Here is a 72,089-nt window from a genome sequence, read left to right as displayed (position 1 = left end):
ACTACCTCAAAGAAGAATAAATTGAAAACCTGCATCTCAGAACACTTCAAAACCACTATTTTTTGCACTTACAACTTCTCTAATAAATACATAAGGTACTGCTTTTTGTGTTCCACTATTGTCTTAATGAAGTAATGATGCCAGATTGTCTCTCCTGCTTTAAACATATAAAATATGGAATAAAATATGCATTTTAAAATCACTGCACTGCAGGCTGCTCATGACCAAGACCCCTGAAAGAATAGAAATAGAAAGGGTAAGCACAAAAATACCCCCAGACACTAGGATGCAGGTTCTAAGTCACAGCACTTGGAGGAGGAAATAATCAGGGTCCATCCAGATATCTTGTCAAGTCCAGGTGACAGAAACTCAAGTTCATGTAGGCCAGGGCAGCCAACCATTGCAGAGCTATGACCAACACTTACTGAAACTCACACAGGACTGTGTATATATCATGTCACAACAGCCTGAGTATAAAACCTGCTAACAGGAGGAGATGTGCCTCAAGCAGCTGGGTACCTGTTTACTACAAAAACACAAAAACAAGCAACAAGTAAAAAATTGAAAAAGCCAATGGTTGAGCACCAGTTTCCCGCATACAAAATCCTGGGCTCAATCTCTGGCCTCCAGTACCTAAAACAAACAAACAAATGAACAAAAAACCCATGCTAACATATGGCCTAAAGTCCTTGGAAGGATATTAGCAGTGGAGCTAAATTAACCCAAAACTGCAAGCTATTATGAACTCACCTTTAAAATAAATAAAAAAGCAGGCCTTGAAAGGATGAATATATCCCAAGTAACTAAACCACTTATTTATTAGAAAAGGTCAACACTAGGTAAAACACAATATAACAAAATCCAGTGCTCATGATGAAGAATTCATAATGTTTGACAAAAAAGAAAAATCAACAAGCATGCAAGGAGGTGGGAAATAGGATCAACAAACAGAAGAAAAATTAATAAAAACAGATACAGAAATGTCAGAGATAATGGAGTGAGCACATGAGGATGTTAATAATCTAATATAAATATGCTCTATGTGCATAATGAAGTAGGGGAAACATGGACAGAATGGGAGCAATGAGAGATACAATACAAGGCCTAAGTAGAACTTGTAGAAACGAAAAATATAAGGTTCAAAGTGAAAAATGCATTGATGGGCTTAATGGCAAATTAAGGATAAAACTGATCCCCAGTAACCAATTTGCATGTGATTAACCACAGCTTCATTACTACAGAAGTAAAGATGAGAGCACTTGAAGACATAGATATCCAAATTGAAACATAGAGAAAAATGACTTTATAAAAATGAACAGAGAATCAGTGACCTGTAATACAATATCAAGGGTTCTAACATATATGTCATTGAAGTCCTGAAGAAATGGAAGTTTAAAAAGATATATTTGAAGGAATAATAGTTGGAATTTTCCAAATTTGATAAAATATATAATCCAAATATTTAAGAGTTCAATGAAATCCAAACAGAATAACTTTATATTTTTCCACACTTATACAGTCAAGTTAATTATAACTTCTGCATACATTAAGCATCAATAGTCCATCTCAGTCCTCCTCTTATCTCCATTAAGAATCCACCAACTACCTCCTGACTAAGGTGTTTTCCTACATTTCCTTTAGAATTTTATGACTCTTGCTTTTATATTTAGGTTTTTGCTACAGTTTGAGTTAATTTTTTATAAGGTGTGAGATAGGGGTACTTTTTCTTTCTTTTGGCTATGGATATTTGGTTCTCCTAGCACAGTTTGTTGAATAGACTATTCTGCCTGAGCTGGGTGGGTTTGATAGGCTTGTCAAAAATCACTTGACCACAGATGTTAGGGTCTGTTTCTGAACCCTCAATTCAGTTCCATTGGTCTATGCATCTTTCTTAATGCAAGTACCATGCTGCTTTTACCTCTGTAGCTAGGTAATATGATTTAAAATCTGAAAATGAGAGTTCTCCAAATTTGCATTCCTTTTTAAGATGTTTCTGGCTATTAAGGACCCCTTATCCTTCCAAATAAATGTGATACTTGTGTTTGCCATTTCTTTTTAAAATTCTCATGGAATTTTTATCAGCATTGCATTAAATCTGTATATCAATTTAAGTAGAATTGACATTTTAATGATGTTTAGTCTTCCAATCCATGAACATGGACTGTTCTTCCAATTGTTTAGGCCTTTTTTTAGTTTCTTCTAACAATGCATTGTAGTTTTCTGAATATAAGTGTTTTATAGTCTTGGTTAAGTTTATTCCTAAATAGGTTTTTAGTCACTATTGTAACAGAATTTTTTCCCTGACTTCCTCTTCAGATTACATATTACTACTGTCTTGTAAAGTCTTTGTAATCTGATATAATTATAGATACTCCAGCTTTATTATTTATTTATTTAAAATTTATTTATTTATTTATTTGTGGTTACAGCATGCATGAAATATCTTTTTCCAGCCTTTCACTTTCAAACTATTGATATCCTTGGGTCTAAGCTAAGTCTCTTGCAGACCTCATATAGATGGCTCATATTTTCTTACCATTCTGCCAGACTTTGCCTTTTGATTGAGGCATTTAAACCATTAACATTCAATATTATTACCATAAAGGGAGTTTCTATTTCACCCATTTTGGCCTTTGGGTTTTAGCTTTCATATTTTATTTTCACTACTCTTTTGAGACTTTGAGTCAATTTTACTGAAGAGTATTCTTCATTTCCAGAATCTTTTCAAAGCATCTCTCTCTCATCTTTTCAGGTTGTAGCAATGCTCTTAGTATTTTCTGCAAAGCCAGTCCCTTTGTTATAAATTCTCTTAGTTTCTGTTCATCTGTGAATATGCTAAATTCACCCTCATTTTTGAAAGACAATCTTGCCAGATATAAGATTCTTGGTTGGAAGTTTTTCTCTTGCAATATCTTACATATATCATACCACTGCCTTCTTCCCTCCATGGTTTCTGTTGAGAAATTGGCACTTGATTTTATGGGGTATACCTTATGTGTTATGCATCACTTTTCTCTTGCTGTTCTCAGAATTCTCTCTTGTCTTTGGTAGTTGATATTCTTATTACTATGTGCCCCAAAAAACAGGTGATTTAGATAGTGGTGGGTGATTACTAACTGCCCTATAGGACAAATTGTTTCTTGGAGCACCCTGCTAAGCTGCCATATTGCCCCTCCCCTCTAGCACCTTATTTTTAAGAAACAAGTATTTGTGAGTGAGCAAGCAAATCTCTCGGCTGAATCCATGGTTGTTGGGTGATCAATATAAGGGAGTTGGAGATTAAGGAAGGTCACTGTTATGATAACTGGCTTTGCTATCGCCATTAGTTCACAAAAGAGCTCAAATTCCCATGGTAGCTGGAGGGTGTAACATTATGTGAGAACCCTGGGTAAAATAAGAACACTAGGCAGAAAAGCAGTTATGAAATAGATTATTTCCAAGAAGTAAGTAATAAGTAAGTTAAAAATAAGTAAGTTAATTAAGTTAAAAATATTAACTTCAAACCTGGAAAAGTTAAAAATACACAATAGTGTTATTTGTCTTAGTTAATCTTATCTTCTTCCTAAGCACTTGCCAGAAATAGTAACTAAATGCCAAATCCAGCTTCATCTTAGTCCAAAAAGATAGTTTAAATAGTCCTTTGAGGATAGATTCAGTTTATCTCTTGATAAAAATATATTGGAGTCTCCCATTCTTCCTGTTCTCAATAAGATGTGTTCAAGCATATGAAGGAGAGAAACCTATGTATACTCCTGGGGGAGGGATAAAATATCATTTTGGAAGTATTTTCCTTAGTATCTGGCTTTCCAGCAGTGTCTTTTGGAAGCCTGGTTGTTGCTGGCTCTTCTGGCATTTGCAGGTCATATGTTCTACTGGAATAGGTCATGTGTTTACCACTCTTGGTTAATCAGACCTTAGTGATATTCACTGGATGACTAAGTCTCACCTTGGCATCTGCTGGAGCCAAACTGTCCCACATCTTCATCGAGCCTAATTTCTCAGTGGTCCACCTCCACACCCTGTTGTGAGGCCAAAGTGGTCCATATCCAATTTTCCCTTCCATGGCAGGTCCATGGGCCCATAACTATCACCTCAGCAGCAGTGCCCCTAGCGGTTGGAAGGCAGATCAAGCAAGTAAATCTGAGACCGCTGGGTCTGAACACACAGCACATATTGTTTTACTTTCCATATTGAAACTGACAAGGTTTATCCTTAAAATTACCAAAATTTGTCCAACATTTCCTGTCTGAGATAATCTCAGAGAGGGGTATGAGAAAAATGCATATAATCACTGTCCTCTCTCTGTCTCCTCTTCTTCAGCTTTCAAATGTTGGTCAAGAAAATATGGAGCGCTTTCCTCTAACTTTCCTTGTTACATGTCCTCCTTCCTGGATTTAGCGAAGATTTAATGTCAGAAAATGATCTCCCCTGTATACGATAAGAGGAAGACCTTCATGAGTTGAGTACTTCCAGCTCAGAGTTAATTTCCCAAAGGGAATATGGGAGAATAATCAAGTCAATAAACTGATTTATATGGCTCTCATCCTCTTCAATAATTCGAATTTTTTCATTTTCTTTTCTAGTACAGATTCTTATCATCACTCCAAGCATATGGATGTATAGAACTAATTAAGTATGAGGCTAGCCCTGTTTCATTTAGCACTTTCTACATCCAAAGAGTATTCAAAGTGTTTTGCATGTGTTATCATTTATCAAGCACCAACACATTATTGGGAGTTAATATTATTACCTTATCTTGTAGGTAAAGAAACTGAGGCCAAAAAGGTTAAGTTAACTGCTAGTGGTAATGCAACTAAGTAGTAGGGGAGCCAGTATTTGGACCTTGGCATTCTATAATAGAGTCTGTTCCTTTAACCACCAGAATATCCTTTAGTGCAAAAGCATTTTTTTCTTGGGATAAAAAAGAGTAAAATGCATTAAAACTTTACAATTATACTTCACCCAAACACAGTCTTTGTTTGCAGAAATATATTTTCAGATTCCCCTTGACAGTGGACAATAGGTTCAGTTTTTACATATTTGTTTCATCTTACAAAGCTTGAGCTACTCCTCGACCAATTCTGCCTTATGTTCTATCAACTGGGAGAGGGTCTGGCCTAAGGTAGATGTTGAATAAATTATTTTAAATGAATCCTTGAATAATCTTCTGAATAATAATTATATGTGTGAAAGAAGGGTTTTCTCTGCTTTTGAATTTAAAAATCGGGTATCCATATGGATACTTACTTCTAGAATATAATCAAATTTATATGGACAACACCAAAAAATAGCTTTTATCCATGGAATCTTTTAAACATGAAGAAAGTGGCTAGAGATAAGTTAATGTATAAAAATCAGTGCATTCCTTTTTAATGATTTTATCTCTTAGGTTTCTTAAATGCAACCTACAAAACAAGTCTTAAATGTATTAAGAATAAATAAACTTTTTAACAAACATCTTGGAAAGTATCTTGGAAGGAATGATAATCAAGCTTGGAAGCTGCTGGACACGAACACTGCAGGTTCCACTGCAAAAGCTGCACACTGCATCCAAGACCCCAGTGTTGCTGTCCCCCAAGAGGATTCTGAAACCAACACACCCCACAGCATGGGATTCCACGTAGTCTCTGCTTCCTCACACTGCTCTTCTTTAAATTGACACTTAAGGTTGCACTATCTAAACGTTGCTCCAAGGACATGTGCCCACATTCAAGCTGTAAGGAAGATGGGGAAAGGGAATTATTTTTTCTTTCTTGGGAATTAATATTGGACATGTTGAAATTCCCATAACTTAAGGTGCTCTTCAGTTATGCTTGGTAGCTGCAGTGCATACTAACATGAATAGAAATGAGTTCAACCTATATTATCTACTTTTTTTTCTTTTTCTTAAATTTTATTTTGAAAGAAGCTTTAGATTACAGATATGTAACATCAAAAATATATGGGGATTGCTATATACTCCACCCCTCCTCCTCCCACCCTTCCCCCCTTTAACAACATTCCCGTACGGTACATTTTGTTACAATTGATGAACATGTATTGAAGCATTGCTACGAACAATGGTCTATAGTTTACATTTTGCACCACACAATTTTATAGGTTTTAACATAATGTATAATGGCCTGTATCCTTCATTGATATATTATGCAGAAAAATTCCAATGTCCAAAAGATGTCTCATGCTGCACCAATTCTTCCCTCTCTCTCCCTTCAGAATCTCTGGTGACCACTGCCTAATTCTAGCCAAGATACAAGTTCTTCTATTCCTAAAATAATAAGTCTACTTTAATTCATACTTCTATTTCCACCCTTATGTTTCTTCCTCAAACTTGAGGATTTCTGAATGGTGATACCCACTCTGTTTTGGATTGAGAGGGCCTTAGGTTTCATAAGGCAAGTGAATGGAAGAGCCTGTAACCTAAAGCTTCTTTGAAAATAAAGCAAGAAAATAAGACACTGGGGGAACATACAGGAGAATTTTTCACTGTACATAAAAGATAGATCTTATGGTGCTGAAAAACACAATGAAATTTTTTTTATTTTTAATTTTTTTATTTTTCTTATTTTCTTATTGTTTTTATCTATTGATTTTTCGCTTTATTTTGGGGGAGATTTTGAGTTGCAGAAGAATCATAACTGTTGCAGGGGAGGATCACTGGTGTGGTGTGTCAGTGATGGGTGAATGTTTGAAGAGGGATGCACCTGGGCATGCCTCTATGGCATATGAATATGTTCACATGGTTATGGGTGTTGTCTCAGTGAGCAGAGACCCACACAATAACCTAAATTTTATAGATTTCCCATCCTGGGAAGTCCTGCCACATCTTCTAATAGAGCAGAAAGAATCCCCTGAGCACATGGGCAGTGCATACTGAAAGAGGATAGACCAATATGCCAGACCCTTTATATTGACCTTTGTACTTATGAACCTTGTTCTTGTGAAATTGAAACTTAGCTTAGTATTATATACTGCCTAAGAGTTACCTCCTGAAAGCCATCATGCTGCTCAGATATGGACTCTTTTTAAGCCACACTCAGCATATAAACTCACTACCTTTCCCCAGGTGCAGGACATAATTCCTAGGGTTGAGCCTCCCTGGCACCAAGGGATTTTTACCAAGCACCAATTACAGATGCATTTAGAAAAAGACCTTGACCAAAAGGGGAAATTATTAAATATAAATACATTTTTATATGTAAGAGATTTCAAAGTGAGAAGGGAGGTCATTCTAGAGGTTATACTTAGGTACACCTCAGGAGGATCTCGTTGACTGCCACAGTAAACAATGCATAAAACAAGGGGGGCTCCTGAGGGCTCTAGAGACATAGAGACACTGTAGGCAGAAAGAGAATGTTAGAAAGTTAGCACCCTGTCACTGGACCTTATCTTAAAATATATGCTCCCCAATGTATCAGTTAGACTCATTTATGATTTCCTTACACATAGATATCCCACCCCTTTTATTTGAACCTATAATTAGCACTACACCCATTAAATATATCTTCCAGAGACTTAAAACTTCAGTCTGTTCATATGCCAGTTGAGCCCTAAAATCAACAGTTGCAGCACCTACTTTCCAGTTCACTGGACTCATCAGGACAACTAACAAAAGGATGATGATGGACAACACAAATCCCCAAAAATGGAGTACCTACAACCACAAGCAAAACAGTTCAATCCACCTGTCCCATAGGATATACTATCTACTTTAAATGTAAAATCATAGAATATATCTAATGAGAAAAGTGAGTTACTTTCACAAAGAAAATTAGCAAAATTTTGTTTGGTACAGACAACAAAAACTTATAGTATATACTGGTTAAAACAAACTATACAATTTTAAAAAGCATAAAATTTCCCAAGGTAGATTTTAAAATTTGAATGATTTAATGATGTAAAAAACAAACACAAAATGTATTGGAATGAATGAAAGGATTCAAAATTTTTTGGAAATGATGAACATGAGGCAACAAAAATACTTCATAGCTCTTCACTGTTTCCTAGGCTGCAGAAGAGAAAGTAGCCTCTGTTTTAAAGAGGTAGAAATTGAGTATACTTTTATTTTTTACTGTAACTTGTTCAAGACCATATTTTACAAAATAACTTCTTTCACTCTTATTTTATCTGGAAATAAAGTTCTACTAAAATTGTTTTACTTTAATATAGAATAGATCTTTCAATTAGGTCTCATTTTTAAAAGTTCTGAATTTAATTCAAATGTATGCCAATACGTTCCTAAGGTAATATTCATCAATAGTTGTTCTGATCTGATAGCTTAGAGAAATTTCTGGGATATTCACTTTCAAAGATTCCTCATAAAAGAATGTATATCACTTAAATCTTACCAAAAACTGCAACATAATTCTTTGTACATTTTCTTTACATAGTGATAACAATCTTAATCATAAAAAAAAAACTGCTTAAGCTATTAGTTCAAAACACTTTATAGAGGAAATATTTGTTCTACTACCCAAATTATTTCAATAAACAATAATTATAGTATTTCACTAGTACAAATATATAAATACAGATGAAAATAGTTGAAAGGATAAGAATAGAAATTTTAAAAGATATGCTCTTTTTGCGATAAAGTAAATCTATTACAATAATGGTCAAATAAATATTTCAGAAATTGTGTCAAAATATATAATTGGTGTGTTACAAAAGAGAATAATATGATGCATGGGTTATTGTATGTAGATTGAGTAGTGTTAATAATTGAGGAATAAATAGATCTGAATGTGAACAATTTAAGGCTATGTCCTGCTAGCCTAGACTGATTAAGCTTTGTTGCCTTCCCCTATAAAAATGTATATTTGACTTACTGAAATAAGGTTTGTTTAGAAAATATTGCTTGAGAAAAACACAAGAAGTTTTAATAAAAATGTTTTTGCCATTTTAGAAGATAGAATTTTAATATATATAAAGCTTTTAGAAAATTGAAAAAATATAAATAGGTCTATAATTATAATTGATAACATAAAAGAGAAATAAATATTACAAATATTTTTAATCCCTTGAGCTATCACAAAATTGAAGAATTATAAAGGGCAAAATTTTCTTGCTGTAAAAATAGTGAAAATTAAACATCTCATCCAATGATGTGTTTATTTGATCCACTGTTGTGTTCCTGGCACCTGATATGATTTCAGCTTCCTACTAGGTTCTCTCTGAATGTCTTGCATTACTAATAAAATCATATGAGACATGTGGGAGAAGTGGCATGGCTATACATTGCTAACGGTCCCATAAAATGATTTAATATTTTTGGAAAGCAGTATGGCCATATGTTCAAGAGAGTTGAATTTTTTATATTATTTGATTCAGTAACACCATTTGTGGAATGATGCACAGCATAAATTCAAATTTTCATAATTACTTATGAGTGAAAAATTGGAAAAAACATCTAAATAAAATAGGTAAATGACCAAATGTAATATAATAAGTATTCCATTGAATAATGTGAATTGTTCCATTGAATATATAAAACTATGTAGCTGTATATAGTAATGATATATTTGTACCAATATGCAAAATTTGTATGTATTAAAATAAGAATTAAAATGGACATTTAAATTGAAACAACTGAATTGAAAATAGTTGAATCCTTTGGTTAGTGGGATTGTGGAATAACTATAATCTTTTAGTTCTGTATTATTGTCTATTCCAAGTACAAGGAAAAGTGAGCTTATGTTTGTCAGTGTGTCTGCATGTGTCTGTATATCTATAAGTATACAGAGGGAAAGGAGACTAGTGGACCTCTATTTTAAGAATTATCCGTGTTAACTAATTTTGTCTTAATTTGAGAGAATGAGAAAATGTATTCAATGAGTAAATTGATGAAAGAGCCATATGAAAACTCCAATGTAGTATCAATAATTACATTGCCTGTTTAATCTACAGGGAAAAAAATGCTATCGCTTTCCCTCAAATCCACATAATTGCAAAAATTCCATTATTTAAAAGTTTCTCGTACATAATATTGGAAAGCCACTCAAGAGAAAAAAAACTTTTTTTTCCCCAGTGAATATCCCACTCAAGAGATCAGATCTCGGGTAGAGGATTTTCAATTTGAAAAAATGAAAAAATTATTTGGACTCAATGACAAAAAAGATGAAGTCAGATGAAGAATTTCCATAATAACAATGATTTTATTGCATGATTAATCTATAAGATTATATTGTTTCCCTCAGCACCAAATATTCAAAGAATTCCATTATTTCAAAATTTCCTTGTATATAATATTAAACAATCATCCACAACAGAATGAAAGTGTTTTCTTCCCAGGGAATTCCCCACCCAACTATAACCTTCTCAAAATTCCCTTCATGACCTCATTCCTCAGACTGTAGATAATAGGGTTGAGTGTTGCAGACAAGACTGTATAAACAATAGATACCATAAGATCAAAAGCAGATGGAAAATCTGAAGTTGGTTTTAGGAACTCAAAGGAAATGGTGGCAAGAAAAAATGAGACAACAAGGTGAGGCAGGCAGGTAGAGAAGGCCGTGGATAGGTCCTCAGCAGAGGGCACTTTTAGAACTGTAGAGAAGACGTAGATATAGGAGATGACGATGGAGATGGAGCAAATAAATACCATCAGAGAAATGAAAGCCATCACACTGGTCACTCCAATATAATTGGAGCAGGAGGCCTTCAGCATTGGGGGCACATCACAGAAGAACTGGTAGATGATTTTGGCCTTGCAGAATGTGATGGAGTATGTGGCTGCTGTGTACAAGATTCCAGAGGCAGCCCCATTCAGCCTTACAGATGCCACAGTCCCCCGACAGGTACCAGGATCCATGATGAGCTCATAATGCAGTGGGAGGCAGATGGCTGCATAGCGGTCATAAGACATTGTGGTGAGAACGGCCACCCAGTCCAGGCTAGGGAGGTGAAGAAGAAAACTTGAAGCATGCACTGACCATGGGAAATATAGTCATCACCCTCCAGGGCACTGTCAGTCGACTGAGGGAACGTGACAGAAAGGAAGGAAAGGTCCAGGAGGGAGAGATGCTTTGGGAAATAATACATTGGGAATTGGAGACCCTGACCCAGTGTGGTGATGGTGATGATGATGAGGTTACCTGCCAAGGCCAATAGGTACATCCCCAAGAACAGCAAGGTATGTATGACCTGCAGCTCTTGGTTATCAGAAAACACCATGAGGATGAATCCATTTATTGCGGTTACATTTTCCATAATCACTTTGCAGATACAAAATGAGGAGGTGGAGCCTGGAAGAAACAAGAAAATGGGAAATGCAATGTAAAGATATCACCATAAATTTCTATTCATTGATTCATGATTGTTCCTTTTGAAACTCATTATTAGGTACTTGCTAGGGATCAGCTTTCCCCTAGGTATTAGGGTTCCCAAAATGAAGAGATGTGTTTCTTGCACTCGTGAAGCTTTCATTCTGCCCTGGTAAACCAGTAGTTAGGGCTGAGTGCACATGTGGTCAAAATCAGTGGCCCTATGGGCCATGATGTGAACCATTGTCTATGAGGTGCAGAGGTGCCCAAAGATGTACTTACCAAATCCAATGGATGTGTCATGATGATGGGAACGAGTGTTGTTGGGGGTGGGAGAGGGGGGGTGGGGGGGTGGGGTTGAATGGGACCTCACATATATATTTTTAATGTAATATTACTACAAAGTCGATAAAAAAAATAAAAAATAAAAAATAAAAAAATAAATTAAAAAAAAAAATCAGTGGCCCTTTTCAGAATAATCCTAACATCTGCACCACAAAAAATATTATTCCATTTATGCAAATGAAGCCCATCTTTTTCCTTTAAGTCAACAAGAGAAAAGGATTGATCAGCTCTAGGATGGAGATTTCTGAAATTGCATGGGTTGCATTTGTAAAGGGTACATTGCTCTAGTTTTGCAAATGGAATGACCTTTAGAGGAAGTATGGCATTACGAATTGATACATGGGTTAGTTAGTTGAACAGAATGTTACCAATGTCCTTTACTGACCAACAATTCTGCCATTACAGGGTGAGGCCCCCTGTAATTGTGGACACAACACCAAAAATATAGAGTTATTCCCCTTCCAATGAATATTTTCTTAATGGGAAAATGATCAAAATCTAGAACAATTCACTTTACTTTACACTTAAAATGGGTACATTTTCTACAGAAACTAGATCTCAGTATACTTGACTTAGAGAAAGAAAAAGGTAGATTTATATACAACAGACTGGAAAGACACATACTTATAGGTTTTTAAAATATATTTTTTATAATATAGGTTTTTAAATATATTTTTATTTATTTTTAAAAGATACATTGATCACACAAAATGTGACTTTAAAAAATATAGGAGGTTCCCATATGCCCCACTCCACGCACCCCCCACTTTTCCCAAATCAACTTCTTTCATTAGTGTAGTACATTCATTGCCTTTGATAAACACAATTTGGGAGTCTGCTACATCACATGCAGTATAGTTTACATTGCAGTTTACACTCTCTCCCAGTCCATTCAGTATGTAAAACACTAAAAAAAAATTGTATGTCACTTTCAGATTCAGTGACTATTCTGATTGCCTGGAGTATCTTCTATATCTACCAACTTTATATTTCAAAACTCATTTTATTCAATTTCTCTTCACATAGTTTAATTTCAGTTAAATTAATTAGATATTTATTGACCATTTACTGCTTGCAAAGGTATTTGCCAAAAGAGGAAAACAGAGGATTGTTTTGAAATGTTCTTAAAAGTGGATGGAAAATATTCAATACTCAGTAGCAACTTGAAAAAGAGAATGTGAAGTAGTATAGAGTGATATTTCAGAGAAGGGAGAAGTCAAGTTTAAGCTCCTTGTCCATGTTTGGGCTATGTAGATGGGGCCAAATGCTCTCCCTTCTTTAAAGGAGTTCTACCCTCATTTTCACTCCATGCATTTATTCTTCATATTTAGTTCATGTTAGCAGTAATATTTTGATGATGCTTTTGCATAGTTTGTAACAAATATTTCACAACAATGAAATGTACTGGTGGAAGGGTGATGTGTTATGCATGTTCATTTTGTAACTTCACAACTTTTACTATCCACTTATTGTTTATGTATGTTCATGTGTGAATGATATATTTCCAAAAATATATAATTGAAAAAAGAGTTCTACCCTTATTAAAATACGCATCAGTATATGAGTGTTACTGAGTTACTCCATGAGTTCCTCACATTCCTGCATTTTTCAATTCTTCTGTGAGATCTTTACAACAGTTGGAAAACTATATTTCATCAGTGTCTTTTTAGGCTTTATTTTAAATTCTGTGAAATCTTAGAAATCATAATCTGGAGAATCCTAAACATGAGGCCAGCACACCTGCTCCACTCCATATTGACCTGGGAGACCATTTTTTATCTCTCCCCCACCTCCCTGTGGCTTTTTGAGTGCTGTCTGCTTTCTGTGTCCATTCGCTGCACAGTCTTCCATATTCTTGCCTCTTGTCTCCCTTCTTTGTTGTATCACCTTTCTTAGTTGGCTTTCCAAGGTGCTTGCAGGCCAGACAGTGCTCTGCAGCATACGGGCCTGGCTGCCTTCACAAGGAGGCCCTGGCAAGTGAGTCCAGGGTCTCCCATATGGTAGATGGGAGCTCATCTGATTGAGCTACAGCCATTTGGGAGAGCATTTGTTAATCAATTAACAGACTCTTAGGTTTTTTTCTAACTTGTGGTATCAATCCCTCCTGCTGACACCGCAGTCTTAAGCTGCTGGCTGCCCTTCTCTTCTGTGAAGAAAGAAGCTGGCATTTGAGGACACCATTTCTACGTCCTGTTGACTAGTGGGGTCTTCAATTTAAGTGTACAAAAAATGGATATTGAATTAACTAAAAGACTTTAAGTTTTCATTGTAGCTGACAAATTTGCCTCTTGTCTCTCACTTTGCCCATATGAAATGTAAGATTAATGTATCTGGACCACTCCCAATCTACCAACTTTTGAACAGTCTCACTAGATATTAAAAAGCAGGAGGAATGAGAGAGCAAGTATGTGCCTCCAGCAACATGTCGCCTTTTCAATGTCCTCTTTTTTAGACTTGTTATTGAACTGATAAGATGTAAAACAGCATTATTGTCCAACTTAATTTTAGTTTTGGTTCAGTAAATATTTTGATTTGCCAAATCTGTACATGTAATTATCAGCAGACAGGGAAGTAAAAAAAGGAACAATTTTGTGTGCTCATTTTTATGAGACAGACACCATACTAGAATTATATGTTATTTAATTCACACAAGCATTTTTTGTCTTCAATGAGTTAAGGAATTTGACCTCCATTTCACAGAAAAAATAAAACTGAAAGTACTTAAGTAAGAATTTGACCTTTGCAATTAACACCACTTCCTCACATTTAAAACCTATCAGTATTCATTAAAAGCAAGCAGTAACATTGGGTATTTTTAGAGCCACAATTACACAGAAAGCATATCTATCCAAGGATATCTCTTTCCATGATATCAGGTATTATTTGAAGAAGTGTTTCACAGATGCTTTTATATAAAGTCGACCAAAGGATTTTGTTAATCTGTTCATTTTTAGGGAAATAAGTTTCCTTCCTTGTTAGAATTTTTTAAAAACCATCCTTTTTCAAACTCAATTTGGAGATTAAAGGGTTCTGTTAGTTTCCATAAAATCATCCCTCTTTCCTTATCCAAAATTAGAAAACTCACCAAAGCTGGTTCTTGGTGTATGGCCAACTGTCAAAGCTGACTACCAATTGCTGAATTTATCATATACACTAAAACAAACCTTTTTAAACGTGTTGTTTCCCCTGAGAATTGAGTTCTTTTGACATCTTTCCTAATGGAAGCCTGAACTAAATGATAACTAAATTTCATTTACTCTGCCCACATGGCACCTGGGACTTGGAGCCTTGGAAACTTCACAGAGGAGGAACAGTTTAGTAGGACAGGGTTTGGGTGTCCCTTGCTCAGGCATCTCAGACTTTACTAGATCTGTGAATCACCTGGAGGGCCCATTACATCATTAGAACCTCCATGCCCAGTCAGAAATTCAGGTTCAGTGGATCCTGGTGCTGCGCAGGTATTGGATTTCTAAGAAACTCTCAGAGGGTGCTAAGGCTGCTGGCCTGAGGCAATATCTGGAGACATGTTCACTAGCCATCCAATATTTCTGAAAGGGAAAGAGAAGATTTCTATGAAAAAGTTTATATGAATGGATCGCTAATGGAGACATCCCAGAAAACCAGAAGACAGTGTTTATTTAAACTTTGTTTAAAATTCAGAACTACTATGAAACCTCAAATATGCAAAGCCTATCAAACAGCAGTCATAATTGTATGAACGTCTTTTAAACGATCTCTAAAATAACCTTGCAACAGTAACTGAGAATATCAAAAGGTGGCCATGGTCATTAAAATTTATTATTAAAATCTTTGCTGCACATTTATAAGCACTTATAAATTAATGTAAGTCCACAATTTTTGTTCTACAATTTCTTAATACTCTTATCCACTTTTTTGATATCTTTGTGGGAATAATCACAAGAGTACTGATTAAACATTACATTTTCTGCATTTTAAATTTTCTTTAAAGTAAAATTAACAAAATTATTGAGCTTAGATAATGTAAATATGTTTTTTACAGGTTTTTAATATTTCCTAATTCATTTTTAAATTATTATGTAATTCTCTACTGCTCCCAGTACTTTTTACCCAGTTTTGCCAACATGGGAATTTTTCATTTGTTGTATCTTGTGTTAAATATGAGAAGGCCTATGGTATCGTATTTAAGCAGATAGATCAGGTTTGAATCCTAGTTGTGTTTTACCCTCTTTGAGGTGACTTCAGTTAGGTACTGCATCATTCTTAACTTTTGACTTCTCATCTGTAAAATGAGAATATTGTTGATTGAATTTTTCATAAACGTGCTCAGTTTATGACTACAAAATAATAAGCCCTAGATGTTATATCTCATCATCATTAATGTCTTATTTAAAGTTTTATCACAAAATCTTTCATAAAATTTAAAAGTTAACATTTTCTGTTTCTTTTTATAAGACCAATATGATTTCAGTAACAAAATCTGACATAGAAAAAAGAGAATAACTTTTATCATCCCAATGATAAAGAATTGATTCAGAAAAACATTTGATAAAATTCAATGTCCATTCATGATGAAAACACTAACTTACTCATCATTCTCAGATAAGAAGGAAACTTTTCCTCTGACAAAGAGTATCTACATCATGAAATTATTCCCCTGTGAGTTGAGGAATAAGACAAGAATGACTCCTACTGATACTTTACTCAATGGTAAAGTTAAAAAAAAAAAAAACTAAACTAAAATCAGGTTATAAAATTTGGAAATAGATATCACGGATGAATATAAAAACAGAAAGCAAATTATATTCTAATAATTAGAATTAATTAGTATATAGTGATAATTTAGTAAAATTATAAAAACCATACAAATTTCAGTATCACCAAAAGCTCTAAATATGTAGACATACATCTATTTGAACATTTGCAAAACCTCTATATTGAATACTGCAAAACATTGTTCAAAATTAATGTAGACTTATATAAATAGGGAGTTATAGCATTTTCATAAATTAAAACTTACAATATTGTTAAGATGTTAATTCTCTCCAAATAGATCAATACATTCCATGTGATTCATTTTAAAATTCTAGTAGCTTTTCTTTTTGTGTAAATTGACAAGATGTTTCTATAATCATTATATAAACAACTAGCACCAAAAACCACCATGACCAGAAGAAAAACAAAGCTGGAGAACTTATGCCACTAGATATCAAACTAATAAAGCTATGATCATTACATAGAGCAGTGGTACAGAATCAGGTATCTAGAATCAGACTGGCATATATCCCAACAATAGAATTATGGTAAATTTGCCACTGCAGTGTAGTGGGGGAAAGAATCGTCTTTCCAATAAACTACTTTGGGACACATGAATATGCATATGAAAAAGACGATGCTGTTCTCAAGTCAATTTCAGATGTGTCTAGATCTAAATGTGCAATGTGAAACTATAAATTACCTGAAAAAAAAATTACCTGCAAGACCACGGCTTAGGCAAAGATTCCTTTTTCTGGATGCAAAATGTATTGACTGGAAAAACAAAGATAAATAAATTTTACCCCACCAAAATGCAAGAAATTCTTAATATAAAATATTTACTCAATTTTAAAACTTATTGATAAGCCTTACTAATCTTAAATGTTTAAAATTTGGGAAGCAGCTGAAGCTCAATCAGTTGGGCTCTCATCTACTATATGGGAGGCCCTGAGTTTGCATCCCGGGGCTCCTTGTGAAAGCAGGATCACCTGCATGCTGCAGAGAGCTGCCAGCCTGGGTACCACAGAGTGTCACCTGGCCTACAAGCACCACAGAGTGCCGCCCAGCCTGCACGCCCCGTGGAGTACCACCCAGCTGGCAAGCACCGCATTGAGCCTATTCAGCAACAAACAGAGAGACAAGTAAAAACACAGAAAAGTGCACAATGAATGGACACAGAGAACAGACAGCAAACAATCTGCAAGGGGGAGGGATAAAAAAAAATTACTGAATTTATAAATGTTTAAAATTCTCTGAAAAGGAAATATGAATTTCCAGTCAATACTTAAAAAAAGTTTATTCTTACTAATACTTAGGGAAAGTAAATTATGTAAGCAATGGGAGGCCATCAGAAAATATCAGAAAACTTTGAAATTTAATGATGTATTATTTGTCAAAAGTGTGAGAAGTATCAAAACAGTCATTTGATTATTTACATTCTTATTTATTCATACCCAAAAACTATTCTAAACATTGATACTGTGTCACACTGAACAAGCAGCAGGACTCACCCCAAAAGAAGAAGTAGGGGGCGATCCTGCCAGGACTGCCCAAACTGCCCCACAATGGGGCCTAGTGAATTCTGCAAAGAGAGGCACTAAGTGCCAGGGTGCTCAGCCCTTGCACATTATAGGTGATCTGATCTCCAGAGAGCTGGCTCTCCCTGGCAATAGACAGTGAGACCTGTTACAGATTATGAGATGATGATAAGAAACTCACTTGATATGACCACACCTATGACAACCTCCTTAGATTATGTAGGGCTGGGAGACAAAGGTGGCTGAAAACCAGAGGCAAGTTTAAGAAAAATATCTGGGTATGTGCTCCTTTCTCAAAACAAGATGTACCTGGGCAGGCAGCGTTCAAGGTTACAGTGCCTGAAGCTGGTCGTGCTTCCAAGGAGTTATGTGGAGGGATGACTGAGGGGCAGGGGGCAGGGGATAGGTCTGGGCAAGGGGGAGAACAGTTCATGGTCAGGTAAGAGATGCTATAGGTATCACACAGCTGATAAAATGAGTATCTAACTTAAAATTAAAGATAACATCAGAAAATCTCAAACTGAGTGAAACATGATTCTGAAATACATGTAGTAGCAGAAGTTATTGACATGAACTCCTATGTGTGATATAGGGGATTAAACCTTTTTTATAAAATATCATCAAAATGTCAAATTTCTGACAAAATATTCTAAGAATAAATCTTACAATGCACCAATTAATAATGAATTAATTAATGAAATTAATTAATGAAAAGGGACTAAAATCCCAGATAATTGTGAAAAATAAGCTAATAAAAGAATAAAATATATAACTCTATGCCAAGATATTTGAAAAAATACTTTATAGGCTTTATTAACTGAAGAATTAAAGAACATGATGGATTTCTGACTTCTGCATTGCAAGAATGCTTCCACTGCTGGACTTTGCACCTTCTGTTTCCTCTGCTAGGGATATTCTTCCCCAAATGTCCACTTGGCCACTCCTTTCCTTTAAGTTTCTTTAATATATGGTGTTATTAATAAAGGCTTACTGTATCAGATGACCCACTTCCTGCCCTGTCTCACTTGCTCTGCTTTCTTCTGTCAAATCTAAAAGAGCGTGTTTCCACGTTTAATGTTAATGGCTTCTCTCCCACAATAGATTATGAGGATGCAAATTTGCATAGTTTCTCACTTCCAGATTTTCCCTTGGAGTTCAAACAAATAAAATTGAGTGGTTGATGAACAAAAGAATAAAAAATATCTGAGTTGTTAATGACATAAAAAAAATTGTGTGCAAGTCAACATCCAATATAATGAAAAACTTATCAAAAGTGAAATAGACAGCATTTCTTAAGTGGGTAAAGGTTTGAGGCAGACTACTGCTTTGGTGACCTCCAAAATAATCATGCCTTCCAATCATTATGTCTATGGTAGAATGACTATGGGCTTGGCCATGTGACAAGTTAAATTAATGTGATAGGTGCAAGCAAAGGTTTAATATTATTTGCACATGGGGCCTATTTCTGGAAACATTTGTTCTTTGAATTATCTTTGGGATCTGACCAACCAAGCCAAGCAAAAATAAGAACTGGGATTCTTTGGAGAACCAAGACCCAACAGCTCCATCTGAACTTTGAACTAAATGCTTACACTAACTTGCTTGGAGCAGAGCCAATTTAGTTCTACCAAGCTATGAAAAATAAATAAGTATTGTTGTGTTAATTCACTGAGTTTTGCATGGCTTATTATGAAACTAGACAACTGAAACAGATGTTTTACTAAAAACTAGTGGAAAATATGTATTCAGTGAGATCAAGACAGGACTGTGAGTGTCATACTTCTATTCAACACTATCTGGTGGTTTTAGCCAGTGCACCAAGGCAAAGAAAATAAAGCAGAGCTATAGGGATCTGAATGGAAGAAAAGAAGTTTCTTTAATAATAGAAAATAAATTTTCCTACATAGAATTACTCAAAGAATGTACATGAACAACATTACAAAAATGAGAAAATTTAGTACATTTCTTGGGTCAAAGATTAAATTTAATGTAATATGCCAGAAAAAATATATATATAATGAGAAATGTATTTTAATGTAGTTTTAATAACTACTCAAATAAAAATTTCTAGACACAAATCTAATGAAGCATAAAAACAACTTTACAGGGAATACAAAACTTTACTGAAAGGCTTTAAAGAAGAACTAAGTAATTAAGGGCATTCACCATGATAATGGTTGTGGGAAAAATGTCTTCTTTAATTTTATTTCCTTTGATGGTATATAGATGGAATGCAGTTCTGTCATCTACATAATTAGGACACTGTTGTGATAGCACAGGTTTAGATAGAGCAGTGGAGGAGAACAGAGGGTCCAGAAGAGGTTCTCACATAGATGGACATCACCAAGCAGTAAACAGTACAAGGACAATTAGTTACCCATATCAAGAAAAGAAAGATAAATAGATTGCAGTCTTCCTGACTTCTAATTCAAAAATCTGTTTCAGATAGAATGAAGTTTTAAGTATTAAAGTCAAAATTTTACAAATTTAAAAGGTAGCTATTAGTGACTATCTTTATGACTTTGGGATTGTGTAGGAAAAAGTTTGTAATAAAAGACATAACAAGAATTAGCCATAAATAAATGTCTAATTTTAATATCTCCAACAAACTAAAATTAGTATACATGTGCACTTCAGAAGAAACCATAAATTGAGTAGAAGTCAAGCTACAGAATGCTCAAGAATATGTGCCATTGTGTTAAGTGACAAGGTTTAGTAGGCTAAAGATACAAATAATTCCTACAATTCTAAAGAAAAAGAAAATGACTGAAATGAAAATGACCGCAAGTTCATGAATAGGCTGAAATGAAAATAAACACACAAATAAATATGAAACACATTGTATTTTATACCTACAAGTATTGTCAGAGCAATACCAAGCAAAGATGGTAAAGCTATGAAGTGCCTTCTGCAAAGGTGGTGAAGGTGTAAATTGTTGAAACAACTTTGGAGTGCAATTTCAAAATAGATAGCAAAGTTTTAGATGAGAAAGGAGAAGCATGGCCTTCTGGGAAATATGCAGTGGGTGCATTTGGGGAAAATGAAGGGGAAAATGAGCCTCTAGTGGTGTAAGGAAAATAAGCATTATTCATATTTACTGGCATCTTTTAAATAGTTTGCAATCAAATATTAAAAACTGTATTAACAATGAAGGTTGTTGTTAATGTGGAAAAATATGTGAGGAAGAGAGAGTAGGGCATATTGGAATGCTCCATATTTTTTATTTAACATTTATGTAATCTAAGTATATTTAAAAAATAAAAATGTAGGGTGGCACCGTGTGAGAGCGCGGCGACAGCAAGGGTCGGCTCGTCTCCAGGCGCCGGTGCGAGTCGGACCCGGGTGGCGGGAACGGGCGTTAAGGCCCTCCGCTTGGGGTTCGGGCGTACTGCCCGCTCCTCTGCCCAGCTGCACCCGCTTCCCCCTCGGTGGCCTAACCCCGCCTCTCCCCCGAGGGCCACCGCGGTGCCATGACAGCCCCGCCTCGCTGCCGCTGAGAACCCTGGCTACCCCGTCTTCTGCCCGCAACCAGTGATGCACCCCTGCACGAACCTATCAGCCGTCTGCCGCCCCCCGGCCATGCCTCCTGCCCCTCCCCCGTCTTCGCCCTATATTAACCGCAGTACTTCCTGAATAAATCAGACTTGCACACAGATCCTGGTCTCCTCGGTAGTCTTCTTCCTACCGCACGTCCTCCGCACGTCCTCCGCACCTTGCTGGCCCCAGAGCGCCTTCTCAGAAGGCCCCTCCATGTGTTGCAGCCCTCCGCCCGAGCCCACACCGCCCCTGCAGCGGCCCTCCGGGCGAGCCCACACTGCGTCATAAAAAAGCATATTAAAATAAATAGATAAATAAAACACACAAAAAACAAAATTATCCCCACACCTTAAGGAAACCTGTATGTTAGGATTTTCCAGAGAATCAGAACAAGCAGGATTTATTGACTGATTGATTTAATCTTATTTATTATAGAAAATGGCTCACTGAAGAATGGGGATTGACAATCTGAATTCCAGTGGGCAGCCTGATGAAGGTTTTGATGAATTCCTCGGAGAAGATGACTGGACAAAGGAGAGGTAGATACTCTTCTTTATGGCTACTCACTTCTCCCTCCAAGGTCTTCAACAGATTGGATGAGACTTCTCTTATTGCTGAAGGCAATATCCTTTGCTAATTGTATGTGTAATCAGCCACAGATACAATCAATTAACTAATACCTTAAATCCATGAAGTATCCTCACACTCACAATCAGGACATTGATTGTTTGACTCAACAACTGGGCACCATAAACAAGCCAAATTGACCCATGAACTTAACAATCACAGTCCACCCTTTATCAGCCTGGCACATACAGGACTCCTTGAACCTTACTTAATCTCTAAATAAAAATGAGAGCAGTCATACCTTCACCTAACATAATTGAATTATTCTGCTTACAATTAGAAACACACTCTTCCACAGAAGAGAATGTAAATCCTTGAATAATACTCACTCTTGAACTTTATATGCTATAACTTAAATATATGACAAAAGTTACTACAACTTATATTGTACATGAGAAAGGGATAAAATGAGGAAGAAAACAAGATATTTGAAATACATATCTGATTTCTTTATCTCTATCTCTTTATATCTATTTATCACCCATCCATTCATCTATTTACTTATCTAAATCTATCTATCTACCTATCTATCTATCTATCTATCTATCTATCTATCTATCTATCTATCTATGAGTCATCTACAACCATTCATAACAAAAAAAAAAGGAAGAAATAGTCATAACCATTACAGTCCTCATTTCTGTAACTGGTCTCGTGGTCAAGATCATATTTATAACTACTTTCCTCCATTAACCATTCCATATTGTTTTTTCAGGAGGTAGCAGGTATTGAACCCATGACTTCATACATAGGAAGCAGGCATGAAATCACTGAGTCTCATCCACTCACCATTATATATTTCTTTTATTCTCAACAAACAACCTAGCTGGCTATGCTTCTTTGCCTGGGTGTGTGTGGTTGGGGGAGCCAAACTTCATTCCTGAGGGTCATGGGTCAATAAGTAGTCCTGCCTGGATTGGGTAGTTGTAGGTTTCGTTGACTTTAATCACTGGGCATGGTAGTTCTAACAGATGCTGTCGGGGGATTCCCTGTATTCCAGGCAAACTCTCTTTCCTCCATTGTATAGGTGCAGTATTAACTCCCCCTGATAGTCAGGATCAGTCAGCCATTACAGTAATTCCCTTCTTTGCCTGTTGATTCAGAGGCATGCGGAACCCAAAGTGGCCAGGTGGCAGTCTTGACTTCCAGTTAAATCCAATCATTCTTCTGTCTCTTCATATTGGGAATAAGACCTGTAGACAGGCAGAACTTAAGATCATCAGGATGGAGGGCAAAACTGTTCTAGTAGATCAATAGGGATAATTATGAATTATACTGCTATCACCTACCAAATCAACCTCTTGCTTCCTGAAACTCTGAATCCAGGAGGAAACAGCACCATGGAATGGATGCTGATTTAGGTCCTGTACAACCTCCTGGAGAACAATGTCCCAGCCCTGCAAGGTATTGCCACTCTGTTGGTGTCATAATTGAGGCTCAAAAGGTCATTCCAGCTTTGTATTAATATATCTAATTTAGTATGATGGGAACATGGTAAAACCATGAATTCCATGTGTATGTGCCCGTTCCCACATTCCATTTGCTGTGAAGCAGGTTCATTGAATAGAAGCATGGAATACCATGACATTGGATGAGGCATTCTGCAAGTCCAAGAATTGTAATTTTGGCAAAAACACTGCATGCACTAAATGGGAATTCTGTATACAGAATATGTATCATTCCAGTATTCCATTAAGACCAAAATGCTGTCCCTTCCATGAAGGAAATGGTCCAATGTAAACAACCTGCCTCCAAGTAACAAGCTGATCACTTCAGGGAATAGTGCCCTATTGGGGACTGAGTGTGGGTCTCTACTGCTGGTAAATTGGGCACCCAGCAGTTGTTGTGGCCAAGTCAGCCTTGGTGAGTTTATGTCCATGTTGCTGAGCCCATGAATAACGTCCATCCCTACCACCACAGTAACTTTGTCCATGAGCCCATTGGATAATGACAGGAGTGGGAGGGGGAAGAGGCCAACTGTTATCCACAGAATAGGTCATCTTTTCCACTTGATCACTAAAATCCTCTTCTGCTGAAGTCACCCTTTGGTAATCATTGACACAAAACACAAATACCTCCATGGATTTCACCCATTGAGAAAGGTCTATCCACTGAACTCTCTCCTAGACCTTTCCAGCCATGTTTCTTTCAACTCCCTGGCAAACCAGTCAAGCCACTGGACACATTACACAAAGCAATGTAGAAACACACCTCCAGCCGTTAATTCTTCTAAGCAGAATGAACAACCAGGTGCCATGCTGAAAGTTCTGGGGGAATTTCCCTTCACCAGTATCCTTTAAGGATATCCCAAAAATGGGCTTTAGTGCTTCAGCTGTTCATTAATGGGGTGTCACTTTATATAATGAGAGATCTCTGTGAACCAGGCCAAACTGTTCCTTTCCTCAATCACCTCATTGTGAAGAACTGCCCAAGAGGCCACAGGTGCAGTTTGGCAGGGACTTGAATCAAACTAGGGTTGTAAAATGCATCTGCTCCCTAAGAAATTGAAAATCATAGTAAAGAAAAAAAAGACTATGTGGTGTTTACTTTCCTTAATCATTATATAAGAAATATTAGTCAGAATACATCAAAAATAAAATGAGGATAACTGAATTCATGACATTCTATTTGGAACTCCAACCTCTTCCCACCTTCTCTTGGACATTTATGACATCACCAAAACCTAAAATTACCAGATGATAAAAATAATTCTATATTTGGTGGCCTCTTCTTTCCATCTGCATTTAATTCTTGGATTCTCCAATTACAAGCCCTTAATCTCATTTCCTATCTTAATATTTTGGAACTAATTTTCTTCACCACATATAATCTTTATAATCTAGACTCTATTACAAATATAATGAATGATTTTAAATAGGTAATTGCTAAGTTGGATGAAATGTGAATAGAAGCTGGGAAAATTGAACTAGTCAGCAGGGGTACTTATCTTACCATTTCTTCTTTACAGAACCTTATTTTTAACACAGGGAGTGGGAGAGAAAAATTCTGGACTGAATCCTTGATTGCTGGTGAACAATATAGGGAGTGTGGTAATTAAGGAAGGACAGTCTTATGATAACTGATTTTGCTATAGACTTAGATTCAGAAAAGAGCTCAAATTCCCAAGGTAACTGGAGGGTGTATCATTATGAGGGAGTCTTGGGTAAAATAGGATAACTGGGCAGAATAATAATTTATGAAATAGATTATTTCCAAGAAATAAGCATTGAGCATATTACAAATATTAACTTCAAACACAGATAATTTTAAAAATATGAGAGGTTCAAGGAAAATGGTGCTGAAGTAGTTAGGCAGAGTCTGCCCCTCTCACAGACACAAAAAATCAGAGAGAGATCAGGGACCTATTTAAAGGATCTGCTTTGGATATATATAGAATGGGAGGGTGCTCTGTGCCATCTATGAGGATACTGGAAGGATAAAGAAGCAAAAAGGAAACGCCTGAGTTACTCGCCCCTGTAGTTGGAAACAGCACCTTTACCCCACCTTCAGACCAAGTAGCCTTGGTGGAGCCCCTAGCTCGCTCCTGCTAATGGACCGGGAGTGGGCATTACCTGGGAGGAAGAGGGGTCTGAGAGAGGGTGGAGAGTGGTTTCTTTGCAGTGAGTTTGCCAACTGAGCCCCCTTTAGATTTCAGAAGAGGCCCCTACCAGATGGGGAGAGGCTAGGGGGTATCTGCTCAGGCAGGATGTCACACTGAACTACCCAAGGAGTAAAAGGAATTAGATTAGAGAAGGGGCAGAGATAGGCTCCTAATTAGCAGGACTCTAGAAGACTGTAGAAGTCTAGAACACCTGGGGGAACTTGGGCAGATAGTTTTCTGAAGCCTAATTAAAATAAAGTGACAATTTAGCCCAGTGGAGGAATTCCCGTCTTGCATATAGGAGGCCCCTGGCTTGATTCCTGGTTCTGCTTAGAGAAATGATTCAGAGTGATCCACCAGGCTCTCAGGCATCCAGCTGATGATACCTTATGACAGGGAACATATAGACATTCTTTTCATTTTAGGTTTTCTTGGATCTGTAATTTTTTAAGGTTTATTTTTCCCCCTTATTTTACTCCTTAAAACTTGGTATATCACCTGCAGAAGGCAGGGTGCGGCATGATTGATTGATACCTGCAGCCTGAAAAACTTATTAGGGGCCAAAGAGGGAGAGCTGTTTTACTTTGGTAGTGGCTTTTTTTTTTTTTTTTCTTTATTTGTATTTTTGATTGTTTAACTTGCTACTGTTTGTTTCTTATTTCTTGCGTTTGTCCTTACTTTGTTTCCCCTTTCTTCCTTTACCAATTTTTTTCTACCTACATTCATTTTTATTTCTGTCATGTTTCTGTCTTCTCTTTTTTGTTGTTTTTCTTTCATTCCACCTCTTTTTGTTTGGTCTTCAATTTCTCTCTATCTCTCTGTCTCTCTCTGTCTCTCTCTGTCTCTCTGTCTCTCTCTCTCTCTCCTTCTTTCTTATTTGTTTTTTGTTTTAATTTTTTTATCTTTTCTCTTTTCCTCTCTTCTCATCATTCCTGTCTTTTAATTAATTCTATATATTTTCTCATTATATTTTTCTATCCACTTTTTTATTCTTATTCCTCTGTATTTATAATGATTTTTTACTCATGTCAATTATTTATTTTCCTAGGTCTTGTATGATTCCTCTTTGCTCATTTTTATTATTATTGTTCTTTTTCTCCTCATCTCTTTCATTTTCTCTGGTCCTAATATTTTTACAAGAGAAAATAAACAACAGCAAGGAAATAGAATAAGTGGAAAGAAATGTCAAAGTAAAACTTTACCACAAACACAAAAACAACAAAATAAAATCCTAGAGCAGAAAGAGAAGCTAACTAACAGAATAAACCCATTAAGATAAACAGATATCTAGACATCAACAAAAAAATTACAAGCCATAGTAAGAAATAAGAAGACATGGCCCAGTCCAACAAACAAACTAAAAAACAGGAGGAGTTGGAGAATATGGAACAACTAATCAGACATGCCCAAACAAATATCATGAATTAACTAAATGAAGTGACAGAAGAAATTAAGGATATTAAGGAGACACTGGGAAAATATACCAAAGAATTTTTAGACATACATAAAATGATAATGGATATGATGATGATGAATGACACAATGCAAGAAATCGAAAATATATTCAAGTGCATAACAGCAGATTTAAACAGGCAGTGGAAATAATCAGTGATGTGAAAGAGAGTACACCTGAAACCAAACAGACCATAGGAGACATAGGTAAAAAGAAAAAAAGTTTAGCACGAACTTAGGGACATGAATGACAATGCAAAGCACTCAAACATACACATTCTAGACATCCCAGAAGGTGAAGAGAAGGAAAAGGGGAAGAAGGAGTGTTGGATGAAGTAATGGCTGAAAATTTCCCAACTCTATTGAGAGGTGTAGATGTGTATGCCCAGGAAACACAGTGCCCTCCAGAGATTAAAAATCCTAACAAGCTTACCCCAAGACACATACTTATCAAATTGTCCAATGCTCAAAACAAAGAGAATACTGGAAGCAGCAAGAGAAAAGAGATCCATCACATATAAGAGAAGCTCGATAAGATTAAGTGCTGACTTCTCATCTGACCTCATGAAGACAACGAAGCAGTGGTGTGGCATAGATAAAGAGCTCGATGAAAAAAAATCTCCAGGCAGGAATTCTCTATCTAGTGAAGCTGGCATTCAAAAATAAGGGAGAGTTCAAAATATTCAGTTAAACAGAGATTAAGAGAGTTTGTCACTAAGAAACCTGCACTTCAAGAAATACTAAGGGGAGTTTTGAAGGTGAAAAGAAAAAAAAAAAACATTAGGGAGAGAGTTGGAGGAGAGTGTAAGAATAGCTAAAGTGATAACTAAAAACAGTATATGGCATACATACACCTAAGAATATATGGCTAATGTTAGTAATCCTTGACAGGGATAGCATTGATTGTTAATGGCTTAAACTCTCCAATGAAGAGACACAGATTGGCAGAATGGATAAGGAAATTTGGCATATCTGTAGGGTGACTACAAGAAACACACCTTACACCCAGGGATGCCAGGAGGCTAAAAGTGAATGGCTGGAAGACAATTTTACATGCAAACAATGACCAAAACAGGGTGGGAGCAGCTATAATAATATCAGACAAAATAGACTTTAAATATAAAACTATTGTAAGGGACAAAGCAGGCCACTAGCTATGTAAATGAAAGGTGTAATCTTTCAAGAAGAACAATCATAAACATGTCAGCACATAACCAAGGTACCTCAAAACATGTGATGCAAACATTGAAAATCCTAAGTGGAGAAATAAATGACTCTACAATTATACTGGGGGCCTTTAATACAACATTATCACCATTATACAGAACATCTCAATAGAAAATTGACAAAGAAACAAAGCCCTTGAATAATATATTAGAGAATCTGGACCTAATAGCTATATAAAGAATATTACATCCAAATCAGTGGGATATAAATAATTCTTGAGTGCAGATGGATCATTCTCCAGGATAGAGCACATGCTGGGCCACAGAACAACTCTCAATGAACTCAGAAATACTGAAATTATACAAAGTAATTTCTCTGGCCACAAAGCAGTGAACCTGGATATCAGAAAGGCACAGAGAAGCAGTTCAGGCACAAAGATATGAAAGCTAAACAATACACATTTAGACAATCAGTGGGTCAAGAAGGAAATTGCAAAAGAAATCAGTAACTACCTTGAAATGAACAAAAATGACACCCTAACATGTCAAAACCTATGGGGTGCAGCAAAAGCTGTACTGAGAGGGAAATTTAAAGCTACAAATGGCTATATTTAAAAAGGAGAAAGAGCTAAAATCAAAGGCCTAACTGCACATCCAGAGAAAATAGCAAAAGAACAACAAACTAAGTCCAAAGGAAGTAGAAAAAAGGAAATAGCAAAGATTAGAGCAGAGCTAAATGAAATTGAAAATAAGAAGGTACTTGAAAAAATAAAAGCCAGTTTTTTGAGAAGACTGATATACTTGACAAACTCTTAGATAGATTAACAAAGAAAAAAAAGGAGTAAAGATGCAAATACATAAAACAAGAAACAAGGAAGATGATATCTCCACTGATTCCACAGAAATAAAGAATATTATGAGAGGATTCTTTGAAATACTTTATGCCAACAAGATGGATAATTTAGAAGAAATAGACAAAGTCCTAGAAACACACAAGGAGTGTACATTGACAAGAAATGAATCTGCTTAATGCAATCAAAAAAAAATCACAAGTAATGAGATTGAATTACTTATCAAAAACCTCATAATTAAGAAGAACCCAGGACCGGATGGCTTCACAGGTAGATTCTACCAAACATTCAGAAAATAACTAGCACCAATCCTGATTAAACCATTCCAAAAAATAGAAGTGGAGGGAACATTGCCTAATTAGTTCCATGATGCCAACATAAACCTAGTACCAAAGCCAAACAAAGATGCCTCAAAATGGGAAATCTACAGACCAATCCCTCTAATGAGCCTAGGTGCTAAAACCCTCAACAAAATACTTGCCAACCATATTCAACAACACAACAAATGAATTATACATCATCACCAAATGGGTTTCATCCCTGGTATGCAAGGATGGTTCAACATAAGAGAACCAACCAATGTAATATGCCACATAAACAAATATAAAGAAAAAAATCACATGACTGTCACAATAGATGCAGAAGAAGCATTAAACAAAGTACAGCACACTTTCCTGATAAAAGTACTTCAAAAGACAGGAATAGAAGGAAACTTCCTCATCATGATAAAAGGTATATATGAGGGAAGCAGACTTGGTCCAATGAATAGGGCATCCGCCTACCACATGGAGGTCTGTGGTTAAAACCCCAGGCCTTCTTGATCCTTGTGGAGCTGGCCCATGCACAGTGCTGATGTGCGCAAGGAGTGCCCTGCCATGCAAGGGTGTCCCCAGCATAGGGGAGCCCCATGCACAAGGAATGTGCCCTGTAAGGAGAACTGCCCAGCATGAAAGAAAGTACAGCCTGCCCAGGAATGGCACTGCACACATGGAGAGCAGACACAGCAATATGATGCAACAAAAAGAAACACAGATTCCCAGTGCTGCTCATAAGGATCAAAGCGGTCACAGAAGAAGACACAGCGAGTGGACACAGAGAGCAGACAAATGGGGCAGGGGAAAGGAGAGAGAAATAAATAAATAAATCTTAAAAAAAAAAAGGTATGTATGAAAAACCCACAACTGACATCCTATTCAATGGTGAAACCCTAAATCCTTTCACTCTAAGACTGGGAACAAGACAAGGTTGATCATTGTCACCACTCTTATGTAACATTATGTAAGAAGTACTTGCTTGAGAACTTGGGCAAGAAAAAGATTAAAAAGTCACCCAAATTGGACAGGAAGAAGTAAAAATTTCACAATTTGCAGATGACATGATCCGATATTTGAAAGCCCTGAGAAATCTAAAACAAAGCTTTTAGAACTTATAAATGAGTTCAATAAAGTGGCAGATTATAAGATAAATGTGCAAAAATCATTAGCATTTCTGTACTCCAATAATTAGCAATCCAAGGAGGAAATCAAGAAAAAAAAATCCCATTTACAATAGCAACTAAAAGAATCAAATACCTAGGAATAAATTTAACTAAAAATGTAAAGGACTTGTATGCAAAAAACTACACAACAATGTTCAAGAAAGTCAGAGAAAATCTAAATAAATGGAATAATGTTCCCTCTTCATGGATAGGAAGACAAAACATCTTTAATATGTCTATCCTACCCAAACTGATTTACAGGTTTAGTGCAATCCTAAATAGAATTTCCCACAGCATTCCTTATTGAATTGGATAAGCTAACTATGAAATTGATTTGGAAGGGCAAGAGGCCCCAAATAGCCAAAGACATATGGAAAAAGAAAAATGAAATCAGAGGAATCACACCACCAGGCTTTAAAACATACCACAAAGCTATAGTGGTCAAAACTGCAAGGTATTGGCACAAGGATAGACATATTGAACATGGAATCAAATTGATAGTTCTGATATAGATCCTCACATATACAATCAACTGATATTTGACAAAGCCACCAAGCCCACTCAGCTGGGAGAGAATGGCCTTTTCAACAAATGGTGCTTGGAGAACTAGATATCCATATCCAAAAGATTGAGAGAAGAACATGATCACACACCTTATACAAAATTAACACAAGAGGGAGCAAATATCTAAATATAAGAGCCATAGTCATCAAGATCATCAAAGATAATGTAGAGAAACATCTACTAGATCTTGTATTAGGAAATATTTTCATGAACTTTTCACCCAAAGCATAAGCAACAAAATAAAAAATAGATAAATGAAATCTCCTCAAAATTAAAAAGTTTTGCACCTAAAAGGAGTTTGTCAATAAAGTGAAAAGGCAGCCTACTCAATGGGAGAAAATATTTGGTAACCATATATCTCATAGGAGTCTTAATATCCCATATTTATAAAGAAATTATGTATCTCAAAAATAAAAAGACAACTCATTTTAAAAATGGGCAAGTGATTTGAACTGACACTTATCCAAAGAAGAAATACAAATGACTAAAAGCACATGAAAATATGCTCAACACCAATAGCTACTAGGGAAATGCAAATCAAAACTAAAATGAGATATCATCTTATACCCATTAGACTGGTGGCTATTAAAAGAACAGAGGACCACAAGTGTTGGAGATGATGTGGAGGAATGGGAACACTTATCCACTGCTGGTGGGAATGTAGAATTATGCAACCATTGTGCAAGATAGTTTGGTGGTTCCTCAAGAAGTTAACTATAGAACTGCCATAGGATCCAGAAATCCCACTACTGGGTATATACCCAGAAGAATTGAACACAGGTTCCTGAACAGATATATGAACACCAATGTTCATAGCAGTATTATTCAATATTGCCAAAAGTTGGCAACAATTCAAATGTCCATCAGCAGGTGAATGGATAAGCAACTTTGGAATATACATACAATGGAATATTACTCAGTTGTAAGAGGGAATGTAGTATTAGCACATGGGATAACATGGATGAACCTCGAAGACCTTATGTTGAGTGAAGCAAGACAGGCACTGAAGGATAAATATTACATGACCTCACTGATATGACTTAAGCAAATTGAGTTCACATAGCTAGAGTCTGGGAGTTAGGTTTACAGGAGACAGAAAGGGAGTAGAGGGTTGTGTGTCGATGCCCATATGGGCAAAATCAATGATAAGTTGGAGGGGTGTAGTTGTGCAATGGATGGGCATGACAGTGGTGCAATGATGTTATTGGGTTGGCCGGTGATGCTTTTGAGGGGGTTAGAGTGAGGGAGGTTGCACTGTCCATGGAAGTGGGGGGGAGGTTAGGTGAGGGAGCGATGAACTCGGGGATTTGTGGGTATGTGGTTGAAACTGCAACATTAGGAATTTTTTTTTGACAGTTACATCAGGGGAGGGTTGCTGGTTTGGGGTGTTGGATGTGGGGAGCATGCAGGCAGGCTGCACCTGGGGCAGGGCTTCCATGGAGTATGTGAGTGTTCATCCTGTCATAGTGCATTGTATCAGTAGGTAGAGACCCACACAATGAATGGGCAGGTGTAGTGCTCCTATCCTTGGGAGTCCTGCTGTGTTCTCAAATAAAGGGGCAGGAGTCTCTCAAGAGCATAGAATGTAATAGGGGAGGACAGGCCAGTATTTCAAGCCCTCAATGTTGTTGCAAGTAAACATGAATCTTGTTCTTCAAGGATTGGAAGCTTGATGGATACCATGAGTCATGAGTGGGGAGAAGGAGGATTAGAATAAATGGAATATGGGGCATTTTGTAGGCACTGAAACTGTTCTACATGATCTTGCAATGAGGGAAACAGGACATGTTAAATTTTGTCAAAATTTATTAAAGTGTAAGGACCAAAATGTAAACCATAATGTAAATCATTAACTATGGTTAGAAGCAATGCTTGATATTTCTACATCAGCTGTAACAATATACCATCCACATATAAAATGCTATTAATAGGGGAAAGGAGAAAGGGGAAAGGGGGGAGGATGTTTGGTATAAGGGAATCCACTACACTCTTTACATGACTTTTCTGTAACCTAAAGCTTCTTTGAAGATAAAATGAAAATAAAAGAAAGTGGGAGAATAAATGGAAGAAAAGGTGACTGTACATACAGACAACAAATTATAAATGATGAAAGACATAATGCCAATTACTTTAATTTTATTTTTTTCTTATTTCAAATCATTTTAATTATTTTGCATTTTATTTGTTAGTTTTAAAACTATCATTATTATTTCATTTTATTTTTTATTTTATTCAGTTATTCTGTTGGCATCATTTTTTAAGTAGTTTTGGATCACAGTAGAGTCACTACTGTGGCAGGGCAGGACAATTGTGGGATGTCAGTGATTGTGGATGCATAGGAGGAGGTTCACCTGGATATACCTAGAAAGCATATAAATGTGTGCAAGTGTTTATGGTGAATTGTCACCATGGGTGGAGTTCCACACAAAAACCAAAAGAATATCCAATTCTCATCCTGGGGAGTTCTGCCACATTCTCTAATGGGACAGCAAGAATACCCTGAGTATAGGTGCAGTGACTAGTGAAGGAGAATCGATCATGAACAGACCCTTGATATTGATGACCCTTCTTATAAACCTTCTCTTTTGAAATTGACATTTAGCCTAGAATTACAGGTAGCCTAAGAGGTGCCTGCCAAGAGCCTCCTTTTTGCTCAAAAGTGTTCTGTCTCTAAGCCAAACTTAATATATAAATGCATTACGTTTCCCCTCACGTGGAACATGACTCCCAGATAGGAGCCTCTCTGGCACCAAGGAATTACTACCAAGCACCAACTAGCAAAGCAATTAGAGAAAGACCTTGACCACAATGGAGAAAGGTAAAGACAAATAGTTTATGTGGCTAAGAGACTTCAAAGTGAGTCACGAGGTCATTTCAGAGGTTATGTTTATGTACGTCTCAGCAGAAACTCATTGACTGCCACAGTAAATATTGCCTGAAATAGTGGGGATCCTGTGGACTCTAGAGACATCCAGACACAACAGTCAATGCTGAAAGCTCAGGAGTTTGGCACCCTAGCAGTGGGTCCTCCTTTGTAATTTATGCTCCTCCGTGTGACAGTTTGATTCCATTGCAGTTTCCCTACATATGTCTCCTCTGCCACTTCAGTTTGAACCTATAGTTAGTATAAGAGTTTATACTTTTATGTACAAGATACTTAAATCTTTGGGCTTTCCATGAGTCAGTTGGGCCTTGAATCCCAGCAGTTGCAACACCTACTCTCCAATTCATTAGACTTGCCAGGACAGCTAATAAGGAAATGATGATGGACAATGATCACCCCAAGGAACAGAGTCTACAACTGCAAGCAAAATAGTCCCATTCCTCTTTCCCATGAGATATAAGTCCCCTTTCAATTAGAGGCAGAGTGGGCATTATCATCCCATAATCCTCAGAATCAACAATATACTAGAGTAGAATTGCTGTTATTCTACTAAAATCTTACTGTTATTCTAACAATGGAAGTACTTCTGTCATTGATGTGGAGGCTGTGGCCACCAAAGGTTCTAAGGGAAGGGAGAGGGAAAAATAGGTGTCATTTGGGGACATTTTCAGAATGTTGGAATTGTCCTGAATGATGTTGCAATGACAGGCACAGGCCATTATATAACTTGTCATAATTTACAAAATTGTGCAGGAGAGAGTTTAAACTGTAATGTAAACTATAATCCACACTTAGTGGCAGTTCTCCAGTAAGTGTTCATCAATTGTAACAAATATGCCACACTAATGAAGGATTTTGTTAATGTGGAAAAATGTGGAAGGGGTAGGGAGTGCAGCTTATGGGAATCCCCTACATTTTTATGTAACATTTATGTAATCTAAGTATCTTAAAAAAAGAAAAAGGAAAACAATGATAGTGTTATTTGTCTTAATCTTATCTTCCTCCTGAGCCCTTGTCAGAAATAATTACTAAATGTCAAATCCATCTTAATTGTAGTCCAAGCAGGTAATTTAAACAGTCCGTTTAGTATATATTCCATTTATCTTTTGATAAAAATATTTAGTTTTGGAGAGAGTCCCCCACTCTTCCTGTTTCCAATAAGATGTGTTCAAGCACATGAAGGAGAGAAACCCATGTACCCTCCTGCGGAAGGGATAAAATCACATTTTAGAAGTGCTGTCCTTAGTCTCTGAATTTCAAGCAGTGTCTCTTGGAAGCCTGGTTACTGCTTGCTCTGCTGGCATTGGCAGATGATGCCTTCCACTGGACTAATTCATGAGTTTATTTCTCTTGGTTGACCAGACCGTAGTGGTGTTCACTGGCTAAGTCTCTCCTTGGCATCTGCTGGAGGCACAACCCTTTGTCTTTACACCCTGCTTTGAGACTGAAGTGGTCCATCTCCAATTTTCCCTTCCATAGCAGGCATCATGGGACCATAACTATCAACTCAGCAGCAGTGCCCATAAGGTTTGCAGGGCAGCTCAGGGAAGTAAACCTGAGACCTCTGTGTCTGATCACACAGCACAACCTGGCTTACTTTGATGTGGCTCTTCCCAGATTGAAACTGACAAGTTTTCTTCTCAAAAATTACCCCCAATTTATCCTGAGATTGTCTCAAAAAGGGACTATCAGAAGAATGCATATAATATTTATAATCTTTACATATTAAAACACAAATGTAAAATCATACAGTAAGTCTATTGAGAAATGTGAATTACTTTTAAAAAGAGAATTAACAAAATTTTATTTGGTGCAAGCAAAAAAAATTAATATAGGTGAAAACCAACCAAAAATTTTGAAGGGCACAACATTTCCCAAGCTAATTTATAAATATTAAGTAGCTGAGTGATGACAAAATCAAGCAATACATGTATTTGAATGTATGAACAGATTAAAATTAATTTTTAAGAATATAAAACAAAATACTTAAAGGCATATGATTGTTTATATAATCCAAACTATTGCAATAAATAATAATTAAATATTATTTTACTAGTGTAAATATTTAAATGCAAATGAATGAAAAAGAATTGAAAGGATAGGAAGAGAAATAAAAACAGATTTTGTTCTTTTTGTAATAAAGTAGGCTAAAACAATAGTTAAACAAAACAGTGTGGAAACTGTGTTAAAATGTTTAATCAATGTACAACATAAAAAACAATATGATTTATAGATTATTGCAAGGGGATTGAATAACTTTACAATTTTGCATTTCAAGTTAAGTCTTGATAGCCTAGACTGGTTAAGCTATGCTGCCCCACCTGGTTTGCATAGAACAAACTAGTTTGAGAAACAGAATTACAGAGGGACTGAGAAAAATGTTTTTTGGCAATCTGAAAGACAAAGTTATGATATTTATAAAATTCTAAATAAAATTTATACAACAAAAATGTGTAAAATTAAATATATTAATATCAAGCAAATATGAATAATTATAAACTTGTTTAATCTCTTGAGTTATTACAAATTTTAAGAATTGTGAATAGAAAATATTTTGTGCAATAGCAAAAGCTAAATATCCCTGTACCATACAATGATGTGTATATCAGGTGTACTTTTGCGTTCAGGTGCCTATTATGATTTCATTCACCTGTGAATATGCATTGCCTCAATTAATAAAATCATATGGACACAGAGGAGACATGACATGGCTATACATTACTAATGGCCACATAAAAAGTTTTAATGTTTGTTTGTTTTTTAAAGCAATATGGTGTTCAAGAGACTGGAACCTTTTGTATTGTTTGATTCAGCAACACCATTTATTGGAATTATGAAGAGCAAAATTTCAATTTTCAACATTATTTATGAAAGAAAAATTGGAAACAACTTACCTAAATAAAACAGGTGAATGACTAAATGCACAATAATATGAATTCCATCAAATACTGTGAAAACATGAGAGTTACAGTGGTAAAACATGCCTATACATAGGAATGGTATATAAATTGGTTCCACTATGCAAAATTGGAATGTATAACAATTAGAGGTTGAATGGGTATTTGAAAATAAATGATTGAAATGAGAAGAGTTGGTTTCTTTGGTTGTGGAGCTGTGGGTAAATTACCATCTTTTAATTCTATTAGTGTTGTATTATTTTCTATTCCAAGTAGAAGAACATGTATATTTCTCATTGTTTGCGTGTATGGTGTGTGTGTCTGTCTGCATATCTGTACATATTGGGAGGGAAAGGGAACTACTGGACCTATGTTTTAAAGACTGTAATTGTTTATTTTATCTCAATTTGAAAGAATGAAAAAAATGGATTCTATGACTAAAAGATGGGTCATAGATAATAACAATGATTATATTTTTAATCTATAGGAAAAAAGTTATTGCTTTCCCTCAATAGCACACATTGAAAGAATTCCATTATTTGAAAAGTTCCTTGTATGTAATATTGGACAATCATCCACAGCAGGACAAAAACGTTTTCTTCCCAGGGAAGTCCCCACCCAACAATAACCGTCTCACAGCTCCCTTCATGGCCTCATTCCTCAGACTGTAGATAATAGGGTTCAGTGTTGGGGGCACAACTGTATAAAAGATAGAAATCATAAGATCAAAAGCACTTGGAGAATCTGAGGTTGGTTTTAGGAACTCAAATGTGCCTGTGAAGATGAAAAATGAGACAACAAGAGGTGAGGCAAGCAGGTAGAGAAGGCCTTGGATCGGCCCTCAGCAGAGGGTATTTTTAGAACTGTGGAGAAGATGTGGATGTAGGAGAGGATGATGGAGGAGAAGCAGATGAAAGCCATGATGGACATGAAAGCAGCCACTCCAAGTACTCCAAGGTAATCATTGGAGCAGGAGAGCTTCAGCAGCTGGGGCACATCACAGAAGAACTGGCGGATGACTTTGTCCCTGCAGAATGTGATGGAGAATGTGGCTGCTGTGTACAGGATTCCAGAGGCAGCCCCACTCAGCCATACAGCTGCCACAGCCCCCCGACAGGTACCAGGATCCATGAGGAGCTCGTAGTGAAGCGGGAAGCAGATGGCTACATAGCGGTCATAAGACATCACGGTGAGAATGGCAAGCTCAGCCCAGGCCAGGGAGGTGAAGAAGAAAACTTGAAGCACACATTGACCATGGGAAATATTGCCATCACCCTTCAGGGCACTGTCAGTGGACTGTGGGACCGTGACAGAAATGAAGGAGAGGTCCAGGAGGGAGAGGTGCTTCAAGAAGTAGTACATTGGGGATTGGAGAGCCTGGTCCAGTGTGGTGATGGTGATGATGATGAGGTTACCTGCCAAGGCCAATAGGTACACCACCAAGAATAGGAAGGCATGTACAACCTGCAGCTCACGGTTGTCAGAAAACCCCATGAGGAGGAAACCATTCATTGTGGTTACATTTTCCATAACCATTTTGAAGATACAAAGTGAAGAGGTGGTGGCTAGAAGATAAGAGAAAATGGGAAATGCAGTGGAAAGATATTACCATATATGTCCTTTCATTTATTTATCAGTGTTGTTTTAGAAATTCCTTATTAAGCTACTATTATAGATTAGCTGTGCCCTAGGATCCACAGATGAGAGATGTGTTTCTTATATTCATGTAGCTTGCAGAGACTACACTAGTAAACCAGTACCTATACCTGAGTACACTTGTGGTCAACATCAGTGGCCTTCCTCCAGAAAAGTGCTTTCATCTCCACCGGAATAAAAACATCATTATTCCATTTCCACAGGTGAAAACCATTGCTTTCCTTTAAGTCAACAACAGAAAAACAGGGATAAGCTCTTGGATGGAGGATTCTGAAATTGGGTGGGTTGAAATTGTATATGTTAAATTACTCTATTTTTGCAAATGGAGTGACCTTTAGAGGAAATATGGCATTGCAAGTTGAAGCATGGGTTAGCTGGTTGTACAGGATGATACTTAAGGTCTTTCCTGCCCAATAACTCTGCTATTTAAAGGAGAACCACTTGTAATAGTGGACTCAAAACCAAGAATTATGGAGTTACCTTCCCTCCAATTAATATTTTATTATTGTCTGATCATCAAAATCTAGAACAAAACACTTTTTCAAAACAAATACTTACATGTCACTTTCAGAATCAGTGACTATTCTGATTGCCTGGAGTATCATCTGTATCTGCCAACTTCCCATTTCAATCTTCATTTTAGTCAACTCCTCTTCACATCATTTATCTTCAGTTCAAGTAATTAAATATTTATGGACCATTTCCTGCATGCAAAGATAATTACCAAAGGAGAAAAACACAATGATTGTATTGAAGTGGTCTTAAATGTGGAAGGAAAATATTCAAATACTCAGTGTACAACTTGATAAAAAGGATGTGAAGGGTATAGAGTGATATTTCAGAGAAGGGAGAAGTGAAGTTTAGATTCCTTGTCCATGTTTGGACTTTGTGGATGAGGCCAAGAGCTCTCCCCTCATTAAAATAGTTCTAAGCTTGTTAAAATACTCATCAGAATATGAGAGTTGACTATTACTTCATAATAAGTCCCTCACATTCCTGCATTTTTTCATCCTTTGTGAATTCTGCACAACAGATGGAAAACTGCCACATCAATGTCTTTTTTGGGATTTGCTCTAAACCCTGGAAAATCTTTGAAATGACAACCTGAAGATTCTTAAACTTAAACCCAGGACCCCTGCCCCATTCCCTATCAATCTGGGAGAGGCTCTCATGAATCAATTATTATAATAGTCTTTTTCATTTGGTTTAGGTTTCTAATTGTGGTATCAAGCCCCCATGCTGACATTCTTCTGTGAAGAATCAAGTTGTATTTGAGGACCCATTTCTACATGCTTTTTTTCTGGTTGGATTCTCTGGTTTAAATCTATGATAAAAATGGATTTTAAATTAACGAAAATACTTTAAAATCTTGTTTTGGCTGCCAAATTTAAAGGCCTCTTTAATTTGGCTCTGCCAATATGGCTCTGCCAATATGAATCATAAGATTGATGTATCTTGACCCCCCCCCCAACTTTATCCATTTCAATCAAAGTCTCACACTGGATAATAAAAAGAAGGAGGAATGAGAGATCAAAGTATGTGACTCCAACAAGATTTCTTTCTTTCAATGGCCTATTTTTTGCCTTTTAAATTAAACTAATAAGATGAAAAATAGCATTATTGTCCATATTTATTTTATTTTGGTTCAGTAAATATTTTAATTTGCCAATTATCTACAAGAAATTATCAATAAACAAGGAAATATAAAGACTAAACAATGTTGAGTGCTCATTTTTATGAGACAGACACCATACTGGAATCATATATTATTTAATCCACACAGTATTTTTATCTTGCATTGAAGAATTTTATCTCAATTTTATAGGTAAAATAAAACTGAGTGTACTTAGATAAGAGAATTGGCCATTCCAATTACCACTACTTCCTCACTTTTAAAAACCTATCAGTATTAGTAAAATCCAAACATGAACTTTGGTTTGTTTGTTTTATAAGCCACAATTACACAGAAAACATATCTGTCCAAGGCTATTTCTCAACCAGTGATATGAGGGATTATTTGAAGAAGTTATTTCAAGGCAGCTTTACTGGCTATTTATATATACACATAAAATATTAACCTTTTCCAATTTACTTGTTGTCCTTAATGTAGTTCATTTTTGTAACACATTTATATAAATTCAACCAAAAGATTTTGTTAATCTGCTCCTTTCCAGGGAAGTATGCTTCCTTCTTTGTTAGAATTAACAATTGTGCTTTTTCAAACTCAATTTGAAGATTATAGGGTTGTGTTAGTTTCCATAAGTTTTTCCCTCTCTCCTTACCCAAGATTAGAATACTCACCACAGCAGGTTCTTTGTGTGTAGCCAGCTAGCAAAGCTGATTACTAATTTCTGGAATTTATCACAGCTAAAAAAACAGATCTTTTTAAACATGCTGTTTCCCCTGAGAACAGAGTTCTTTTGGCATCTTTCCTAGTGGAAGCCTGTAACAAAAGATAAATATATTTCATTTAATCTACCCACAAGTCCCTTGGGACTTGGAGTGCTTGGAACCTCACATAGAGAAGGAATAGTTAATTTAGTTCATTACGACAGGGTTTGGGTGTCCCTTGCTCTTGGTTCTCAGACTTTAATAGATCTGTGAATCACCTGGAGGACCCATTACATCATCAGAACCTCCATGCCCAGTCAGAAATTCAGATTCAGTGGATCCTCCTGGTGCCCAGGTGCTTGGATTTCTAACAAGCTCTCAGGTGGTGCTAAGGCTGCTGGTCTCAGGCCATACCTGCAGACATGCTTCCTTACCCATCAAGTATATCTGAAAGGGTAACAGAAAATTCCTATGAAAAAGTTTATATGAGTGACTCTTTAATGAAGACATTCCAGAAAACTAGAACAGTGTTTATTTTATCTTTGCTTCAAATTCAGAACTATCTTCAAACCTCAGATATATTTACCAAATGTAGATATATCTTTTAAAAGATATGTAAAACAATTTCAATACCATATCTGAAAATGTTGTAAGGTGAGTCCAGTCATTACAATTTTTTATTGAAATCTTTGTTGCATATTTATAAGTACTTAGAAATAAGTGTAAGTCTAAAATTTTAGTTCTGTAATTTCTGAGTTCTTTTACCCTCCTTATTGATAATTTTTCAGTAATCATTGTATGACTAAAAATTAAACATTGTATTTTCAGCATTTTAATTTTCCTTAAAATAAAATTTAGAAAGATAGAATTATTGAGCTTAGGTTTTGAAAAAATTACAGATTTTTAATATTTCCAAATTCCTTTCTAAAATTATGTAATGTTGCATTGCTTCCATTATGTTTAAATTTTTATTGTGTTATTTTAAAGAAGCTTTAGATTACATAAATGTTCCATCAAATATATAGCGGATTTCCCATATACCCCATGCTTTCCCCATCCCTCAATATTCCCCATTAAAAAAATATTTCATTAGTGTGGTACATTTGTTACAATTGATAAACATATGTTGAAGCATTGCCACTAATCATGATCAATAGTTTATATTAGACTTACACTTTGCATCACACAATTTTATAGGTTTTTACAAAATGTATAATGGCCTATATTTGTCGTTGCAATGCCATGCAGGACAAATCCAATGTCCCAAAAATACCTCTGTGGTTCACCTGTTCTTCCCTTTCCCTCCCCTGAGAACTTCTGGAGGCCATTGCCTTTAACTGATGACAAAATTTCTTCCATTACCCGAATAATCATAAGTCTACTTTAGCCCATTGCCACATTTCCTCCTTATGCTTAATCATTCCTCGATCTTGAAGTTTGAGGATGGTGATGCCCACTCTATTTCTGATTGAGAGGGGACTTATAACCCATGGGCAGCTGGTTGAAACTGTCTTGCTTGTGGTTGTATATATTCTCTGTTTTTTTGGATGGGGATTGTCCATCACCACCCTTTTGTTAGCTGTCCTAGGTGAGTCCAATAAAATGTAGAGTAGATGTTACAACTCTGCTGAGATTCAGGGTTCAAACAGCACATGGAAAGACTGAAGACATAAGTCTTTGTGACATATATTTAAGGAGTATAGTGCTAATTATAAGTTCAAATAAAAGGGGCAGAGGATCCATGTGTAGGGAAATTATAAGCAAGTCTAACTCGGTTACACTGGTGAACTTATATTCCAAGAGAAGTCCCGCTGACAGAGTGCCAAATTCCTAAGATTGTCTACCTTGCCTATCATGTCTAGATTTTCCTAGAGCCCTCAGGAAACCCATTGTTTGAGGCACTGTTTACTGTGGCAGTCAGTGAGATCCTGTTGAGACATGCATAAGCATAACCTCTGGAATGACCTTCTGACTCACTTTGAAATCTCTTAGCCGTAAAAACACATTTGTATTTAATATTTTCTCCTTTTGGTCAAGGTCATTTTCAAATGCATCACTAGTTGGAATTTGGTAATTATCCCTTGGTGCCAAGAAGGCTCATTCCCAAGAGTCACATCCCACAATGTAGTGTATGTAACCATGGAGCCTAGAGTGCCTACAACTGAAAGCAGGAGGATTGCATCCAGTATCCATGTGGAATCTAAGACCCCTCTTCACATAGATTGTCCAAAAAATGTGGCATTGGTGTGGGAAGAGTGGTCATGGTGGCTGCTGGGTGCGGGGAATGGGAGGAAGAGATGAGATGGGGAGGCATTTTCGGGACGTGGAGTTGTCCTGGGTGGTGTTTCACGGACAACTAACGGGACATTGACTATGGGGTGCAGCGATGCCCAGAGATGTACTTACCAGGTGCAATAGATGTGTCATGATGATGGGAGAGAGTGTTGCTGTGGGGGGAGTGGGGGGTGGGGGCGGTGGGGTTGAATGGGACCTCATATTTTTTTAATGTAATATTTTTTTAAAAAATGAATTAAAAAATAAAATATTATATATATATATATATATATATAAAGAAAATAGTGTATGTATATGTCCTGCTATGTTCTCAAGTAGATAGGCAAGAATATCTCAAGAATTTAGGCAGTACCTAAAAACAAAAAACAGACATATATATTTAGACTTCAGCATTATTGCATGTAACTATGAACCCTAATGTTCAAAAACTGAAACTTAATGATTACCATAGGTTCTGAGGGAAGGGGGATGGAAGAATAAAATAGATGGAACATAGGGCAATTTTAATGCATTTCAATTGTTTTCCATGATCGTGCAATGACGGATATGGGCCACTTTAAATTTGTCAAAACCTGTAAAATTGTACTGTGCAAAATGTAAAACCTTTGATCATGGTTAGTAACAATGCTTCAATACTTGTACATCAATGGTAACAAATTACTATACAAATATAAAATATTATCAGTAGGTAAGAGTGGAAGAGGGGCAAGACATTGAGTGTATGGGAATCTCCTATTTTTTTTTCTATGTGATATTTCCATAACGTAGAACTTATTTGAAAATAAAGCAAAAACAAAACAAAACAGAACAGAAAACACTGCGAGAACATACAGAAGAATATACCACTGTATATAAAAGATAACATATCTATGGTGATGAAAGACATGCTGAAAAAATCTAATTTTTTAAATTTATTTTTTATTTTTGAACTTTGTTTTTTTAGTTATTGTTTTATTATTTTTGGTTTTGTTTTTAGGGAGGTTTCGAATTGCAGAAGGGTCATGACTGTGGCTGGGAAGAATCGTAAGTATGGGGTGTAAGTAATGCAGCTTGTGTGAGGAGTTACCTGGGACATGGCTCAAAGGGATATGATATGTTCAGGCATTCATGGGGTTTTGTCTCAGTGGGTGGAGACCCACACAATAACATAAAGAATAATGAATTCTCTTCCTTGAAATTCCTGTTACATTCTCTAATAGAGCGGCAAGAATCACTAGAGTGCCTGGGCAGTGCCTACTGAAGACCTTTACATTGATGGTTGTACTTATGGGCATTGCTCTTGTGAAATTGGACCTTAACTTAGCATAATATATTGCCTAAGAGTTACCTCCTGAAAGCCTCCTTGTTGCTCAAATATGGCCTCTTTCTAAGCCTAACTCAGAATATAAACTCACTACCTTGACCTCAGCCTGGGGCATGACTTGACTCCCAGGAATAAGACTCCCTAGCACCAAGAAATTATTTCTCAGCACCAACTAGCAATGCGTTTGGAAAAAGGCCTTGACTGAAAGAAGGAAATATTAAAAACAAATGAGTTTTTATGGCTAAGAGATTTCAAAGTAGGTTAGGAGTTCCTTCCAGAGGTTATGCTTATGCATATCTCAGCAGGATCTCATTGACGACCACAGGAAACAGTGACTCAGGCAGGGGTACTCCCCAGGGCTCTGGAGAAATGTAGACACTATAGGGAGGGCAGACAGTCTCAGGAATTCAGCACCCTGTCAGTTGTTCTTATCTTGGAATATATGTTTTCCAATGTAACAGAGTTAGACTCATATAATTTCCTTATATATGGTTCTTCTGCCCCATTTATTTGAACCCGTAATTAGTACTATACTCATTAAATATATGTACCAGATATTTAAATCTTCAGTCTGTTCATATGTCAATTGAGTTTCGATTCTCAACAATGTTGCTAGACCTACTCTCCAGTTGACCAGAATCATCCAAACAAGATGATGATGATGAACAACGTCCATCCCAAAAGCAAAGAGTATTTCAACTTCAAGCAACACAGTTCCATCCATCTGCCACATGGGATATAAGCCCGCTTTCAATCAGAAACAAAGTGGGCATCACGATCCTAAAATCCTGAAGATTGAAAAATGAACATACATAAGGGAGGAAGCAACTATGGACTAAAATAGATTTATCATTATTCTAGCAATGGAAGAACTTGTATTCTTGATATAAGGGCAGTGACCACCAGAGGTTCTAAGGGGAGGGAGAGGGAAGAATAAATATAACATGGGGCATTTGGGGGACATGGAGATTGTTCTGAGTGACTTTGCAAAGATTAATACAGGCCATTACACATTTTGTCAAAACCTATAATAATGTCTGAGGCAAAGTGTAAACCCTGATATAAACTATTGACCATGGTTAGTAGCAATGCTTTAATATATGCTCATAAATTATAACAAATGTACCCCACTAAGGAGGAAAGTTGTTGATATGGGAAAGTGTGAGAGGGGGAGGGAGTGGGGCATATGCAATTCCCCTTATATTTTTATGAAACATTTATGTAATCTAAAGCTTTAAAAATAAAATAATTTTAAAAACTCTCTGACTTATAACTGGGTTCTTATTGGTGATCTCCATGTGAACATTTGCTTCACACAGGCAGTATGAAGAAAAATCACAGAAATCAAAAGACATATCTGGAGGACAACCCTGGCGGTGCCACCAAATGCCCTGGGAGGGTTCTATGCCAGTTACCACACTTGAGGCACACAGATTGAATAAAGCCACTTTCACCTTGCATCTGCTGAAGTTTCTGCTTCTTTAACCTTTAAAACAGTAATAGCTCTTTATGTTCAGATATATTCCTTTATATAATAGGAAAAACTTTCTTCATTTGCTGCCTCCTTGATGGCCGGTTATTTGGCTATGAAAACAGGTTTCATCATCTTCATCCATATACACTGGAGGATCATGAGATGTCATAAAGTTGGACATTTTAAAGAGATGCTTATTAAGGGATGCTGTCATCTGCTTCTTGAAGACTTTTGGGAGTACATAGTAAGCTGTGTGTTCTGCCTGGGACTAGAAGGCCAGCTTTATTCAGCTTTATGAAATACTTCTGCCCTCGGCTGACAGTCTATTTTGCTGTCCTATTGCCTGTCTTTCTGCCAGCAGCAGGATTCTACATCTTCAGGAGTGTGTTTCAGGAGTAGCTCTTCTTCTACAGTTCACAACTGGTTAAACATTTCAGGTCTGGTATCAACAAAAAGATGTGTAGACTTATCACTTGAGTGCGACTGTTTTCATATTCCGGACCATCATTCAAAGGCAACGTAAAACAGAAAAGGGTCTCCCTATCCTTTGTAGGATCTAAAGGACTCTTTAGTCTAGCAGATAGACATACTTCATCAAAAACTAATTTAACTCTCCTACTATGTCTTTTATCGTTTTTAAGTTCTCTTCCCAAGTTCCCAAGGCTATTAGTATATTGGTCCCATGCAATCTCAGGCAACTGAAAAACTCTCTGTGGCTTGGAAGCCCTCTATCAATCTTCTTCTGAAATTTTACCACAAATCCTGTGGGATTTTAGCACTTCTCTCTGGTGTCTACCTAAACTTTCAAGTTCTTGAATTGCTTTAGCACGCTGAGCCTCAGGTATTGGAATTAACTGTAAGAGTCTGTAATAACCATGGAGTTCAATTTCTTTGCTGTTTTAAGAATTCTTCCATTACTATTTCCTTTCCAAATCTGCAGAGGCTCTGGTCTCTTATTTGGTGATCTTGATAGTAGTTGAGAATGAGAAGAGATTTCTTCAGAATTAGCAATGGTACCATTCCTTAAAGATCTACCCAAAAAAACTCATTCAAGCCACTGTACCCCACTGTTGATCCTGTAACATGAGTAGATCAGAAAGTAGCCACACTATGGCATGAACCTACAATAGGTATCATGGTCCACTCTTGGGGAAATTGATACAACTGAAGATCTATCATTATGGGACTATCATCTCTTTTCTTTAGATCTATATTCCTTATATTGTGCCTGAATACTAATCCAAAAGAGCTTACAGATGAACTTACTGGTTAATGGTAGTGAAAGAAAAAAGCAAAATGGTATTATGAAAATACACTGTTTCTGGAGATGTGGGCAGACAGCTAACAGCACCTTCACCAGTCTACTTTGCACCACTCAGGTGCATATGAAGATCCTCACTTTAAGGCCATTCCACTTAGTCACAGAATGTAAGCTGGGCACCAATTTCTGGGAAAGCAATCACTAACAAATGTAAGATTTGTGGGATGAGCTATGGTCCCCATTACTGTTCTTGATCCTTAGGCCATAATTTCTAGTCATCTTTCCCTCCTCTGCCAACGTTCTAAATCCCTTTATTTATTTATTTTTAATTTTTGCACTTTTTAAATTAAAGTTAATAGATCACAAAGAATGTTACATTAAAAAAAAAAAACAGAAGAGGTTCCCATATACCTTGCTCCCCACACCCCCACCTAGTGATTTTAGTAAATTGTATTTATTTGAAGACACATACATCACACACACAAAATGTTACATTGAAAAATATGAGGTTCCTGTATACCCCTCATCTCCCCACCCCAATCCTCCCACACCAACAACTTCCTCCATCATTGTGGCACTCTCATTGCACTTGATGAGCACATTTTGGAGCACTGCTGCACCACATAGATGATTTTACCCTGTAGTTCACACTGTTCCCTAGTACATTCAGTAGGTTAAGGCAGGATGTATACGGTCCAACATCTGACCGTGCAATATCATTTAGGACAACTCAAAGTCCCAAAAATGCCCCACATCACATCTCGTCTTCTCTCTCCCTACCATCTGCAACTACTGTGGTCACTTTCTCCACCTCAGTGCTACAATTTCTATTACTAGACACAATAGTTTTATAGTAGAATATCAGTAAGTACACTCTAATCTATATTTTATTCCTCCATTCTGTGTTCTAAATTCCTTTTTTATTGTCATTCTTTTTTAAATATTTTTTTATTTATTTAAAATGTTACATGAAAATATATATGCCCCACTCCCTACACCTTCCACTTTTCCCCACAATAACAAATTCTTTCATTAATGTGGTACATTCATTGCAATTGATAAACACATTTTGGAGCATTGCCACACAGTATGGATTATAGTTTACATTATAGTTTATACTCCCTCCCACTCCATTCTGTAGGTTATGGCAGGATACATAATGTCCTGTATCTGTCTTTGCAATATCATTCAGGACAGTTCCAAGTCCTGAAAGTGACCCCATATTACACCTCTTTTTTCCTCTCTCTGCCTTCAGCAACTCCAGTGGCTAGTGTTTCCACATCAATGATATAATGTCTTCCATTGCTAGAATCACAATAAGTCTATAGTAGAATACCAGTAAGTCTGAGTAAGATGTGCCTTTTGAATTTTAGAGGTGGTATAAGTCATATTTGAGATGATCAGTAAATCTGAATAAAAGCTGCCATGCTTGGTAGGCCCTTTTGGACTTTAGAGGTGGTGTAAGTCATATTTGAGATGACTAGAGTGGACCAGTAAGTTTACTCTAGTCCACATTTTATTACCCAATCCTGAGAATTCTGCGATGGTGATGCCCACTTCACCTCTTATTGAGAGAAGTTTTGATGGGCTCTTTATATAAATCCATTTAAACATTGGCCTGTCAGTTGCTGGTTACTAGACTCTTTGTGTCTGAGTGTACCTGTTTGTGATGGGAAGTTCTCTTCACATAGTCACTTGATGTCCCATGACCACCCAAGTCCCAGTAGCATGACAGGAACTATTTCCATAGCCATGTGAAGTTCTATGCTGCCGATAGCACAGACTTGCTTTAGAACCCAAAGGAGTCTGTACTGCAACTCTCCTGTTGGGGCCTTTTGGAGAGTTCACACGGCATTTTTATCTACCACATATAGTACCAACATTATGGGATCTCCTAGATCACATAGCTCCAAGCAACAAAGCCATGTACATCAGCACCTGAACCTATTGAAGATCTCTTCATATTCCTGGGCCCTCTCAATGTTGTTAGAATTCTAAGTGCCCAATAAATGAGCAGTCATCTCAAATATGACTTACACCACCTCTAACATCCAAAAGGGCCTACCAAGCATGGCACAGCTTACTCAGTGATAGAAGACACAAGATTCAATAATGCAGCTTTTTTGCTGAAAGGGTGTTTGACATACCCCAGCCCACTGGACCTCTAAAATCTTTGCTAATGCAGAAAGCCTTGAATCTTTGAGAGTTTGTCTTACAGCCCCTGGAGCACACACTTCTCACCATAAACAACTTGCTACTTCCTCCTCCACAGGACCACTTATATGATCCTACCAACGCAGTGAAGCAGTGTTAATTTCTACATAATTTACAGATGGTCAAGAGCCCTTTGGACTGTTTTGTGACCAAGAACCAGAGAATTAATATAGCCCTGAGGAAAGAACACTAATGTCTTTTGCTCTTCTCAAGTGAATAAAGAGTGCTTCTGACCTTCCTAACAATGAGTACTGAAAGTCATGCACTCATCAGATCTGTGACCACAGCTGCTAAGTAGAGCCATTTATTACAGACTAAGGGGTGGAAGTCCTCATGGAAACCACCTAAGTCTCCTCAGTCCTAGCGGTGCTGCTGGCAATCTTTACACAAACACCTCCTCATGAAGGTTCTCCTAAGAGGGAGCATCACTGCTTTTTTCCTGAGTATGTATATCAGGGGTTTCAGCACTGGAGTGACTACACTGTAGATGATGGCGACCACATTGTCATGAGTCATGGAGGAGGCTAAGGCAGGACAAATATAGGTGAAGCCCACAGGCCCATAGAAGAGGCCCACCACCACGAAGTTGGAGGCATATGTGGACAGAGCCTTGTGGATTGCTCTGTATGACCAGCTCTTGAGCAGAAGGAAGCCAATAATGTAAAAGTAGGAGAAGAGGGTCAGAAGGAAAGCTCCCATGATGTGCCACCTGTGACAATGGAAAGAAGCCATTGATTGAACAGTGTGTCATTACAGGTCAGTTCCAAGAGGGGCTTGACATCTCAGAAGAAGTGATTGAGTTTCTGAGGGCCACAAAAGTTCAGGATGGCAGTCATGACTGAATTCATCAGAGCATAAAGGAAGCTGGTGAGCGAGGCCACAGGTGCCAGCAGAGAACACACCTGGGGGTTCATGATGATGGTATAGTGGAATGGGTAGCAGATGGCCACAAAATGATCAAAGTCCACGACGGCCAGCAAGATGGCCTCGGTGTCACCCAGGAAGTGGAAGAAGTGCAGCTGAGTGATGCAGCCAAGGAAAAATATGGCCTTGTGCATGGAGAGATTTAAGAGCACCTTGGGCAGGGTCACTGAAGAACAGCAGATAAACAGACAAGAAAGGTTGCCCAAAAAAAATAAGTCAATTGTGGCTCATGAAGAAAAGAAAAAATCATGCAGACCGGGATTCAGGGGATCAGAGCAAGTGCTACTGACAAGTTTATTGCACCAAGTCATAGTATTTGTACAATTCCAAACAATGTTCTGTTTAGCAAAAGGTCCTAGCAAAGCTGTAATTAAAAACTTGGCAAACACACACACATTGATCTTAACATGTACCTACAAACTGAGGAAAAAGAAGCCACCGTCTCCTTTCACTGATTTCTTTCTGAGCCATTTATTTCCATGCCAACTGCAAACATTTCTGTTTAAAGCAGTCATGTCAATTATCTCAGCATGCTTTATGCTGGCTAATACTCGAACAAAAAATACATAGGGAAATGGAGCTTTGGCTTCAGGATAACAATCATTAAGGTAGTTTCATTTCCAACCAAGTTTACCAGGTAAATGACAGAGAAAATCACAGAGAGAGGCTTCTCCTGAACATTGGTCAGGCCTAGTAAAAGAAACTCATTCATTGCAGTGACGTTCTCCTTTGGTTTTGGGGAGCAAATAAAGCAGAAATGATGTGTTAACTTTTCAGAATTTTAAATTTTATATTATTGGGGGTTAAGTGAAGCAAATTCACCATTTGAAGGAACCCAGCAGTGAGCTACAATGTGAAGAAGGGTTAGCAATGGTGGAGATAAATTTGATTACAACAAAATTATGGAAAAATGACTGACAACCTGGTAAATTTTGAACAACTAAAGTGATAATAAACTAATAGGATCATCACATTGTACAGATAACAGAGATGCATAAAGGGCTTTTTTTAAAAGAAGGAAAAGTAAGAAATGAGTATAACCTTATATGTAGCATTAGAATTAAGGGCAAGGCAAATTTAAAACATGCAAATGGGATAGTTGTTCATCTTGTGATGCTGGTCTGGCAGGAACATGGATTTCTCCACTTGGCCACATCTTCTAGGTACATAAAGTAGCAGGCAATTTACAAATCTCCACCAACAACCCAAAAATCTAAGAGACATGAATCACAACAAACTTCATACACTGTTTAAGTAGAAGAAAAAGCACCCATAATTGACATGGAGTCCCAAGGTTGCCACGTTGTAGTGGGGCTGTGGTTGTAGTTGAATACAATTCAAAATGGGGAAGGTTTCCAAGGGTAGGAGAACTTTGAAAATATAAAAAATGTTTCAGCCCCAAGGAGAGTGCTTCACAGTGAAGGAGAGTTTCTCTAGGGAGGAGAGAAAAAGAACAAGGGACAGCACAGGGACTCAGAGAGACAGAGTGAAAAAGCCTGGCAAATGTAAGGAGAACAAAGTATGCACTGCTATTTTTAAAATAAATTAATCATCGCCACATCCGTGAAAGAGGGAGCCCTTGATGTGAGGAATTGGTAAAGCTACACTGACACTTCCCCACACTCATCCACTCATATTCCTCTGCTAACAATTCTTCTAGACTATTGTAGTCCAATGTAAGCCTCCAATGAAATAGCTTCAAAAGCTGATGGAAATAAAGAAGTAGTCAAACCCACAACTGAAATGAGAAGTTTTAACATATCTCTCTCAATAGTTGATAGAAGAATAGGCCAAAATATCAGTCAATATTTAGAAAATCTGAATAACACAATTTACAAATTTGACATTTTTGTGTTTTTTACTTTGCATATATAGGACACAGAACTCAACGAGAAAAGAATTTATATTACTTTCAGTGCACATTTACAAAATCAAGCAGATGCTGGCTCTTACAAAAAGCTTCCAAAATCTTCAAAAGATTGAGTCATTCAATGAATGTTCTTTGACCATAATGGAATTACAAAACAGTAACAAAAATAAATCTAGAAACCTACAAAATGTTTGAGATTAAGGATTACATGTATAAACAGTTCATGGGTAAAAGGAGAAATCCAAGAAGAAATTAGAGGAGGCTGATTTGAGAGTCTGCATCTGGTCTCCCACTGGTGCATAAGCCACCCTTCCTTCCTTTCCTGCTTGATGTCTGTCTACTCTGCTGCACTGAACAGACAAGCCAGCAAGGGCCACCCCAACCCCCCTTCACTTTGGAGCCCAGGGTGGGGTGGGCGTCCTTCTGAGGACTCTGCTGGTGGTAGAGTCCTGGACCCAAGCTAAGACATCTGGCAATCCTGGCTCTGCAGCTGCCAGAGCACTTTACTTAGAGTCAGACTGTTTCTTTTGCCTCGAGCATCCAGGACTCCTAAAGGCAGTGGGCTGTGAAGGAAAACAGGTTCTGGTCTCAATGTGTGTTGTGTGTGTTTGTGCCATTCTCATCCTCAGCAGCACATTAGTTCCAGACAAAGCTGGAAAAGGCATTTTGCTATGTTTGGTTTTTAGGCTTGAAAGGAAGAGGGACGAGAGCAGCCCTGTCCGAGGAAGTGTTGCCAAGCTTGTTTGCTTAGGTCTTCAATTTCTGTGCTTAACTAGATTGGCAAAAAGCCAGAGCTTGGAAGTGAAGGGGGTAAGTAATCTGCTGGGTTGTATCATTAAATATTGTGAACAATATAGGTATGAACCTATGACTGAAAAGAGAATGATTCACATTTGTAAGGAAGTCTGGCCTCAACATGCATTAGAAGGTGTGTAGAAATGGACAGCACAAACATCTTTAGAGGCTTTTTTGTGTATGATTATTCACTGCATTAAATGGGGATGTACCATTGAATAAAAATGCAGTGTGGTGAAAAGAAGAAGAAATTAGAAAATATTGTGAATTAAATAATAATATATATGAGATATCAAATCTTTCAGCATGCAGCTAAAGCTGTGAACAGAGGAAAATTGTTGATCTTAAATTAATGTTAGAAGAGATGCTGTAAATTTATAACTGAATAAACTTGTATTTCAAGAAGACTGAATGAATAAATAAATCAATAAAACCAACAACTCAAACTTAAAGCTCCTTAACAACTTTAATTCCAATGTATCTTTATAGCCACTTCCCCACATATACTCTCAAAATCACGAACCAATTCATGCTTCTTGTTCTCACCTGACAAAACCTAAACCACTCCCTACTTAATCCTCTATATCTTTGCAGTTAAAAACACATGCACACACTTGTGTCTCTAAATCATGAATACTTAACCCCAGTGTAACCTTGGAGTCCAGTGTGACCAAGCAATCACATACTCCCTTTTCCCCTTTCTTCGCAAACTGCTGACTCATCTTTGCAAATAGTACGGACAGTCAGAAGAGAATTTCTACAATCTCCTTCCAATATCTACACACATTTTGTAATGGTGCCCAAAGACAGTGTCTTCCCTGTGTTTGCAACAGTGTAATCCTTGCTACTCCTGATGAGTATCCACCACTTGTGTCTGTGCCCATTCCTTCTCATTTCCCCAAGAACACTGCTCCAGTTATTCTCTCCTCCCCTTTTACATCATGAATTGTACCCTCTGCTGTCTATACCTGCTGTTTGTGATTCTTCCCCTTCCATTCTCTCTTGAAGTTATTCTAACTGGGTTTTCCCCTTACTTGTTCACTAAAATTTATTTTATAAAGATGAACAATAACACTCGTAATATCAAATCAAAGATGAACTCTCAGTTCTCATTTTACTTGACCTTTCAAAAACATGTAAGAGTATCAGTCAATCTCTCCACCTTGAGATGCTTTCACCACTCAATTTCCAGGACATCACTGGCTCCTCTTTTTCCTACTCTCACACCAGCTCCTCCTTCCATTTCCTTTGCGCAATTCTCTTCACCCATCATGTCTTAATGATGGCTATCCACAGGGCTCAGACTTCTATCTCTTTTCTTTTCTCTATTTTCTGCTTCCTTCCCTTGGCTATCTCCATGAAGCTAATGACTTCCTATACAATCTATACTCTGATGACTCCCATATTTTTATTAATGGTTGGAACCTCCTTCTTGAATTCCAGAATTTCTAACACCTTATTAATACTTCACTAGAATGTATATTATGCATGCAAAACTGAAATATCACTATTTTGCACAAACCTCGCAGATTCTAATCTATCTGCTAAATGACAACTCCATCCTCTTGACCCCAAAATCAAATTCTTGCCTGACTGCTCATTTTCTCACAAAATTCCATTGGCAAGTCCTGGAACACACATCTCTTTAGCTAGCTCCAAATCTCTTTCAGCTCTTGTCCCTTGGGCCATCTCCTCAGTATGGACTCCTTATTTCTCTAAATTAAATTACAAAGAAAACCTTAAAAAGAAACTATCATCCTTCCCTTCTTGTTTTGTTGTAGTAGTACATATCTTAATCTGGTATGTGTGGTTTTATTTACACATATTTTCTTTTATCTCCCCCTTAAATGTAACCTCCAGAAAGGAAAAAAGTATTGCCTGCTTTATTCAATTCTGCACTCCCAGCTCTTGAAAAAGTGTGTGGCACACAGTAGGTGCTCTGTATATATTTATTAAATTAACTAATGGATTGCTGTCACCTATTAAATGCTTGCCAACTCTGAAAACTGCACTCATGAAGTGAGATTTGTCATTTTTAGGAACCCTAATCTATAATCTAGATGCTAAATTCACAAAGGACTCCCACACATTTATCAGAGTGCATGGTAGCAGAGAAAATGAGCAATGTTTATTTGTATATTAAGTAAATGGTTTTTAGCCATATAGGGCCAATTGCTTTAGCAGTTCTTTTTTGGCCTGGACTGTTCTTCATGTAACTATGACTCATAATAATCTATCAGCATCAGTAAGTAGTATTTAAAATTTAAGTAATTATATGATTTGTGAAGGAAAACATAAGGCTAGAAGATTCATTTCATGGAAATGGATAGAGGAGAAATATTCAAAATGGAGTTGTTAGTAGTGGAAGGTAGAGAATTAATCTCAGGAATCATAAGCAAAAGTGAAGGACATTATAAATGGTGCATTCATCAATAAGTAGGGATGTATGTGGAACTGTTGGAGAAAATACAGCATTTACTGGGCCACAGAGACTGATTGACCATAAGCAAAGAATTTATTGAGAACCTCTCCCAAGTGAGGGGGTCTGAAGAACAGACTTCAGCCCCCCCCCACGAGCATGGTGGTGGTCAGAAGAGGGAGTTCAGTCCACTCCTGGAAGGGCGAGACTTGAATTTATACAGAACTTTCCTAGGTGGGGAAATGATAGTTAGTGTGAGGGGGTTTGAGAGTCCGAGTGAAGTAGTGGGAGGGGGTTGAGGGAGTTTCTGGCTTCTTGGAATTCTGCAGGAGCAAATATTTCTTTTGATCTGCAGGGTTCTAAAGGTTTGTAAATAGTGAAGGTTTCTATCTCATTCTTGCTATGATATGCAGATGGTGAAGATCTCTATCTCCCTTTACTCCTGCCCCTATGGGGTTCTTTTGTTTAACCAGTGGGAAAGTGCCATGCCCTCAGACAAAGACATATCAGGGGAAACTGAGGTAGATCTTGCTAAGTATTGCAAACCTCTAACATTCCTAACTCTTTATATATATATGGGGACCTGGGTATTGGGGTGTAGGGTACTGGACCGAATTGGAGGGTAAGGGGATTTGGAACATCAGCTCTGTCTGAGTACTTCCTGCTGTCAAGGGTTGGAGAAAAGAAGTTTTTTTTTCCATCCTGTACAGTGGGCTGTGGTTTTAGGTTCCACAGGAATTGATATTGTTGTTCATGCTGCAGAAAGACGCTGTTTATATATTTCTGGGTTATTGACTTATGATTCGGTGTACGAATTGGAATAGAAGCTGTAAGAGACAAGAACCAAAAAGAAGCAACAGCAATCCTGTTAATAATGATGTTATAATGGATGAAAGAATTGATTTTAAGGGTGAAGAAAAATAAAAAAGGAGTGAGGATAACCATGACTAATTTCCATAATTATTATTTTGGGTATTCTAAATGATTTTTATACATTTTTTAAGACTTTAAGATTTTTTTATCTGACCAGTTCTATTAATGTAAAAATAACAAGTTTCATTTATGATTGCACAGGTGCCTAGTACATCCTGTTGGATTAGGGACAGGGGTGGGGGTTGGGGTTTTTTTGTTATCTGTTAATAGGGCAGGGGAGACCTGAAATTCCCAACTACTTTTGATATGGTTGGGGGAGAGAGGGAGAGCAGGAAGCCATTGTGGGATTTAGTTACTGTTATTCTTTTAGTGATGAGATGTTTTGGCTTCTGGCTCTGTGGCTGGTACTATATTTTTGCAGCAGAAGAATGTTGTGTACATGATCATGGGTGACATATTGGACAACTGTCTGGATAAACTGAAGATGTGTGGACCTGCTGATTAGAAGGAGAATGAGAATTATAATTGTGGTAAGGATAGGAATTAATTAGGAATTATTTTTTTTGGGGGGGGGGCGTGAGGTTACTGTTTCCAGGAGTCTGAGGAGAAGGACCAATAAGATTATATATTGAGCATTAAACAATGGCATTAATGGTTGACAGTGAAATTACATGATTTGATGGGCTTATACACTTAGAGTTTTACAACAGTGTTTTTGAGTGATTTTTTATGGATTTAAGATTTCCAACCAGTAGAGCTGCATAGACAAGTACAATGATGAAAATGACCACATTTTTTTCCAGTTTATATAGTTTGAAGCATAGGCAACAACAAATTATTATTACTTCCCTTTTTGGGCTTGGAGCAGCTGGCACTTTAATTTGTAATTTAGATTTAGTCCATTGTTGTAAGGATTCAGTTACAAGGTTACATGAATTCTGTTGCAGTCATTGCTGTGCCTGCACCACTGAAAGCATACCTTGCCCTTTCTGAGAGAGAGGGAACGGATGTCATCCACTTGCCATTGTGCTGCTGGAGTCTGTGCTTGGCCGGTGTGTTTCATCCAGTGAGGTGATTGTTACAGTCATTGGAGTGAGCACGATGGACACACATGCTTGATGTTCATAAGCTGCTGGAGAGTGACAGGCAGTTGGAACTGCTGGACTAGGCACCACAAGGCCTGGTATGTATGATGTTTGTCTTTTTAGTGGAACCACTCTGCTGCTTTTTGTGTTTCAATAGTATGGCTCTGGATCTTCATGAGAGCATCTGCCTTAACAGTTTCAAGACAGATGTTATGGAGGGGGTAGGCGCATGATAGACAGTTACCTGTCACTGCTGGCAGGCATTCCAGATGTTTTTCCACAGATTTCTCTTTTTTATAGAGGGCAGCTTACAACAGTTCATTGTTTTGTTTTGCACTTTGGTTTCTTCTTGCAATTGTGACTAAAACTTAAGTGGTATTTGTTTAGAAAGTTGCCTTTGCCACAAACCCCACCCAAAGCCAATATTGATACCGGCTACCTCCAATTTACAGGGTAAGTTAAGATCCACCCCCTTACTACTTGAGCCTGTGGTATTGTTTTAAAAGCAGCCTGCTGGGGAAGCTCTCATTTCCATGCACAACTTTCTGATTAACACAGATAATGGTTTTAATATCTGAGCTAAATGAAGGATGAAGGTTTTCAGTATCTCAATAATATGAGAAATCATTATACTACATCAGTTACAACAAAGGTTACAGTTTTTTGTTTTACTTTTCAGAATGTGATAGACAATCAGGACTTTATACCTTGTCCTAATTGTTAACCTATTTCAAGCCTTTAAGATTAACCAGTTGTTTTATTTTAGGAAAAATTATTATCTTTTTCCTTAACAATAAAACACATTCTATACATCCTACATACTTAAGTTAAAATGATTTTGGAAACCTTTTTATTTTTTTGGATTTATTTATTTATTTCTCTCCCCTCCCCCCCCCCCCCCAGTTGTCTGCTCTCTATGTCCATTCATTGTGTTCTTCTGTGACTGCTTCTATCCTTATCAGCGCCACCAGGAATCTGTGTTTTTTTTGTTGTTGCATCATCTTGTTGTGTCAGCTCTCCGTGTGTGCAGTGCCATTCTTGGGCAGGCTGCACTTTCTTTTGTGCTGGGCAGCTCTCCTTATGGGGTACACTCCTTGTACGTGGGGCTCCCCTATGTGTGGAACACCCCTGGGTGGGATGGCACTCCTTGTGCGCATGAGCACTGCACATGGGCCAGTTGCACATGGGTCAAGGAGGCCTGGGCTTTGAACCGTGGACCTCCCATGTGGTAGGCAGATGCCCTATCCATTGGACCAAGTCCACTTCCCAGAAACTGTTTTAAAGCAAATTTTTAGAACATACAATTATCATGATTACATTAATTAGCAGGTATTTTATTTTAACAGTGCAGAAAGACTACATTTCTTATTATTTTATTAAAACTTAACATTTTCAATTGAATTAAAATTGTTTTTTTTCCTATTACCACTGTAATATGCAGATTGAGGTGGCTTTTAATCATCAATTCAGCTTCTGTTTAATAATGATTTTTGTAAATAGCTATTTGAATATTTCAGTTTAAGCAATGCTTTACCAACTTTTTATAAAAATTTTAACCACATATAGGTACTTCAAGACAAATTCCAGCTTTACAGAACACATTCCCTTTCTCAATGCTACCAAAATACCTTCTACAACTTGCCATTTGCATTCAAGTTTTGTTTTATGTACTTTCATTCTGATTTTATGAAAACCAGCCATCTTATCTTAGGAAAAAGCACACTTTCTTGAACAAACTTACCGAATATCAGTCAGCACTCTCACAAACTTTTCACTTCTTTCAATACCTTACATTTTTTTCTGTGAAGAAAAATAAACTTCATTTTAATTTAGGCAAGAACCATCTTTTAGGAAGAGATTTGTAGCAATTTCATTAGTCAAGACTTACAGTTTTTGTCAGTGATGCCTATTTATTAATATAAGCACTTGTTTAATTTTTGGCCATTTGAATAGAGCTCTTGTAGGAATTAATATTACCATCTGGAGGTATTAAAATATATACTGGCAGTGAACAAACAAACAGAAAGAGTTACAGCATGCAGACAGAAACATAAAGTTCATTAATTTGACTCATAATTCTTACTCCTTTTGTATGGTTATTTTATTGCCTTTAAGATTTTTTGTAATCAGTGCTGCTTGTACTATGCAACCTTGTTTTTGGAAACAGTTTTAATAGTAATCAGTAACATTTAGGAATATTTGAGTCCAATAAATACAGTTAAATTTTAAGACAGCTTAGATAGATCGATATTTAGCACATATATTTTGGATTATTACCTTTTAGGAATATACTTAGACTTAGGAGTCAGCTGAAAGCATACTTGTAAGAGGTGCACAATTTTAGATTATGGAAGATTATTAGGGGAGGCGGGGCAAGATGGTGTCTGAGTGAGTTCACCTTACGGTCTCTCCTGCGAAGAGGCGGCCGAATGGGTTTGGAGTCTTGCTGGAATGGGCTGTCTTGGGGGCTTGCAGGGTGGAGGGTGTGTGGACATCGATTTGGAGAGATAGTGGCAGAGGTGGTGCTTGCTAAAGGTAGAATTGTAGCATACAGGTATAGAGGTTGGAAGCTATGGACTGGCAAGACCCTTCACCCTGGGGCTGGCGGATGCAGTTTTTCCTGAGATCTGTCAGTTGTGCAGTGGTGTTCCTGGGCCCCGTGGTCCCCGGATGCATGGTCCCCAGATCCATGTCCCCTAAGCCCCCGTAGCCCATGTTCCACGGACCTACATACCCTGGGTCTGCAGAGTACCAGACTTCTCCTTTGCCAAGTCCAGCACTGCCGGAGTTCCGGGATTACCTTAACCCTCTGGTTTTGGACTGACTCCGTGGGTGAGAGGGATTCAGTAGGGGGTGCAGTAGGGGGGCCTGGCTAGTGTGGGTTCAATTTTGTGGTGTCCCCCCCCCTTTTTCTTTTTCTTTTGTGCTTGGAGGAACATACCGGCTGGCTTGGGGAGAGTCTGGGAAGAGAGGAGTGGCGATTTTGCTGAGAAAGCCCAATTCACCTAAAAACCCTGGGATAGGAAACTTTGCCTGGGAGAAGGTGGACTCAGATAATCAACAAGCCCTCTCATAGCACACCTAAAGGAGTGGGACTGTAGGAGCTGCTTTCCAAGCCTCCAATAGCATATTTGGAGTTCTCGGTGAGGTGTGGGTGCTCTCTTACTGGAAATTAAGAGTCATCATTTTCTGTGTGGAGCTGATTTAACAAGGACCCACTTGAATCTCCTACCAGACCTCTTAGGTAGCTTTCCAGCTGCCTGGGAGAGAGGGAAGTGAGAAGGGAGAAAAAGGGGAATGTCAGATCCCTAAGCATTTTATTTAACTACAAACAGAATTCCTCACTTGAAACTTTCCCTAGCATTTGATTGGTTTTTCCTTGTTTTTCCTTTCTCTATCCCCCCAAGGTTTTTTTATTTCTTTCTTTTTTCTTTCTTTCTCTTTTGCTTTTTCCTACTTACTTTCCCACACCCTTTTGTCCCTTTTTTTCTCTTTCTTTCTTTCTCTGCTTTCTTATTCTTCTTACATTAGGTACTGCAGGGAGAGCTTCACATTTGCTGTATTTCCTCATCCTCCATTTAAACTTTTCTGTGTGTACTGATTTTGGCCACCAACACAATTTTCTTTCCTCTACATCATTCTATACTCCATCATTGGTTGTTCCTCTTATATTACACCTCTCTTTGTTTGCCCCCCTATTTTGTGACATTTTAATACTAATACCTTTGTTCTGTTTTCTGCCTTATATTCTCTCTTTATATTATTGTCCTCTCTTTTCTCTTTCTCTCTCTCCTGAACACATGGGCCTTTTAATTCACACTGTATTCCTCCGCAGATTCAGATTTTTACATACTCTACTTTTCTTACTATTATAACTCTACATACCTTACCTGAATCTAATATCCATTCTCCTATATCTCACATGGTTCATCTGTTAATACATACTATCAATACTACTATTATTCATTTTCCTTTCTTACTACTTTTGCTTTCTCTGGCCCTAATATTTTCCTTCAAGTGAAGTTAGTCAACAGCAAAGAAATAGAATAAGAAGAACAAAGTGATAAAGTGAAGACTTAACACACATGCAAAAACAACAACTAATTAAACTCCAAAGTAGACAAAGAAGCTAAGCAACTGACTAAACCCGTCAAGATAAAATGATGACCAGACAGCAACAAAAAACTACAGGCCAAACAATAATCAAGAAAACATGTCCCAATCTAATAAACAAACTAAAAATCAGGAAGAGAAGCAGAACATCGAACACGTAATTAAAGCTCTCAAAATATATATTAGGGACAAATCTGATGATGTGAAGGAAGAGATTAAGAATATGAAGAAAACAGTTGGAGAGAATACAAAAGAAACTGCAATCATATGCAAAAATATAACAGATATGATGGTGATGAACAACACAATTCAAGACATCAAAAAAACACTCTCAGCAAATAACAGCAGACTCGACAAGGCAGAGGAGAGATTAAGTGATGTGGAAGACAGTACATCTGAAATCAAATAGATAGTAGAACTGGTCAATAAAAAGATAGAAAAAATCCAGCAGGGACTTAGTCACCTAAATGACAATGCAAAACATGCAAACATATGTACTATAGGCATCCCAGAGATAGAATAGAAGGGAAAGGGGACAAAAGGAGTGTTGGAGGAAATAATGGCTGAAAACTTCCCAAACCTATTGAGGGAGATGGATGTACATGTCCAGGAAGAACAACAAACCCCTAACAGCATAAATCCAAACAGGCCTACCCCAAGACATATACTTTGTCAAGTTATCCAATGCTCAAGACAAAGAGAAAATACAAAAAGTAACAAGAGAAAAGAGAATCATCACATACAAAGGAGCCTCCATAAGATTAAGTGCAGATTTCTCATCTGAAACCATGGAGGCAAGAAGAGAGTGGTATGACATAGTCAAGGTACAAAAAGAAAAAAGAAAATTTCCAACCAAGAATATTCTATCCAGCTAAGTTAGCATTCAAAAATGATGGAAAGTTCAAAATATTCACAGATAAACAGAAACTAAGAGAGTATGCCAACAAGAATCCTGCCCTTCAAGAAATATTAAAGGGAGTTCTACAAGAAGAAAGAAAAAAAAAACAAGAGAAGCAGAGTTGGAGGAGAGTTTAAGAGCAACTAAAAAGACAAAAACAGAAAAAGAAAATCAAACAGAATAAGAAAAACACAAATCCAGAGAAAATATGGCTAATATAAGTAATTCCTTGAAAGTAATAACACTATATGTCAATGGACTATGCTCACCTCTTAATAGCACAGATTGGAAGATTGGTTAAGGAAATATGGCCCATCTACATGTTGTCTACCAGAAACTCATCTTAGACCCAAAGCTTCAAGAAGATTGAAAGTGAAAGGCTGGAAAACAATCTTATAAGCAAACAATAACCAAAAAAGGATATTAGTAGCTCTATTTATATCAGACAAAATAGACTTTAAATGCAAAACAATTGTGAGAGACAAAGATGGACACTTCATATTAGTGAAAGGGATAATCTTTCAAGAAGAATGAACAATCATAAATATTTATGCTCCTAACTAGGGTGCCTCCAAATATGTGAGGCAATCACTGGAAAAATTAAATGAAGCAATAGATGCCTCTACAATTATAGTGGGGAACTTTACTACACCACTATCAACTTTGGACAGAACATCTCAAAAGAGAATCAATAAAGAAAGGATGGCTTTGAACAATGTATCATAAGAGTTGGACCTAATAGACATATACAGAACATTACACCCAAATACAGCAGGATATACATTCTTCTCAAGTGCACAAGGATCATTCTCCAAGATAGACCACATGCTAGGCCACAGAAAAAGTCTCAGTGAATTCAGAAAGATAGAAATCATACAAAATAATTTCTCTGATTACAGTGGAATGAAGCTGGAAATCTGCAAAGGCCAGAGGCCCAGATTTGGTACCAAGATTTGGAAGTTAAATAACACACACTTAGAAAAACAGTGGGTCAGGGGGTAAATCTCAGAAGAAATTAATAACTACCTTGAAACTAATGAAAATAACAAAACATATCCTAACTTATGGGATGTAGCAAAAGCAGTACTGAGAGGGAAACTTAAGCCATAAATTCATACATCAAAAAAGAAGAAAGAACTAAAGTTGAAGAACTAAATGCACACTTGGAGGAATGAGTTAAAAAACAACAAACTAACCCCAAAGGAAGAATAAAGAAAGAAATAACAAAGGCCAAAGCAGAAGTGAATGAATTAGAAAATAAGAAAGCACTTGAAAAAATAAACAAAACCAAGAACTGGTTCTTTAAGAAAATCAATAAAGTTAACAAACCCTTAGCTAGACTAACAAAGAAAAAAAGAGAGAAGATGCAAATATGCAAAATAAGAAATGAGAAAGGAGATATCACCAATGATCCCACAGAAATAAAGACTATCATAAGAAGATACTTTGAAAAACTATATTCCAACAGAAACAACAATTTAGAGGAAATGGACAAATTCCTAGAAACACATAAGCAGCTTACATTGGCAAAGGAAGTAGGTGATAATCTCAACAAACTAATGACAAGAAAAGAAATAGAATCAGTCATTAAAAACCTCCCAACTAGTTTAGCTTTTGTGTTTTTTTTTTTTTTTAAGTTTCCCCGGGGAATTGAACCCCTGACCTCGTATGTGGGAAGCTGGCATTCTACCACTGAGCCACACTGGCTCCCCTTATAAGACTTTCATGCTACTTTACTGGAATTGTAGTTGGTGTTGGGGTTTAAGATATATTTAGGGGATTTGAATCTCTGGACTGACAATATGATAGCCAGGCCCTGAGCCTCAACAGACTTCAGCTCCTACAATCTGATTTATTGGACTCACCTCACTCAGCTAAGGTGGAGTTGAAGAAGAACAACCACCACACCATGGAGCCTAGATTGCCTACAACTGAAAGCAGGAGGATTGCATCCAGTATCCATGTGGAATCTGAGCCTCCTCTTGACATAGTGGTGCAACGGATACAACCAATCCAAGGTCCACAGAGAAAAGGTGGCATTGGAGTGGGAAAAGTGGACATGGTGGCTGATGGGTATGGGGAATGGCAGGAAGAGATGAGATGTGGAGGTGTCTTTGGGACTTAGAGTTGCCCTGGATGGTGCTGCAGGGGCAATCACCGGACATTGTAAATCCTTCCAGGGTCCACTGGATGGAATGTGGGAGAGTATGGGCCATGATGTGGACCATTGACCTTGAGGTGCAGAGATGCCCAGAGATGTACTTACCAAATGCAATGGATGTATCATGATGATGGGAGTGAGTGTTGCCGGGGGGGGGGGGGGGGGGAGTGGTGGGGTTGAATGGGACCTCATATATATTTTTTTAATGTAATATTTTTACAAAATCAATTAAAAAAATAAAAAAATAAAAACCTCCCAACTAAAAAGAGCCCTGGGCTAGATGGCTTCACAGGTGAATTCTACAAAACATTCCAGAAAGAACTAATACCAATCTTGTGTGAACTATTCTAAAAATTGGAAACACTAGGAACATTGCCTAACTCATTCTATGATGCCAACATTACTCTAGTACCAAAGCCAAACAAAGACACCAAAGAAAGGAAAATTATAGACCAATCTCTCTAATGAACCTTGATGCAAAAATCCCCAACAAAATACTGGCTAATCATATTCAAGAACACATTAAACAAAATATAACCACAACCAAGTGAGCTTCATTCCTGCTATGCAAGGATGGTTCAACATAAGAAAATCAATTAATGTAATACACCACATAAACAGATTGAAGGGAAAAAATCACATGATTGTATCTATAGATACAGAAAAAACATTTGACAAAATACAGCACCTTTTCTTGATAAAAACACCAACAAAGATCAGAATAGAAGGAAACTTTCTGAACACGATAAAGAGTATATATTAAAAACCCACAGCTAACATCATTTACAATGGTGAAATTCTAAAATCTTTCCCTCTAAGATCAGAAACAAGACAAGGATGCCCATTATCACCCCTCCTATTTAACATAGGCTTAGATGTACTTGCTCGAGCACTGAGGCAAGAACCAGACATAAAAGGCATCCAAATTGGAAAGGAAGAAGACAAAATTTCACTATTTGCAGATGATATGATCCTATACATAGAAAACCCTGAGAAGTCTACAACAAAGCTTCTAGAACTTATAAATGAGTTCAGTGAAGTTGCAGGGTATAAGTAGCATTTCTGTACACCAATAATGAGCAATCTGGATGATAAACTTTAAGGTAGTTGGAGGGTAGAGGAAGGTTGTGAACTGACAGCTACTTGGGTGAAATCTATCATAAGCTGGAGGTAAGTATTTGTATCGGGAAGGGATAAAATGGGGGCATAGGGATAACTTAGGGTGGGGCTGCGTGGGCTTTAGAGGCATTAAGGATGGGAGGATGGGTCAGATTGCACAAGGAATTGGGGAGAAAGTGAGGGAAACATTTTATCCTTGGAGATTGTCAGGTATGTGGTTGAAATTGTGGTGCAGAGGAACTCTTTAGAGAATGTAATATGGAAGGTTGCATGTTTGGGATGCTTAAGGGAGGCATCTGACTCAAGGCAAGCTTCTGGGGAGTGTGTGAGTGCTCATTTTGTCATAGTGGATTATTTCATCGGGTGAAGACATATACAATGAGAGTGAAGGTATACCCACATCCTGGGGAGGACTGATGTTTTCAAACAGAGGGAATTGTATCTCTTGAGAGAATCAGTGGCTCCCAATGGGTTAGGGCAGTCAAGAATGTCAAGCTCTCAAAATTTTTGCAAGTATCTCTGAATATGATCCCTCAAATAATGAAGATTGATTGTCATGGTGGGCCCTGAGGGCGGGGGAAAGAGGTGTTGAATACATGGAATCAGGGTAAGTGTGGGGCAATGGAAGTGTTCCACAAGATCATGCCATGATGGATATAGGTCATGTTAAATTACACCAAAAATGTATAAAAGCCTACAGGCTAAAATGTAAAACATAGTGTAAAACATAAGATAACTAAAAATTTAGAAAATTTTATAGTCTAAAATGTAAACCATAATGTAAACCCAAATGGAATCATGTTTGAAACTTATAGATTCAATATCTGTACATCAGCTGCAGCAAATACAATATGTAAAAAGATCACTGTTGGGAAAGGGACAAAGACTTTGATGTTGGATATGTGAGAATACCATATACTGTATATGTGAATTACTGTGACCAAATCTTATGTTAAGAGAAACTTAATAATCAGGGGAAAAAAAAGAAAGAAGGAAGACACTGAGGAAGAAATGGAAGAAATTGCCTTGCCATTGTACATACAGGGCAACACCTGTAGCAGTGATGAAAGGCAAAATGTCAAAAACAAAGCTTTTTCTTTTTTTCATTTCTTTGCTACCCCAATTTATTTTTACTTTATTTAATTTTTCTAAATGTATATATATTCCATATCTAACCTTTAAACCCATCACTATATTCCATTTTTCTATTAAGGGAACTTGGCAATATATTGAGCTTCCTTTTTGAAGAACTTTTGGACTACAGAGAGTTTCAACTATGGTGGGGGAGAAACACTTGTATGGGGTGTCATTGGTGGGCTGCACATGGTTGGGAGGGAATTCTCCAGGGCATTTATACAGGGTACATATTTTCATAGTGGTTTCAGTTGGAAAAAACAGATGAGAGAGTGCTGAATTCCTGACCAGGGGAGCTCTACCACATTCCCCAATGGAACAGCAACAATCCCCAAGTGCAATGGCAAAGACCAATAAAAATGGCTAGTCCAATGATGAGCCCTTGATACTGATGGCTCCAATTATGAGCCTGTGTGCCTGAACTATGAACTAGGCCTATAGCTGTGGGGTGCCTAAGTGTTACCTCCTGAGAGCCTCCATGTTGCTCAAATGTGGCCTCTCTCTAAGCCAAACTCAGCATATAGATGCATTGCCTTTCCCCCAGCGTGGGACAGGACTCCTGGGGATGAGCCTCCCTGGCACTGCAGGATTACTACCAAGCACCAGTTGATGATGTAATTACAAAAAGTCCTTGAACAAAGAGGTCAACACAGACTGGCAGAATATCTCAGCCTACATAAAATATCAGGTGTTAAAAACTGCATTTCTACTTTGGATAAAAAGTGGGAAAGGAAAGGACAAGTGAGTTTATATGGCTAAGAGTCTCCAAAAAAGAGTTGGGAGGTCATCAGGGGATGATGCTTATGCATGTCTCAGCAGGGTACCAGAGTCACCAAGGTAGATGGAAATCCATGTGCTGGTTCTCCTGAGGGCTGCAGCGACCCACAGGTTTTATGGTCAAGGCAGATGGCTCTGGAGTTCAGGACCATGGCAGTTGGCCCTACTTTGGAGTTTGTGTTTCTGAGTGTGATGGAGTTGGACTCAGATATAACCTTTCTACACATGCTTTTTCTTTACTCTTACCAGACCTGATACTTTTACCAGACCTGTGGTTGGCATTTGGGTTGGTGTATAATCAGGAGACCTGTATCTCTGAACTGTCCATGTGATGGTCAGGCCCTGGGCCTCAATAGACTTGCAGCTCCTACCCTCTGGTTTCTTGGACTTACCCTGGCCAGCTGACAGGGAGATGAAGAGGGTCAACCACCACACCAGGGAGCCAAGAGTGCCTACAACTGCAAGCAGGAGAATTGCATCCATCATGCATGTGGAATCTAAACCCCCTCTTGATGTAGAGGGAGACTGGATATAGCCATCCCAGGTCCACAAGATGGAGGAATAGAGTATGGATTACGGTGGACTTACTAATGTTCTGCTGGGGAACTGTTGTGATAAGTAAGGGAAGAAATTGTAGTAGTGATGTAGAGAGAGTGGCCACGGTGGATGCTGATAATCAGGAAAGGGAAGCAGAGATATGGTTTGGGGGCATTTTCAGGATTTGGAGTTGTCCTAGATGGTGTTGCAGGGACAGATGCTGGATGTTGTGTGTCCTGAAGTGGCCCACTGGGTGGACTGGGGGAGAGTGTGGACTACAATATGGACCACTGTCCATGTGCTGCAGCAGTGCTCCAGAATGTATTTGCTGAGTGAAGTGGATGTGCCACAATGATGAAAGAGTTTGTTGATGTGGGATGGGTGGTGTGGGTGTGGTGGGGGGTGTATGGAGACCTCATAGTTTTTTAATGTAACATTTAAAAGAAAATAAAGAAAGGAAAAAAATAAAACTTACTACAAAGCTAAAAAAAAAGAAAGAGTTTTAGGGACTGCTGGGTATTGATACAGAGAAATAGGATCTGAAAAGGTGTTTGATTTGGGAGAGATCAGATTGAGAAGAGGTTATACTTTCTGCCTCAGTCACTTCCTGGAGAGGGAGGATAAGAGCTGGGGAAGGGACCTGAAGAGTGGGGAGTTGGGCTTGAGAGTGGTGGTGGGTGGGGAGAAGGGAGTGGGTTTACAGGGAGATGTGGGAGCACTGGAGGAGGATGGAGTAAGTTGGGGTGCTGAAGAGACATAAGGCAGAGGAAGAGGGACATGATCAGAGAGATCTGAGTTGGAAGAAGAGTTTTCTATGTATGGATGGCAAGGATGGGGAGAGGAGGTGAGCTCCAGCTCCAGTACCTGTATGAAGAGGGAAGAGAGTTGGGGTGGAAGGCAGTGAGGACCAAAGGACCAAAGGGGAAGGTGGGGGAGTTAGTGGACGTGATGTCCAAGGAATATATGGAGGAAGTGCAAAGGGATTCCTATCAGCTGGATCAATATTGTGGTTTCTGCAGGATTTGTGTGGCAGAAAGGAGAAAGGCGAAAACTTTTGAAGAGGTTTTTCGGTGTAAAAGAATGGGATTGACAAAGGGAGGGGCAGATACAAAGATGAGAGAAGGTGCAAGTGAAAGGAATCTCACATGTCTGCCACTGGTCTGGATAAAGTTCTTTAAGTCTTGGAGAACTTGGGAATTAAAAGTGCATTGAATTTTATTGTCCAATTGGTATTGAGGCCACACAGAAAATGAGTTTTTTAGATCTGATATTTCCTTCTAGGCACAGAGTTTTAAGGTTATGAAGGAGACAGCTCAGAAGCATGGACTTTTGGGGGGCCAATTTTGAATTCACCATTTTATGTGACTTGGGTGAGTGAGCCTAAGGATTTCTAGAATGGGGGAGGTTCTAAGTGAGAAAGGCAGATATCAGTCAGATATCTCCAAGGAAATGGGAAACTGCCCTTGGAGCCAGAGGATTCTAGAGCCAAGGGGTTTCTTCCCACAAGGACGCAGGTATACCACCCGCCATAGCCCTTGGGGAATTGTGAGGATCTTGACCTACCACTAGATTTTCCCAGTGCATTGTTCTGGACAATGGAAAAAGAAAGAGAGAGAAACAGCAGGATCCTCTGGTGGGGAAATCCTTAACTCACCCAGCCAAGATTCGATGTCTGGTGTTGGATGGATGTTCTGCTGTGACAGAGGGGAGTTTCCTCACTCTTTCATCAGTTTCAATATGATCCCAGTCCCAGGTTTGGGTACCGTATGTTGGAGAAAATGCCGCACTTACTGGGACAAGGAGACTGACTGACCATAAGTGAAGTATTGAAAAGCTCTCCCAGTGGAGGGGTGTGAAGAACAGACTTCAGCCCCCCCACCAACATGGTGGGGGTCTGAAGAGATATTCAGCCCACTCCTGAAAGGACAGGACTTGAATTTATACAGAACTTTCCTAGGATTAGGAAATTATAGTTAGTGGGAGGAAATGATAGTGGGTTAAGAGTCGTGGGAGGGGGTTGAGGGAGTTTCTGGCTTCTTGGAATGCTGCAGGAGCAAATGTTTCTTTTGATCTGCAGGGTTCTAAAGGGTTTATAAATAGTGAAAGTTTCTGTCTCACTCTCGCTTTGCTATGCAGATAGTAAAGATCTCTATCTCCCTTTACTGCTGCCCCTATGGGGTTCCTTTGTTTAACCAGTGGGAAAGTGCCATGCCCTCAGACAAAGGGGGAGGGGGTTTACCTTTTTCTCAACACATATCAGGGGAAACTAAGATAGAGTTTGTTAATTATTGTAAACCTCTAATAGGAACTAAGTACAGAACCATGTTTCTGAAGTATTTTCTTTCTCTTTTCTGCATAATAGAACTATATCTCTTCCATTAAAAATAATAATACTGCAAAGTAATGTAATTCTCTAGCATTAGATGCATTTAAAAGTTATTCCTCCCACTTTCTTCTTCCCTTAATATCTTCTCTCTCTCTCTCCTCTCCCTCTCTCACTTTCTCTTTCTTTCTCTCTCTCTCTCAATCTCTCTCTCACACCTAAATAGGAATATCCAGATATTTAATTACAACATACACCTATATTCAATTACCCAGAGAGCCTATCCTGAAACAAAAGAAATAAATACAAAGAAATGTATAAATAAAGAGATTAGGAAATTCAAAGCTATTTTAGCTAATGGCTTCTGTGGAGTGCTCTTCCTGTCTCACCTGCAGTCTCCACAATCTAAATTCAAAGACGTTCCCCAGTTACTTTCTTTCACACATTTTAGTCATCTCAACACTTTGCATCATAAAACTCTTCTAGTTTTCTCATTCCCAGAGCCAAATGACCCTGCATTTCCTTTGTCTGTACATAACTTGAAATGAAAATAATCTTTGACTCCAAAAGATATCCCCATATCAGGGATCAAATGTATTTATTATCTTCTAGAATAAAATTATCCAGAGATTATTTTCTCTATTTAGAGAGAGTTCTGGCTGTTCAAAGCATCTTATATTCACTTTTATTACAAACGCTTATATCTTAGTGTAAGACCAAATATTAGCAGATCTCATCTCTTATTCTAACAAAGGAACAAACAAACTAAACCCTCTATAGACCTCCCTTGTGGCAGCTTGGGCATTAATGTCTTCGGGTTTTCTCTCCAAGGCCTCATCCTCATTTGCTTCAAATTTCTCTTCCCATAAATATCTATATATTTCCTTTTTCTTTTCTTTTTCTTTTTTTTTTTTTTGCGTATTTATGAGGTACTTTGTTGACTTCCCAGGTATGTGGGGAGTCTGTTCCTGAGTTAATAACTTAAGTCACAAACGAAATAAATACTTAATCAACTGGTTTTCATATAATCATGATTTCTGACTCCCCTTACAGCACTGGATTATAGTTCTAACTCACTCCTATTGCTTCTCTCAATGTCAGACTCTTTTCATTTTAAATTTTATAAAATAATGCTAAACAATACCATGCAATAAAAACAGAGAAAACCATGTACTAAATTTTATAGTACAAGATATATTTCTAAAAGATCAAATAGGTGGGTCAGTTAGAGCAGACTGGTATAGTAAAGGATTTATAGAGAAACTTCTTAATTGCCTGAACCCTACCTGAATAAATGCAGTACAAAAGATTTTGCCATTCACTCTTATCTACCCTCATGACCATTACCAATGGAAAATAAAATGTGAAATTTATGTGAAAGCCTAGGAGAAATATCCATGTTCAAAACTATTTGGAACATAATGGTGAAAATGTTGGTTGAAGCAGATTAGCACGCAGTTTGCAGAGACAATGGAGTCAAAATTTATCCCCTTGGGGGAGCCATTCAAAAATAGCAACAGTATTGTAGAGAGATTTATCTTAGGGAATGGGCACCAAAAAAAAGGAGAACAAATAGCAGAAAAGGTATTTTGAAAT

At 37.5% G+C, this 72,089-nt stretch overlaps 3 protein-coding genes and 1 pseudogene across 3 annotated transcripts; all 4 read right to left on the bottom strand.

The window, feature by feature from the left end:
• Window positions 1-10,303: 10,303 nt before the first annotated feature.
• LOC101424559 (olfactory receptor 14J1-like) lies at window positions 10,304-21,627 on the bottom strand. The gene is given in 3 exon segments (XM_058285072.2): window positions 10,304-10,881; window positions 10,884-11,240; window positions 21,561-21,627. Coding segments are annotated over 3 exon segments (1,002 nt in total).
• A 15,875-nt stretch (window positions 21,628-37,502) lies between these two features.
• LOC101424117 (olfactory receptor 14J1-like) lies at window positions 37,503-38,467 on the bottom strand. The gene is given in 2 exon segments (XM_004453178.2): window positions 37,503-37,732; window positions 37,735-38,467. Coding segments are annotated over 2 exon segments (963 nt in total).
• A 7,300-nt stretch (window positions 38,468-45,767) lies between these two features.
• LOC101423685 (ZZ-type zinc finger-containing protein 3 pseudogene) lies at window positions 45,768-47,400 on the bottom strand (annotated as a pseudogene).
• Window positions 47,401-49,825: 2,425 nt separating this feature from the next.
• On the bottom strand, window positions 49,826-60,146 carry LOC101423243 (olfactory receptor 12D3-like). The gene is given in 5 exon segments (XM_058285134.1): window positions 49,826-50,166; window positions 50,169-50,601; window positions 50,952-51,116; window positions 57,369-57,475; window positions 59,984-60,146. Coding segments are annotated over 5 exon segments (1,209 nt in total).
• Between the last annotated feature and the right edge of the window lie 11,943 nt (window positions 60,147-72,089).

The sequence above is a fragment of the Dasypus novemcinctus genome, chromosome 22, assembly GCF_030445035.2.
Source record: "Dasypus novemcinctus isolate mDasNov1 chromosome 22, mDasNov1.1.hap2, whole genome shotgun sequence".
Classification (NCBI taxonomy): Eukaryota; Metazoa; Chordata; class Mammalia; order Cingulata; family Dasypodidae; genus Dasypus; species Dasypus novemcinctus.
Note: the sequence above shows the minus strand (reverse complement) of the source record. Positions and strands in the feature narration are given on the sequence as shown.